General features: G+C 35.3%; 2 protein-coding genes across 3 annotated transcripts; one reads left to right on the top strand and one right to left on the bottom strand.

The window, feature by feature from the left end:
- Window positions 1–33,267: 33,267 nt before the first annotated feature.
- On the bottom strand, window positions 33,268–47,281 carry LOC145630563 (uncharacterized). The gene is made up of 9 exons (XM_081682803.1): window positions 46,829–47,281; window positions 44,910–45,050; window positions 44,616–44,711; window positions 44,390–44,516; window positions 42,984–43,093; window positions 41,627–41,707; window positions 36,650–36,732; window positions 36,216–36,492; window positions 33,268–33,675 (listed from the first exon to the last, which is right to left on the bottom strand). Exons 1-8 carry the CDS (start codon window positions 47,213–47,215, stop codon window positions 36,276–36,278), a joined length of 1,242 nt encoding a protein of 413 aa, XP_081538929.1. The 5' UTR covers window positions 47,216–47,281; the 3' UTR covers window positions 33,268–33,675; window positions 36,216–36,275.
- A 5,173-nt stretch (window positions 47,282–52,454) lies between these two features.
- Window positions 52,455–58,890, top strand: LOC145630564 (protein trichome birefringence-like 10). 2 transcript variants are annotated; one of them, XM_081682805.1, is made up of 5 exons: window positions 52,455–53,254; window positions 55,558–55,947; window positions 57,563–57,721; window positions 58,158–58,266; window positions 58,344–58,890. In XM_081682805.1, exons 1-5 carry the CDS (start codon window positions 52,776–52,778, stop codon window positions 58,455–58,457), a joined length of 1,251 nt encoding a protein of 416 aa, XP_081538931.1. In that variant the 5' UTR covers window positions 52,455–52,775; the 3' UTR covers window positions 58,458–58,890. The 2 variants fall into 2 exon arrangements, with proteins under 2 accessions (XP_081538931.1, XP_081538930.1); XM_081682804.1 differs by having other exon boundaries at window positions 52,457–53,254; window positions 58,158–58,890.
- Window positions 58,891–61,115: the final 2,225 nt, after the last annotated feature.

The following is a 61,115-nucleotide window of genomic DNA, read 5'->3' on the forward strand; positions in this document are numbered from 1 at the left end:
AATTTTAAGATGACCCTCTGGATACACAATCATTGGATGGTTATAAGTCTCAATTTCATCATTTTTTGCACAGATCATCCAACTGTCTATAGTAAATTCATAATATATCTTGATGTAGAAAGGACAAGCATTAGATTTGGTTTTTTTGTCCTTTTGTATTGCGTTCTCCAAATCTCTCGGCTTGCTCTTTCGTCCCTGATCACATTTCAAATATCAATACGACCAACCATCTGTGGTTTTGTTGTACGACAATTTAACCAAAATAAATCCCAGATTTATGGAAACAACATCCGCTCAATTAACTACATTATCAAACATTGGAAATAACGTGTCCTTGAAAAAATTCACACTATTCACACCATCACCGCCGTCTCAATCTCCAAATCCTATAAAAATAAAATAAAGGATTTTTTAGAAAATAACACCACAAATTTTCAAAAATTTTGATTATAACACCACATTATCTGAAATTTTTATTATAACACCACCAAAAAACCAAAAAAATTGATTTCACCACCAACTTACGGATTTTTGGATGGAATCCGTTAGTGGGACCCAACAAGTACACGTGGCACTCATTGATTAGTTTTAAAAAAAAAGAAAAAATATAAGCCTAAACCCTAACCCAACCAACCTTACCACCGGACCACCTTACCGCCGGCAACACAACTCCAGCCGAAAACCACCAGTACCCCACCTTGACCGGCGAAACCAAGCGACTTCCACCCCTACACCAGAGAAACCGATCGAGCGACAACCAACCTTACCTGTTCACCCCTTCCCCCTCCTCGAAAACCAGCCCAGCCAAGTCGTTCAAACCGCCGCGCAAAACCACCTTGTAAAACCACCCCCTTTCGCCCCAATCACCTTTGAAACGGCCAAATCGACCATCGAAATTGTACATTCTAGGTTTGCATGGTCGATTCCGGCCATTTTGAGGGTGAAAGGGTAAAGGAGAGGTGCGGCTTTTGGCTGCTATAACGCCGATCGTTGGGGTTTAATTGCCAATTTTCGGTGTTTCAAGGTTGGGTTAAGTGCGTTTTCCAGTGGTTGGGGTGTTTCAAAGTGGGTTTCGGTGGCTGGGGTGTTTCAAGGTGGGTTTTTGGTGGTTGGGGTGTTTCAGGGTGGGTTTTCGGTGGCTCGGAGCTTCAGGGGTTGGGTTTAGGTGACGGTGGTGGGAACCCACCGGCGGTGGTGGCTGGTTTAGAATTTTAGGATTTTTCTTTTTTTTAAAATTTTTTTAAATTTTTTTTTTTAATCCAATAGATGAGTGACGCATGTCAAAAGTGAGCCCCACTAACGGATTCCATCCAAGAATTCGTTAGTTGGTAGTGAAATCAAATTTTTTTATTTTTATGTGGTGTTATAATACAAATTTGAGAAAAGGTGGTGTTATAATCCATTTTTTTCAAAATATGTGGTGTTATTTTCAAAAAAAATCCTAAAATAAAACACACAAAATTCTCCAATATTATTTTTCTTATTATAATATTAATTACAATATTTTTAAAACAATAATAATACTATAATATCACTAATCACAAGCTAAATAATAAGATTGATCACAATATTATATTTAAAACACTAATAATAAGCAAATAATTAAAAAAAAAAACATTAACTAATATTACAACATTGATCACAACAACAATAATAAACTAATACTAATTACTCAAATCATCACAAAAAAAATAATAATCACATTAAAAATTATAATAATAATACAAAGATTATATTAATAAATTTGATTGATTGGTTTAAAAAAAAAAAAAAAACAGACATCCGCTTAAAATTTCCAGATCCACCTAGGAAGATCTGGAAATTCTGGGCGGATGTGCATATCCGCCTTAAATTTCCGGATCTACCTTGATGGATCCGGAAATTTTAAGTGGATCCGGAAATTCTGGGCGAATGTTTTTATTTCAAAAAATAAAAAAAAGTACGAGGACTTATAGAATCCTCCGACGATGCCTCCGGTGTACGATTGTTGTCGTTGTCCATCGTCCTAAACCCTTCGCTAAAGCTTAATAATGTTTTTTTTTAAAAAAAATGGATTTTTGGTTGTGGATCAATGTGGTGGGATTGGATGTCGTAGGGGCGGATGTGGTGGGCTCGGGAATTTTAATAACCACGTGATAGTGAGTGGAGGGGTCGGAATGCCCATATGGCTAATAATGGACCATTATATAGTCCAACTTACACAAAGGGCAATATCGTCCTTCCATGTCAAAAAGGGAGCGATGCCCTATAAAATGAGAGTATTGTTTAGCAGTTCACAAATTTTGTAATGCAATTTTGAAAAACGATAAATACAACTAAAACAACCAGCAAAAACAAAATTTAACTTACCCATCAGCTTTCACCCCATTGACTTAATTGTTTTTTTTTTTTTTTTTTAACAGGGCACTTAATTGTTACAGTTGATGAATTTATCCAATTTTTAAAATTAAGTTGTGGTTAAATGAGATAACATCATAAATAAATGACGTCATTTAAAGGTTTAATTTGCAAGGTTTAATTTGGATGAAAAAATTGTCTTATGTGTTAATTAACAAGTTACTCCCTCCATCCCTTATTGTTTACACCATTTGACCCAAAAAGCTGTCACAAAAGGTGGGTCTATGGTGAAAATAAAAGGGGATTAAGGGAGTAATAGTATTTTTCAGGATGTAATTTACAATCGATATATTAAATATGGTTGTAATTGGTTAAATTAATAATTTAAAAGACTGCAACTGTAGGCGTCGTTCGATGTGCGCCTACATTAAAGCATGTGTGAATATGCTTGGCACTCTTAGGAAGTGGGAATTGACGTATACGATTAGGGACAAGGAAAGTAGGGAGTCGCCAACAAGTTTTTAAGGAACTTGTAAACCGTTCACTGATCATAAAAGGTAACCACGATAAAGGGACAACGATTAACCCGTGAAGGTTACACCTCATTCATAATCCATGAGATTACTAACTCTATATGGTTCGGAACCACGAAAGGAGGATCAGGGATGATGGTACGAAGTGAGTCGTGGAGTCACATTCGCCCGTATTGGCCTCTACTCGATTCTTATAGTGAAAAGTGATTCCTGCGATCTCAAAGCCATACAAACAAAACATTCAATTTGCTCCAAATTATTATTAGGCTAAATTGGTTGAATATTAATGCAAAATATAATTCTAAAATATTTGTGATCACTTGATTAACAACAAGATTAAAAAGGAACCTAAGCCAGTTATCCAAATTATCTTATTAGGCGTGAGTTTCAATTACATATTCCCTTTAAACATGCAATATGGTGATCATAATAACAATAGAATTGAATAAACATTAATATTGGAAGCAATTTAAAAATAATATCATTAGTCAAATAAAATATAAAATAACCCTAATCATGATACTAGCAATATTAAAATAAAATAAGAGTAATTAAATTAATTAATTACTCACATTCCGCACGTTCCTTTTAATTGCTACATCATGAATAAACTGTTTGTAACTTCAATTAAAATATAAATCAAATTGAAACAATTAAATTAAATAAAAAGTAGAGTTGATTTTGTCCAAACCCTCGGTCAATTATACCTTTCACGCCTTGGTTTAAATATAGAACTTTGAGTATTATATGGACTCCTTGGAGTGCTTAAAGGAAGGAATAGTGAAAGAATGGGGAGGCTAGTGTTTAGGCTAAATAGGGAGAAGATAATTATTTGATGATCAATCTTATTGATGATGATTGAAAAGGGGGAGATATATGACCTCTATTTATAAGGAAAAAAGAGGGTCGAAGAATTAAGAAAAGATAAGAATTCGAATTGGATAAAACTGTTGCGATAGACAACAGTTTTTGCGGTTTTCATTTTTATCATATCTTTTTATCCAGAAATTGGAATAATATAAATAAGATATCTTTGAAAATCTATTGAAGTCTACTTTCTAACTCATTTAGAATCAGATTAAAATATTTTGTATAATAAAAGATATGGCTGAAATAGTGAGACGGTGTCAGTTTTGCATAGAGTTTGACATTTCATTCATATCTTTTTCGTTATAGCTCGGAATTGATATTATAATATATCATTGGAAAGATAATTTCAAGGGCTATCCAACCATATAAAATTTAGATAAAAACTATGAGGCACAAAAATAATATCTGTCTATCTTTGAACGTCTTTCAATTCGGATAGAATTAGGACTTTCAAAAAGAAAAGTTTTATTCAATTTCAAACTCTTTAATCTTATCATTTCAAAAAGGATAATTAAGATATTTTAGAAACTTATAGAAGCTTACAATTAATCCTAATTAGTTTAGGAATAGGATTAAATCATTTGGACCCTCCACATGATCATTGGGTCGTAGGTAAGGTGGGCTTAGATTCGGTTTGGGCTCAGTTTAATATTTTGGTCATAACTTATTCGTTATAACTCGGATTTGGGCTTATAATATATCGTTGAAAAGCTCTTTTAAAGCCCCATCAAAATACTCAATCATTGAACCCAGATAATGGACCAAAATAAATTGGACTACACGTTTTTATAAAAAGGACACGAAATGAATGGTTTTAATTGACACGAAATGAATTATTTTGGGTTTAAAGGCACGAAAAGAGGAAAATAAGTTATGGTTTGGGGAGATGGGATAAGCACTCCAAAGATTAAATACTTAACCCAACAAATAATGGCGGTGAAAGGGGTTTCATCATCGGTTTTGGTTTTGGGGAGACATTTTTAGGTGTCTACAGCAACTGGAAAATTTTCCTCAACCAAACGATCGCTTCCTCCCTTACTCCATATGCGTTAATTTGACTTACTTATGATAAACTCTTTTTTTTAATCAAAATCGTTTGAAAGGATTGTGTAAAAAAAAGTGGTCAAAACAATTAATATAAAAGTAAATAAGAAAAGGTGTAAAAATAAAGTAAGAGATAATTTGATAAGTTTTAAGATTTACTCTTTGTTTGGATAACAAAGAAGTAAGGAAAGGAAGGTAAGAGAAAGCACTAGGCCAGAAATATCATTTAACAACAGTTTTATTTTATAGGGGTTATTTTATCAAAGAGAGAGGGAATTTGGATCTCTCCCTCTCATTCTCCTTACTTCCCTTAATCCTTTACCTAAAGGATAGTAATTTTTCTTCATTTCTCTTCTCTTCTCTTATTCTCCTTTTAATTCCTTCTATCCAAACAAAGTAATAGAATTGTCGGGGGACATGAGTACATGACAGTTTTAAGTATGTATAACCCTAATCAAAATCACTGATTTGCAAAGTATATTATTGTATGAAAATTTTTATAACACAACGCACCTTATAATTTTAGTGTCATCATTATATCTTATATATTATAGGGGCATTTGGCATGGAGAAATCAGAAAAGGAAAAGGAAAAGGATAAATCAGGCCAACAAAGCTCTTACCGAACTTCATACAAATTGTGTACAATTCAAAGAGGTCTTTTAAGGTTGTAATGTGATTAGGTTAGATCATTATGAAAGAATAAAATGCTCAAGACCCGAAAGAAGCTCAAAGATGTGCTACAGTTTTGTATTTAAACTTAGAATTTTGCATTTCTTACTTTTATCTTTGTATTTTTTTTATTACTAATTGGTTGTTGATCTGAGTCAGTGGTGATTGGGTTTGCACTTGGTATGGAGGATCGCGTGTTTGAACTTTTGCAACAATAATTGGAATGAGACTGGAACCTAACTGTAGGAGTTTATAGGTACTATTAAGAGGAAAATCATATTCATACTAAGTACCTAATCCCAAGATCGCATGCATAACACACAAGACACATAATCATACCTTTAAAGCGTGAATTCCACGTAGCAATTTTGACAGGAAAATCAGGGAGAGAACAGATCCCCAAGCGTTGTTCCTCTACTTAGTCCACGTGCTTCAAACGAGTCGTCCACCAATACTAGATTGGTCGAGTAAAAGAGGAAAACCATGATCACCACCTTTAATGGACTAAACGACCACCACAAACCACCACCACCACGAACCATCTTAAGAGACGCCGAGGGAGGAGAGAGAGTTGTGTGTGTGTGTGTGTGTGTGTGTGTGTGTGTGAGAGAGTTTGAGGGGCTTGGTCTCGTGTTTTCTAACTCAAGTTTTTTTATCTTACTGATCAATTGAATTGCTTGTGTCATGCAAAACCTAGGCACCTAGTCTATTTAGGCATTGTATGAAGTTCGGTTAGAGCTTTGTTGTATGATAAAACGACGATCCAAATGTACGAACTTAATTATCTCCATAATTGATCTATTTATATATCTAGTAATTGCACATGACGAAGACATAAATCCTTCAATCTCCCACTTGTATGAGACAAGTGCACAATATTCAAATTCCTTAAGTTAATATGTGTCGATTTGATAATATGATTGCATCACATGTCGAGATCATATTAAACTACAAATCGTTTCTTGAAATCTGAGTTAGAATTACAAAACCAAATGATTACTGTGTAATGCATTTAAACGCGGCCACGTATTTTCTGAATTCTCCCTCTTCAAGCGGCCATGACACATTTCCTAATTTAATAGGTAGAATCAATCTAATCTTGTGACAACAAGGCTCCCACTCAACTTTTGAAATAACCAGGAAACACCCTTTATAATCTCTAGTATCGGGTAGACGTTTGAGTGTACCACAGTCATAACATCCATTGAATGAAATCAATGTTCCACTCATGTCAATGGAATCCACTAATATATCCAGAAGCTCTAAACTCGAAATTCAAAGTAGGTCAATAGTTCGATCATGCATCATTCATGCATATCCAAGTGATTGATCGACCATCACTATGCCCCTATAGCCCATGAAACTGCGTTATCCAATTAATCTTACATGCTAGTCCATTTATTGAAATTATTTATGTCCACTTTAATGATTTCGAACTAGGAACTTAAATAATATATGAATTATGTTCACTTGTGGGGTTTCATTCACCAGGTCGTCAACTTGATGAGCCCATCAATTCATAATTGTTTTGGACATTTTATTTAATTTCCAAAACCATAATTAAATAAGAGAAATAGTAATTTCTCTTTTAAACATAATTCTGCAAATATATGCATTCCTTATGTAATATGTTTTCTCAAAACATATACAACTTGAATTACATAACTTGCTTCAATCCAAGTCTTTAATATGACTCTCATATCTTAGTCTATGGAAGGGGTTTAGTGATTTCTCACTCATAATAAAACTTTGCAGATCACGACATCTCGCTTGTCATTGATCTTATAAATGATGTGATATTTCATATTGTAGGGAATATTTCAAGCATTACCCCAAACTTGAACCACACTGTGATCATACACTAAAATACGGTGGCGTCCAAAGGGAAGGAAGCTAGAGCAAAAGAGTCGCCAACAAGTTTTAGGAACTTGTAAACCGTTCACAGGGTGAAGATTACACCCCTTAACGATCCAGGAGATCGTTAACTCCAATAGGTTTGGAACCAGGACTGAAAGTTCGGGGATGAAGGTACAAATCCAACCTAAAAGAGATTGAACCTGCCCTAATAATAGGCCTCTACTTTATTCTTCTTGTATTCATGTGCGCTTTTTGACTAACATGCAATCAATAGGTTAACCCTAAACCTATTTATCTATGTTGGTTGAATATTAATGCACAAATAAAAATATTATTGGCGATCACCAGTAGTAGTAGTAGTAGTAGTAGTAGTAGTAGTAGCAGTAGTAGTAGTAGTAGCAGTAGCAGTAGCAGTAGCAGTAGCAGCAGTAGTAGCAGCAGTAGTAGTAGCAATAGCAGTAGTAGCAGTAGCAGTAGTAGTAGCAGCAGTAGCAGTAGTAGTAGCAGTAGTAGTAGCAGTAGTAGTAGTAGTAGTAGCAGTAGTATTAGTAGTAGCAGTAGTAGCAGTAGTAGCAGTAGTAGCAGTAGTAGTAGCAGTAGTAGCAGTTGTAGTAGTAGTAGTAGCAGTAGTAGCAGTAGTAGCAGTAGTAGTAGTAGCAGTAGTAGTAGTAGTAGCAGTAGTAGCAGTAGTAGCAGTAGTAGTAGTAGTAGCAGTAGTAGTAGCAATAGTAGCAGTAGTAGTAGCAGTAGCAGTAGTAGTAGTAGCAGTAGTAGTAGCAGTAGCAGTAGAGCAGCAGTAGTAGCAGTAGTAGTAGCAGTAGTATATATATATACACATAGCAAGTTTGGTAGAGTTGGTGGGGAACTCACCTTGTGACTCTGAGGTCACAAGTTCGAGCCCTACCAACTACTAAATGCTTGGGAGTGACAACATTTTTGAATTATCTTCTTAGATGGCAACATTTTTCATTTGTTGTCTTTGTTAAAGTGTTGCCTTATGTATCATTTTACCTAAGCTTTCAAAATTGTTGCCTTTGAATAAAAATGTGTTGCCTTATAAATAGACAACGGGGGCATAAATTACGCCTCATATGTGTTGTCTTAGCTACAAGGCAACACTTTTTCTATATTAGGCAATGGTTTTGCATTGTTACCTTTGCTTTATTTTGTTGTAGTGGCACAAGGTATACCAATGATTTGAGGCACCCCTTGTAACCACATCATATTGCCTTTCACCTCTCTAATTTACAATCCTTTCTTCATAAACCACTTTGAGCCTCGTCTAACGACAGACCTGTCATTTTTCAACCTATATCTACCTAACCTTGGGATGGGATGGTGTGCAACTTATGCAATTTTCAATTTCATAAAAATCTTGAGTGACTTCAAAAGATTAAAATAGCAAAAAATAAGCAAAAAAATAAATAAAAGTGTACAAAAAGGGCAAGTGTTCCAATGTCTTTGACATGAACATGTCTTTGATATGAACACGTCTCAGATTGCGTCTCTTATCGAGTGCTCGGTACCGTGCCTGAGAAACATCAATGCCAAGTGAGTGATAGACCGCATGATCGGGATTGCCCACACTTATAAAAATAAAATAAATGCTAAAGCAAAAAAAAAGAGAGAAAAAAGAGCTAAAAAAGACTAGAAAGCCTCAAGCATAAAAACATAAAGATTCAAAAGCAAGGTTGCACACCTTGGGGGCTTATCTAAGGTCTTGAGCCTTTGTCCCTTTCATCTTCAACCTTTAGCCTAACCACGTTACAACCCTTCAAAAGACCTTTTTGAGGAATACACACTTGTGCAAGGTTCGGCTAGAGCAACGTTCGGCCTGATTCCTAACGGATACATAGGCAACCTCACATCGAGGTGCGGCCGTAATAAACATGCATTCATATTCACATTCACACACCAAGATCATATCAAGGGATCTCCTATGCTCATTCCTATTTACTTAAAGCTAGACTTGGGGGTTTGATCCTTATATCATTAGCTTACCAAGCCTAAGAGTCACCATCATTTGACTCTTCTTAAAATAATATTTTCCCACACACTTAGCCCTTGCGGCCTAACTTTAGTATCACTTTCACACACCGCACAGATACATGACCAAATATACTTTCCCTTAGGAACCCTTTGTCATGAAATCTTAACATAACGTTGAAGCATGCCTTGTCATGTCACAATCGCTCATAAATCATCATTGCATCACAAAGTATGAAGTACTTAGCCTCCGTGCCTAAGTTACCCAAATACTTTCATCATTGAGTCAATAATTGAGGTAGCATAGGATGAATTAATCCTTGAACCTTGAGAGATAGTATCAAACAACATTTGACTGAGCTCATTCAACATGCACTCGAAAACTTCGATTCTTTTTTCGCGTCTTTCTTTTTCGGGAGAAAGTCGGTACCCTCCACAAAAATGACGGAAATTTTTTGCTTTTTAGCATTCTCGAGTCGCACGATAACATTACAATGCACACACGAGTCATGTACACATTGAGTCATGTCGTGTTATCACATTGAGTCAACACTACAAACATAAGAGTCACATCGAGTCGAGTCCACCTCGAGTCATTCAATCATAGTGAGTCAAGTTTATACCTTGAGTCATGTCAAGTCAATGAGTCAAGCAACACTAAGTCTTAGGTCAACCCTAAAGAAATATAAGCAAAGTCCTATAGTCAAAGATATAAATGCAGGTACATCCCAGCAAGCAAGGACATTCCCGGATCTTTTTTTTTCCGAACAAACCGCAAATATGATACAGGAGAGGAATTACATTGATCGGTAAATTGGAGATGAAGAGCTTTAACTTACAAAAGATTTGAGCGGATTTGGTTGAAAGGAAACGACCAAGTTCAAAGTTCGAAGTGAAATCAAGCACCAGCGGCAGCAAAAGCAGAATAGGGAAGACCCGACTCCAGTGCCAAACGACAAGGCTGTCAGTTCAAAAGCAAGCGCATCAGTTCAAAAGCAAGCGCATCACTGATACGACAATTTTTCCATGATTGGATTGTCATCTCCGACTGAAAATATTTCCAAAATATGGATTGTCTCGCATCTTCTTCAAACAAAAATTTTTCCAAGATTGGATTGTCATCCCTGGCAAAGTTTCCAAGCGTGGATTGTCGTGCTCCTTCTCTGTTTGGCAAGTTTTTCCAAGTTCGGATTGTCATACATTCATGGATCTTTGGCAAGTTTTCCGAGATTGGATTGACATACACCCAGTTTTGTGGGGAATAATTTCAAGCGTTAACCCCCTAGCTTGAACCCCACTGTGATAATACACTAAAGTACGGTGGCGTCCAAAAGGGAAGAAGATAGGGCAAAAGAGTCGCCAACAAGTTTTAGGAACTTGTAAACCGTTCACAGGGTGAAGGTTGCACCCCTTAACGATCCAAGAGATCGTCAACTCCATAAGGTCTTGAACCATGACTGGTAGTTCGGGGATGAAGGTACAAATCCAACCTAAAAGAGATTGAACCTGCCCTAATAATAGGCCTCTACTTTATTCTGATCGTATTCATGTGCGCTTTTTGACTAACATGCAATCAACAGGATTAATCCTAAACCTATTTAATTAATGCTGGTTGAATTTAATGCACAAATAAATCTATTATTGGCGACCACTTGAATTATAATCAAATTAACCCTAACAAGATTATTAATTATCTTATTAAGCGTGATTACAAGTACAAATTCCCTTTAAACATGCAATAAAAGGTGTGATCAAGCAATAAAAATAAATATCAAGCAACATAATAATCATAATAATAATAATAATAATAATAATAATCATAACAGACATAATTAAAAATAATCATCATAACAATTATAATTAAGAATAATCAATAATAATAATTATAACAATGATAATCATAAATCATAAAGTATAATCGTAATAATAATCATCATAATAACGATCATAATTAATAATAATAATAATAATCATGTTAAAGCATAGCAAGATCCTAGGCATGATACTAACAAGATTAATAAAAAACCCTAGCATGTCACTAAACAATAAAAATCAAATCTTTAACCCTAATATGATACTAACAATCATAAATATTAGGAAGAACATAGGAAGCATCGTAATAATCATATTTGACATTAAAATTACCCTATACATGATACTAGGAATCATAATAACAACCTAAGCATGAACTCTAAGCTACATTATAACATCAATAAAAAAAAACCATTAAAGTACTTACTTTTATGCCTCGTACCTCTTTCTAATAACAAAATACACGCGTTAGTAACTTCAAGGAAAATAATAATCAAACAATTAAACTAAATAATTGAAAGAGAGATTTGGGACCAAACCCTCAGAAATCAAACCTTTCACGTCTAGGGCAAAGGCTACTTCGAATATGGCTAGGTGTTTCTAGATCTAATGAATGTGGAATTTTGTATTCGAAAGGCTAGTTTAGAAAAAGAGAGAGAGAGTAATCAAGAGAATCTTGATGAGAGTTGGTGAATGATTATTGAAGAGAAAAGTGGTTGTAGGTGAATTATTATTGAAAACTGGTTTTTTAGATGAAATCTGGTTATCGAAAACGGAGTTTTTAATACGTCATTTATAGAGAAAATCAGCTAAAAAGATAAAATATCAAAACAGAGTCTGGCGCACAAAAAAACGAACCAGCGCCAACGTTAGCGCCAGGCGCCAATGCTGGCGCCAGGCGGCTGGTGTTTGGCGCTGATTCAGAAAATCACGCGTTTTCTTAAAATCAGATAAAAATTGCCGTTCAGGAGGATAAAATCGTATTTTCCTCAAAAATGCTCTTTGATTTTAATTAAAACTCTGAAAAGTCAACAAAAGTTAATTTATCAATGCTAATTGAATTAGGAATGAAAAGAACCTTCTAGAAAAATCTAGAAGACTAAAACCATTTCTAATTGCATTAGGAATGATAATCATATTAGACCCTCCCCTTGATCAATGGGCCGCATATAAGGCTCAAACCGGGCCCAGTTTTGTAAATTGGCCATAACTTCCTCAATATTCATCGGAATTGGGCTTATAACATATCGTTGGAAAGCTCTTGTCAATCCCCATCCAACTACACTACTATTGGACCCATATCATGGACCAACCAAACTAGATTGGCTGTTTTCTTAAAAATAAGTTTTCAAAAACAGAGAGAAGAGAAAAGAAATTAAAACTATCCGCAACACTAAACTTTCCACACTTTCGCTTCATTCGATTATGGTTCGACGCGAAAGGTACTCATCACCGGGTTTGGTTTTGGGGATACACAAATGGGTGTCTACAGAAGCCCCCACTTTGACTGAGTTTGGAGAAACGCAAGTTTCGAAAACAAAAGTCAAAGTATCAATAGGGACGGAGAATGATTCAGAACGTTCTGCGATTCTAAATCACTCTTGTAACGCCGATACCTGCAAAACTAGAATTAGTCAAACAGATAAGAGAGTTAAGAAACGCGTATCTTGCACCTTCGAGCACACATCTCTAAAAGTAACCAATTTGCTGCCGCTTTACTGTTGTTTTGATGACCTCCTGCCAAGAGAATGCCATCCCGCTTGAAAACCGCTACGCTTGTAATTGCTTCCAATATAGAAGACTGCTTCGCCTGAAACGATCCTCCTCCGCTATGATAATACTCCACGTCCAAGGGGATACTATTGAAGATAACTTCACTTGAAATCATCCCCTTCCGCTTTATGACCATCTTCCACGTCTAAGGGAACACGATCGAAGACAACTTCGCCTGAAATCACCTTCAGTTGCTTTTTGACAACTTTCCACAATCTATGGAACGCCATCTTGCTGCTTGTTTTGACGATCTTCCTCAATCTAGGGAACGCCGTCGATCAATGTTGCTACATCTCGAGCCTTTTCTTGAATCATAGTGACAACCTTTCCAATCATAGCAAAAGTCATCGAAGACCGCCTCATCATGAACCGCTCTTCTCATATCTTGGTGACAACCTCCACAATCTTAGCGAACGCCATCGAGGACCGCCCATCTCGTGCTATCTTCTCAAATCTTGGATGACAACCTCCACAATCTTAGCGAATGCCGTCGAAGACCGCCCATCTTGTGCTATCTTCTCAAATCTTTTCTCAAATCTTAGTAACAACCTCCACAATCTTAGTGAATGTTGTCGAAGACCTCCCATCTCGTGCTATCTTCTCAAATATTTGGTGACAACTTCCACAATCTTAGCGAACGCTGTCGAAGATAACTTTACTTGAAGTCATCCTCAGTTGTTGCGATAATATTCCGAAGAAAAATTTCCGAAGACCAACGCTTGTCGATCTTTAAAGCTCGCTTGAACTTTGCTTCCGCTAAAACCAGTATGTCGGTGTCTCCGTGATAAGCCAATTCTTAGGCGCTTTAAGCTAAGTGAGACGATCTTTCATCCGGTCGATCACTTATTTGCGGTTGTAATTAAATCGACTACTCAATCATGTCAAATTGCTTATAGGGGCTAATTGGCGTACCAAGGAACCCGAAATTGTTGTTCTGAGAGGCTTCAAGCTCTGTCGCTGCTGAAATATCTCCGGCGCCAGGAATTGGAGTAGGGTTTTCCCTATTCTGCTGCACCTGTATTTATTTTGACTATAGAACTTTGCCAATTTCTTTAATTATCTTAGGGTTGACCTAAGGTTTAACGTCGCTTGACTCATTGAATTGACACGACTCAAGGCATAAACTTGACTCGCTGTGACTGACTCGAGGTTGACTCGACTCAAACTGTTTGACACATGTGTTAGACTCAAATCAAGGTAATATGACACGACATGATTCAATGGTACATGACTTGTGTGTGCATCGTAATGTGATCGTGTGACTCGAAAATGCAAAAAAGCAAAAAATTTCAGTCATTTTTATGGAGGGTACCGACTTTCTCCCGAAAAAGGAAAGACGCAAAAAAAAAAAAAAAAAAAAAAAAAAAAAAAGAAGCGAAGTTTTTAAAGGTGCATGTTGAATGAGCTTAGTCAAATGTTGTTTGATGCTGTCTCTCAAGGTGCAAGGATTAATCCATCCTAGACTATCTCAATGGTTGACTCAATGATGAAAGTATTTGAGTAACTTAGGCACGGAGGCTAAGCACTTCATACTTCGTGATGCAATGATGAGTATGATTGATGAGTGATGTTGATATGACAACGCATGCTTCAGAGTTGTGTTAAGATTCCATGACAAAGGGTTCCTGAGGGAAATATATTTGGTCATGTATCTGTGCGGTGTGTGAAAGTGACACTAAAGTTAGGCCGCAAGAGCTAAGTGTGTGGAAAGATATTATTTGTTAAAAGAGTCAAATGGTGGTGACTCTTGGGCTAGGTAGGCTAATAATGTAGGGATCAAGCCCTCAAGTCTAGCTCTAAATGAAAAGGGATGAGCATAGGAAATCCCTTTATATGATCATGGTGTAAGTGTGTGATTGTGAATATGAATGCATTTTTATTACGGTCGCACCTCGATGTGATCTTGCCTACGTATCCGTTAGGAATCAGGCCGAACGTAGCTCTAGCCGAACCTCGCACAAGTGTGTGTATACCTCAAATAGGTATTTTTAAGGGTTGTAACGTGGTTAGGATAAAGGTTATAGAAGAAAAGGATAAAGACTTAAGACCCTAGATAAGCCCCCAAGGTGTGCAATCTTGCTTTTGAATTTTTATATTTTATACTTGAGGCTTTCTACTCTTTTTTAGCTCTCTCTTTTTTTTTAATTTTGCTCTCTTTTTTTTGCTTTAGCATTTATTTTATTTTTATAAGTGTGGGCAATCCCGATCATGCGGTCTATCACTCACTTGGCATTGATGTTTCTCAGGCACGGTACCGAGCACTCGATAAGAGACGGAATCTGAGACGTGTTCATATCAAAGGCATGTTCATGTCAAAGACATTGGAACACTTGCCCTTTCGTACACTTTTATTATTTTTGCTTATTTTTTGCTATTTTAATCTTTTGAAGTCACTCAAGCTTTTTATGAAATTTGCATAAGTTGCACACAATCCCATCCCAAAGTTAGGTAGATATGGGTTGAAAAAAGAAAGGTCTATCGTTAGACGAGGCTCAAAGTGGTTTATGAAGAAAGGATTGTAAATTTGAAAGGTGAAAGGAGATATGATGTGGCTACAAGGGGTGCCTCAAATCATTGGTATACCTTGCGCTTAGTTCGACATGGATTTTTTTTTTTGATGCAATATAATGCGATGATCATATGCAAGGAAATAAATGCTCGTTTTATTAAAAGGGAAAATAAATAATGATCCTACAAAATAAATCTAGGGAGAATAAAAAGGTGCCTATGCTAGACTTATTGGGGAAAGGGTAAATAAAAAAGAAATAGAGAAAAGAGGTCACGAAATCTTGTCGTTGAAGCTCGACTCTTGTCTTGTGTTGTTTCCTTCATCATCACTCGCTCTTCTTGTTAATTGGAGGCATGGGAAGCTTTTTATTATCAATCAAATGTTGGATAGCCTCCTTTACCTTCCAACAGCTCTCAGTAGCATGACCCCTACCTTGATGGTACTCGCAGTGTTCGTCTGGATTCCAACTAGGCAATCTCTTTTCAGGTGCGGGATCTTGAATAGGTCCAATGGGAGTAATGAGTCCTTTGGCATGGAGTCGATCGAAGGAAGTATCGTAGCTCATCCCAATGGGGGTGAAGTCTTTCCTTAGTTGCTTCTTAGATCCTTGGTTATCCATGGCTAAAACTTCACTGAGATCAAAGGTACTAACATTGTTACTAGAGTGGGCGTTTTCGGAAGAAGGAGGATTGCCATTCTTCTTTCCTTTCCAGCCACCGTGGTTACTATTGTTAGTAGCTTTTTGCTTTGCGAGGTCATCTTCGATTTCAATTCCGATGTCATAAACGGCCTTGAAAGTATTCAAATTGTGTTGATACTTTAGATGCTTTGAATACTTCTCTTGGAGATTCTTGATAAACATCCTCACAGATTCTTTTTCAGTGGGCACCTCAATCATCTTAGCGGAAGTTTCCCTCCATTTATTAAAGAAAGAAGTAAAGCCTTCATTCTCTTTTTGTCTTAGCATCTCATGTTGTCTATGATCGGTTTCAACTTGAATATTGCACTTGTACCTATCAACGAAAGCGTTTACTATCGATTCCCAGGTAGAGGTTTTCTCTTTGTCAAGGGAGAAGAACCATTGTTGGCAAACGGTCTCAAGAGATAGTGAGAACAGAGAGGGGAAAACCTTCTTATCGATACCCTTAATGTTCATTATAGTTTCAAAAGCTCTTAGATGGATGTAAGGGTTATCTGTTGCCTTGAATTTTGGGATGTCAGTGGCATTGAACTTATGCGGAAGAAGTTCCTTGTCCAGCGAGAACCCTTGTGAACTCATGCCCTGAAATTTATAGTCACTAGATAGCTTTCTCAAGCTTTCTTGCATAAGATTCATTTGTTGTTGCTTCACAGGGTCATCAATTTTGAGGGTTAAAGCCTTTAACACCTCAGTCACGTCATTCAATTGATTCCTAATTTCATTGACTTATTCTTGAGTTGACATTATCTTCTTAGCCTTCCTCTTTTGACGAATTGGTTTATCGAAAAGTGAGACTTGAATAAAGAGGTTGTCCTTGATTAATCGCCCTTCTCTCCTCGACCAAGTACTGTGGAAAAGGAATTTGGGGATATTTATTGTTAATCATTTGACTCAAACTTTATTCAACATGCAAGGGGTGGAAGAAGTGAAGAGAGATTGGAATAGAATGTGAAGAAAAATGATGTAAATGGAGGGATATGAAGAATTAGGAATAGGATGTATCCCCAACTTAAATGACGGAAAAAACCGACTCATGCATGAACCTAAGACATGGTCATGGTGACATATACTCAAAGTGTGTGCTAAGACTAGTGAGTGTAGGTAACATGTTAAGACTCTTGTTTAAGACCATGGGACTTAGTGCCTAAACTCGATTAATGACTCAACCAAGTATTATTGACAGCGAAAATTAACCGAATTAATTAGCAAATTGGTTAATTAGTGTAGGGAATAATTTCAAGCCTTTAAATCCCACTAGCTCGAACCCCACTGTGATCATACACTAAAGTACGGTGGCAACCAAAAGGGAAGAAGATAGAGCAAAAGAGTCGCTAACAAGTTTTTAAGGAACTTGTAAACCGTTCATAGGATGAAGGTTACACCCCTTAACGATCCAAGAGATCGTCAACTCCATAAGGTCATGAACCAAATAAGGGTTCGGGGATGAAGGTACAAATCCAACCTAAAAGAGATTGAACCTGCCCTAATAATAGGCCTCTACTTTATTCTGCTCGTATTCATGTGCGCTTTCTGACTAACATGCAATCAATAGGATTAACCCTAAACCTGTTTAATATATGTTGGTTGAATATAATGCACAAATAAACTATTATTGGCGATCACTTGAATTTATAATCACAATTAACCCTAACAAGATTATTAATTATCTTATTAAGCGTGATTACAAGTACAAATTCCCTTTAAGCATGCAATAAAGGTGATCAAGAAATAAATATCAAGCAACATAATAATAATCATGATAATAATAATAATCATCATCAAAATAATAATAATAATAATATCATCATAATCATCATAAATTATAACAATTATAATCACAATCATGTTCATGTTAATAAAAATAGCAAGATCCTAGGCATGATACTAACGAGATTAATAACAAACCCTAGCATGTCACTAAACAATAAAAATCAAATCTTTAACCCTAACATGATACTAACAATCATAAATATTAGGAAGAGAATAAAAGGCATCATAGCAATCATATTTAATATTAAAAATACCCTAGACATGATACTAGAAATATCATAATAACAATATAAACATGATGTCTACATCATAATAATTAAAACCATAAAATTACTTACTTTGATGCCTCGTACCTCTTTCTAATAACAAAATACACACGTTAGTAACTTCAAGGAAAATAATAATCAAAACAATTAAATTAAATAATTGAAAGAGATATTTGGGACCAAACCCTCATAAATTAAACCTTTCACGCCTAGGGCGAAGGCAACTTCGAATATGGCTAGGTGTTTCTAGATCTTGTGAATGCGGAATTTTGTATGAAAAACAAGAAAGAATTGAATGCTAAAGAATACTTGAGAATGTGAGAATTGGTGAATTGGTGAATTGGTGAATTGATGAATGAAAACGGAGTTTTTAATACGATATTTATAGAGAAAATCAGCCAAAAAAGATAATTTAACAAAACAGAGTCTGACGATCACAAAACAGGATTGGCGCCAACCCTGGCTAGCTGGCGCCGGGCACCAGTGGCTAGTGCCAGGCGCCAATGGCTAGCGCCTGGCGCCAAGCCTGGTTCCAGGCGCCAAGGCCTGGGGTTGGACGCCAAACTGGATTTCAACGCATTTTCGAAAATCTGATAAATTTCCCGTACTGGAAGATAAAATAATATAATTCCTTCGAAAATGCTATTTGATGTTGATTAAAACTCTGAAAAGTCAACAAAGTCAACTTATCAATGCTAATTGAATTAGGAATGAAAAGAACCTTCTAGAAGATTCTAGATGACTAAAACCATTCCTAATTGCATTAGGAATGATAAATCACATTAGGCCCTCCCCTAGATCATTGGGCGGTGCATAAAGCTCAAACCAGGCCCAGTTTAGTAAATTGGCCATAACTTCCTCAATATTCATCGGAATTGGGCTTATAATATATCGTTGGAAAGGTCTTTGCAAGCCCCATCCAACTACACCACTATTGGACCCATATCATGGACCAACCAAACTGGATTGGATGTTTTCTTAAAATAAAGTTTTCCAAAACATGGAGAAGAGAAAAGAAATTAAAACTTTCCGCAACACTAGACCTTTCCACACTTTCGTTTCATTCGATTATGATTCGACGTGAAAGGTACTCATCACCGGGTTTGGTTTTGGGGAGACACAAATGGGTGTCTACAATTAGACACTAGGTGATGACTCGACCAATAATCCGAACTGTCGGCAAAACGACAGGACTGGCGTCGCACTGTGTAGTGTAGCGCCAGACGACAGAGCTATCGCCAGGCACTACACTCCTCAAAGTGGCGCTACAGTTAAGACTTTGGCGCCAATACTGGAGCTTCAATCTAGGACTGTCTTCGGTGTTATTAATCAACAGGGGTATGCCTGAAATCGTACTAGGTCAATTCTGATTAAAATATTAGACTTTATTTACTCAAATTAATTAATTAGGCAAAGTTCTTTAAGTCATTAATTTATTTAATCTCAACACAAGTCAAACAAACGGTTAAGAAAACATATATATGCACAACAAATAATGCACGATTAGTCAAGTAGGCACAATATGATGCAATGAGTTTGCAACCTAACCATGGCTCTAGTTCTCTAAAGTTCGGGATATGGTTTAGTCAGTAGAGGGTCCATGGTAAATTGTCCGGATGCACCGCGCGGAAGCCTAACCGTGAAGGGTTGGCGCGAGTGGATGGGACACCGCGAGTTTTAGAAAAACTGGCTTCCATGGTTTGCCGAATTCAACATTCTCGGATGTACCCTTTGTTGCTCAGAGCGTTCAATCAGGTAGATGGAGCATGAATTCCCAGAGGGTTATGTCCATATGTAGAACACATATGGGTTTCAGAAAAGTGAGAAAAAATTCAATCAGGAAGTAGGATCGAGTAAACAATACGAAAAACTGGTCGAAATTAGAACGCATATTTCTGGCTCGGTATTGGAAGAATTTGGCGCCAGCAAACAGAGACTGGCGCCAGGTTTTAGCTGTAGCGCCTGGCGCCAATGCTGGCGTCTGGCGCTACAGTTAAAATTCTGGCGCCAATGCTCTGGCCCCTGGCGCTAATTCCTACATGCCTCAGCAGCTTTCTGTGCTCGATAAAATTTTCCAGTTTCGCGCAGTGTTATTTCGGTCCTAGTTGTGAAAGATATTTCTCAAATTTCCTACGTGTAAAATCCTATGTTTTTAACTCATTACGGATGGTCTTTCCAATGAGATCTTTTTTATGCATATGACAATAATGTTAATCAAAATTACGCACATGAAATACTTATAACGTTTCGAGTCTCGTCCACTCATTCTAAATCATTGCCGAAACAAATTCAGGAATAAAAATAGAAATCCTCCCCAGTGGAGTCGCCAAAAGCTGTGGGGAATAATTTCAAGCGTTAACCCCCTAGCTTGAACCCCACTGTGATAATACACTAAAGTACGGTGGCGTCCAAAAGGGAAGAAGATAGGGCAAAAGAGTCGCCAACAAGTTTTAGGAACTTGTAAACCGTTCACAGGGTGAAGGTTGCACCCCTTAACGATCCAAGAGATCGTCAACTCCATAAGGTCTTGAACCATGACTGGTAGTTCGGGGATGAAGGTACAAATCCAACCTAAAAGAGATTGATCCTGCCCTAATAATAGGCCTCTACTTTATTCTTATCGTATTCATGTGCGCTTTTTGACTAACATGCAATCAATAGGATTAATCCTAAACCTATTTAATTAATGCTGGTTGAATTTAATGCACAAATAAATCTATTATTGGCGACCACTTGAATTATAATCAAATTAACCCTAACAAGATTATTAATTATCTTATTAAGCGTGATTACAAGTACAAATTCCCTTTAAACATGCAATAAAAGGTGTGATCAAGCAATAAAAATAAATATCAAGCAACATAATAATCATAATAATAATAATAATCATAACAATCATAATTAAAAATAATAATCATAACAATTATAATTAAGAATAATCAATAATAATAATTATAACAATTATAATCATAAATCATAAAGTATAATCGTAATAATAATCATCATAATAACGATCATAATTAATAATAATAATAATAATCATGTTAAAGCATAGCAAGATCTTAGGCATGATACTAACAAGATTAATAACAAACCCTAGCATGTCACTAAACAATAAAAATCAAATCTTTAACCCTAATATGATACTAACAATCATAAATATTAGGAAGAACATAGGAAGCATCGTAATAATCATATTTGACATTAAAATTGCCCTAGACATAATACTAGGAATCATAATAACAACCTCAGCATGAACTCTACATTATAACATCCATAAAAAAAAAAACCATTAAAGTACTTACTTTGATGCCTCGTACCTCTTTCTAATAACAAAATACACGCGTTAGTAACTTCAAGGAAAATAATAATCAAACAATTAAACTAAATAATTGAAAGAGAGATTTGGGACCAAACCCTCAGAAATCAAACCTTTCACATCTAGGGCGAAGGCAACTTCGAATATGGCTAGGTGTTTCTAGATCTAATGAATGCGGAATTTTGTATTTAAAAGGCTAGTTTAGAAAAAGAGAGAGAGAGAGAGAGAGAGTAATCAAGAGAATCTTGATGAGAGTTGGTGAATGATTATTGAAGAGAAAACTGGTTGTAGGTGAATTATTATTGAAAACTGGTTTTTTAGATGAAATCTGGTTATCGAAAATGGAGTTTTTAATACGTCATTTATAGAGAAAATCAGCTAAAAAGATAAAATATCAAAACAGAGTCTGGAGCACAAAAAAACGAACCAGCGCCAACGTTAGCGCCAGGCGCCAAGCGTAGCACCAGGCGCTACAGCTAGCGTTTGGCGCTGATTCAGAAAATCACGCGTTTTCTTAAAATCAGATAAAAATTGTCGTTCAGGAGGATAAAATCGTATTTTCCTCAAAAATGCTCTTTGATTTTAATTAAAACTCTGAAAAGTCAACAAAAGTCAATTTATCAATGCTAATTGAATTAGGAATGAAAAGAACCTTCTAGAAGAATCTAGAAGACTAAAACCTTTCCTAATTGCATTAGGAAAGATAAATCATATTAGGCCCTCCCCTTGATCATTGGGCCGCATATAAGGCTCAAACCGGGCCTAGTTTAGTAAATTGGCCATAACTTCCTCAATATTCATCGGAATTGGGCTTATAATATATCGTTGGAAAGCTCTTATCAAGCCCCATCCAACTACACTACTATTGGACCCATATCATGGACCAACCAAACTGGATTGGCTGTTTTCTTAAAAATAAGTTTTCAAAAACAGAGAAAAGAAATTAAAACTATCCGCAACACTAAACTTTCCAAAATTTCGCTTCATTCGATTATGGTTCGACGCGAAAGGTACTCATCACCGGGTTTGGGTTTGGGGAGACACAAATGGGTGTCTACAAGTTCCCTATGGAAAATTTCCCAAAGGGTTGTCGTAGGTCTCTATTCATCATAAATTTAGGCAAAGGTTCCTCAAACGTGGATTGTCATTCATTTCAGTAAGTGACAAATTTTCCCGAAGTGGATTGTCGGTCGACTCTTTTTTGCAAATGTTCCAAGACGCGGATTTTATGAGTTCAAAGTTTGTTTTTCACTCAAAGTTCTACATTATCATATTTTTATGAGTGATTATTGTAAGTGTTGGAAATTATTTGATATGATTGGAGTTGTATTTTGTGAATTTTTGGTGGAGTTGAGTATGTTGGAGATTTATTGGTTATTATTTATTTTTGACCTTGGTTTTATTTATTAGAATTTGCTCCCTTTAGGCATAGCTTTTCTCTCACTTATTCCCAAATTTATCCTACCCTTTACCCTAACCTTACATTACAAGCTTTAAAGACCTTCCGACCTTGTGCATAGAAGTTGTGTAAATGTGAAAGTGTTGTTTATCAATGCAAGTTATGACTTAACATATTTCGAGTCGACTAGTAGGTTGAGCGTTCATTGTTTTTATACACACGAGAGTGTGAGTTGGGAGGGCATTGTTCACATTAAAAGGGTGGTTGGAGAGCGATCGAGTACATCTTTTACTCGCCACATAAATGAGAGTTGAGTGTGTGAGCACTAGTCTTGAATTTTATATGCTCTTGTGGTTTGCTCTATTTGACAATTGTTAGGGAAGATTAGTAGTTGGATGGATTTGATTGGTTGACTTTGATACATGTTTGTCAGATTTACCTTAAATCATATTTGTTAATTTAAATTGTTTTTGGGGTGAAGTATTGATTTATTTATTCATTGCTTTGCTTAGGGACAAGCAAAGGTTTGGCTTGGGGGAGTTTGATAAGTCTATTTTATATATATATTTATTCCCCGTCCCACGGTCATATTTGTGCTTATTTGGACTCTACGGAGCTATTTTTATTACTAATATACGTTTTCTAGTGTTTTTGTAGAGTTGGTATTATTTTGTAGGAATTTGAAGAATTATGACAATTCCCGAGCTTATTGAGCCACTATGAAAATATTAGAGATGATCGTACCTTATGACGAGTTTTTGAAGCCCAAGGTCGAGCTAATTAAATTTGGTTCGGTGATTAAGGGCTCGGTTTGTTTGGAGTATTAATTTTGTTGCAAGTCCAAGATAAATTAAGAAGAAGAAAATTTCAGCCCAAGTGAAAAAGGCCCAATTCAAAGTTGCTGCTGGGCGTGTGGATTAGCGGGCCCGATCGGGCAGCCCATGGCCCGATCGGGCGAGTGATGATTGCTACTACCTTGATTCGGTTGGGCCTTGTTGCAAAATAAGCCCAATAGCTTTGTTCTTACGAAGGGCGTGGTTTCTAGAACTTTATCTAGGACTTAGTTGTTAGTGGAGTTCTATTGTTAGTGGGATTGATGGCCCATTAGCTTTTCTTATTTAAGGAGTAGTAGTTTTAGTTTTACGGAAGTTTTTTTTTCATTAGTTAGTTTTAGTTTTTAGTTTTTAGTTTTCTTTTTTTAGTTTAGTTTTTCTTCTCTCTTTATCTCTCTAACTTTTCTCTCTCTCCCTTAATTAAACTCTTAGTATTATTTTCTCTCTTGTTTCTCTCTCTACAGCTCTTTGTTTAATCTCAGTTATTTATTTTATTTCTTCTATCATGTCTTGTTTAATTGCTTTGATTAGTTTAGTTTTTATTATGTGTGAGTAGTTTAATTTCTAGGTTTTATGGGGATCTAATAAATAATATGAAGGGGTAAATTATTGTTGTTGATTATCAATGCTAGATTAATTTCCTACTGATTGATTAAATGCTCTGTGACTAGATTAGGCCTATCTTTTATGCATGAATTTGACAATATTGATTCAAGAATCGAGAGATGAGAATTAATGTTTAGGTCTAGTTTCAATAGGCAGGTTAATTTATAAATGGTTAAGTCAAGATTCGAGAGATGAGATTTAATACCGATAAATTAATTGTGTGATTGTAATAAGTAGCGAGAGCCCTTTACAATCTGGTTAATTGATGCATTAATGATTGACTATTATTGATTGTTGGTATTGCATGATAATTTCTTATTTGATTGTTTTAATGTTTTACAATTGCGGCTTGAAAAGTATAGCAATATTAAATTGATGAATCGAGCAGATGTTAATTTGATATTAAAGGCTATTTTCAATAAGAGCTTAGATCTAGTAAATTGCGAGAGCCTGTTAGATCTATGTTGATTAATAAATTGCGAGAGCCTGTTAATGATGTTACTTATGCAATGTCAATGATTGATTACTATGTTTTACCCTGGAGTATTGTTTATTGGTGAACCTATGCCCTAGATCCCTTTATATATCGTTTTCTCCCTACTCTTATTCTTTGTAGTTTAGTTTCATACTTAATTATAAATATTGGTTACTCAAATAATTTAGATTATAATAATTAATTAGGAGTAAAAAGACTTGTTTCCCTGTGGAGATCGACCCTACTTCCCTATCTACCTTAGCTAGTGATTTAGGTAATTATTTTTGATTAGGGGATACGACTTTACCCTGTCAGTTTTCGAAACTCGCATTTCTCCAAACTCAGTCAAAGTGGGGGCTTCTGTAGACACCCAAATATGTCTCCCCAAAACCAAACCCAGTGATAAATACCTTTCATGTCATTTGATTATCGAATAAAGCAAAAGTGTGAAAAGTCTAGTGATGAGGATGTTTTTATTAAAATATCTTTTCTTTCTATTTTTGAAAATATTTCTTTTCTTACCCTATTTTTGAAAAATGTGTATTCCAATTTAGTTTGGTCCCTGATATGGGTCCAATAATGGTGTATTTGGATGGGGCTTGAAAAGACCTTTCCAACGATATATTATAAGCCCAATTCCGATGAATAATGAGGAAGTTATGGCCAAAATACTAACCTGGGCTCGAACCAGATCTTACCTACGGCCCAATGATCATGTGGAGGGTCCAAAGATTTAATCCTATTCCTAAACTAATTAGGATTAATTATAAGCTTCTATAAGTTTCTAAAATATCTTAATTATCCTTTTGAAAAGTTAAGATTAAAGAATTTGAGTTAAATAAAAACTTTCCTTTTATAAAAACTTTCCTTTTTTTAATCCTAATTCTATTTGAATTTAAAGATGTTCAAAGACAGTCAGATATTATTTTTGTGTCTCATAATCTTTATCCAAATTTTGTATGGTTGGATAGATCTTGAAATTATCTTTCCAATGATATATTATAATATTAAATCCGAGCTATAATGAAAAAGATATGAATGAGATATAAAACTCTATCCAAAACTGACATCATTCCACTATTTCGACCATATCTTTTTATCTACAAAATATTTTAATCTGATTCCAATTTTATTGGAAACTAGACTTCAACATCTTTCTAACGAAATATCATATGCCTTATTTGGACTTCTGGATCAAACGATATGATAAAAATAAAATCCGCAAAAACTGTTGTCCATCGAGTTTTATTTCGATTCGAATTCGGATTCTTTTCTTATTCTTCGACCCTCTTTTTTCTCTATAAATAGAGGTCATATCTCCCCTTTTTGAATCATCAACAACTATCAATAATCATAAACTCTCTAGTTTTCTAATTCTCTCTCATTAACTCTCATCAAGAATTTCTTGATTCTCTCTCTCTTTCTAAACCAACCCTTTTACAAACACAATTCCCCATACATTAGCACTAGACACACCTAGCCAAGTTCGAAGTTGCCTTCGCCCTAGACGTGAAAGGTTTGATATTTCTGAGGGTTTGGTCCCAAATCTCTATTTCAATTATTTAATTTAATTCTTTGATTTTATATTTTCCTTGAAGTTACTAACGTGTGTATTTTGTTATTAGAAAGAGATACGAGGCATCCAAGTAAATTCTTTAATTGATTTATTGATATTTTGATATAGAAATCATTTTTAGGTTGTTATTTTGATTCCTAATATCATGTTAGGATGTTTTATTGATTCCTGGTATCATGTTTAGGGTAATAACTATGATTTCTATTATCAAATATGACGATTGCGTTTCATGCGATGTTTCCTATTTTCTTCCTAATATTCATGTTAGTATCATGTTAGGGCTATATATTTATTCTTTATTGTTTAGTGACATGCTAGAGTTTGTTATTAATCTTGTTAGTATCATGCATAGGATCTTGCTATTATTATGCTTTAACATGATTATTTTAATTATCATTATTATCATTATTATGATTATAATTGTTTTAATTATGATTATTATTATTATGTTGCTTGATGTTATTTATTGTTATTGCTTGATCACATCTTTTATGCATGTTTAAAGGGAAATTTGTACTTGTAATCATGCTTAATAAGATAATTAATAATCTTGTTTAGGGTTAATTTGATTATAATTTAATTCAAGTGATCGCCAATAATAGATTTATTTGTGCATTAATGTTCAACCAATATAGATAAACAGGTTTAGGGTAAACCTATTGATTGCATGTTTGTCAGAAAGCGCACATGAATACGACCAGAATAAAGTAGAGGTCATTATTAGGGCAGGTTCAATCTCTTTTAGGTTGGATTTGTACCTTCATCCCCGAACTACCAATCATGGTTCCAGACTTATTGGAGTTGACTATCTCTTGGATCGTTAAGGGGTGTAACCTTCACTTCGTGAACGGTTTACAAGTTCCTAAAACTTGTTGGCGACTCTTTTGCTCTATCTTCTTTCCCTTTGGACGCCACCGTACTTTAGTGTATGATCACGGTGGGGTTCAAGTTAGGGGTAATGCTTGAAATATTCCCTACAGATATGTTCACGTGTCTCTGAACAAAGAGCTTCTGAATGATATGCCCACGCGTCTCTGAGCAAAAGAGCTTTTTTTCTTGAATCACAATGACAACCTTCCCAATCATAGCAAAAGTCGTCGAAGACCGCCTCATCACGAACCGCTCTTCTCAAATCTCAGTGACAACCTCCACAATCTTAGCGAATGCCGTCGAAGACTTCCCATCTCGTGCTATCTTCTCAAATTTTGGTGACAACCTCCACAATCTTAGCAAATGCTGTCGAAGACCGCCCATCTCGTGCTATCTTCTCAAATCTAAATGACAACTTCCGCAATCTTAGTGAAAGCTAACAAAGACCGCTTCATCTTGAATCGTTCTTTTCTCAAATCAAATAATAACCTCCTCAATCATAGTGAAAGCTATCGAAGGTCGCTTCATCTCAAACCGTCCTTCTCAAATCCAAGAGAGAGACTTTTTTTTAATCTTAAAGCCCCCTTATTGAAATCTTCGTCATCTTAAATCTTCAAATCAACCCTTCCATTTTGGAAAATCTTTTTCAAGAACCATATATGTGATTCTTAAAGGCTTCAAATTGATTTGTGAAAATCTTCCATCCTGGGAATTCTTTGTGAACCATTATGTCGGTGTTTTTATAGTTTGTGAACCATTATGTCGGTGCCTTTGCTATGAGCCAATGTTTAGGCGCTTTAAGCTAAGTGAGACGACCTTTTATTAGGTCGATCACTTTATGTGATTGTAATCGAGCTAATTACTTAATCATGTCGAATTGCTTATAGGGGCTAATTGGCGTACCAAGGAACCCAAAATTACTGTATGAGGTCCGCATGATCTAATATGGGGGCCACCCATTGTGTCGCCGTACCAGCGCTCGCTGGCGCCGCGCTTTTCTTCTGTCGCCAGGCGGCAGCCTTGTCAACTGGCGCTGGAGTCGGGTCTTCCCTATTTTGCTCTTGCTGCTGCTGTTGCTCGGTTTCGCTCCGAACTTTGAACTTGGTTGTTTCCTTTCAGCCAAATCTGCTTGAATCTTTTGTAAATTAAAGCTTTTCATCTCTAATTTACTAATATATGTAATGTTGCTCAAACTCCTTTCATCTTGGAAGAGTCTCATGCGGCATATTCGCGGTTTTTCAAAAAAATCCGGGAATGTTCTTGCTTGCTGGGATGCACCTGCATTCATATCTTTGACTATAGGACTTTGCTCATCTCTTTAATTATCTTAGGGTTAACCTAAGGCTTAGTGTTGCTTGACTCATTGACTTGACATGACTTTAGGTATAAACTTGACTTAATGATGACTCACTTCGTGTGACTCGTGTGTGCATAGTGTTGACTCAATGTGATAACACGACATGACTCAATGTTTACATGACTTGTGTGTGCATTGTAACGTGATCGCGCGACTCGAAAATGCAAAAAAGAAAAAAAATCGTCATTTTTGTGGAGGGTACCGACTTTCTCCCGAAAAAGAAAGATGTGAAAAAAGAAGAAGTTTTTGAAGGTTCATGTTAAATGAGCTTAATCTATTAATGTTGTCTCTCACAGTATAAGGATTGTAACATCTTAAACTATCCTAGTTTACTTGATAATGAAAGTATTTAGGTGACTTAGGCGCGGAGGCTAAGTATTTCATACTTTGTGATGCAATGATGATTGATGTTGAGTAATAAGGAATACTTCAGCGTTGTGTTAAGATTTCATGACAAAGGGTTCCTAAGGGAAGTATATTTGGTATGTATCTGTGCAGTGTGTGAAAGTGACACTAAGGTTAGGCCGCAAGGGCTAAGTGTGTAGAAAGATATTATTGAAAAGAGTCAAATGATAGTGACTCTTAGGCTAGGTAAGCTAATGATGTAGGGATCAAGCCCCCAAGTCTATCTCTAAGTAGATAGGGATGAGCATAGGAGATCCTTCGGTATGATCATGATGTGTGAATGTGAATGTGAATGTGAATGCATTTTAAATCGCCCGCACCTCGATGTGAGGTTGCCTACGTATCCGTTAGGAATCAGGTCGAACGTAGCTCTAGCCGAACCTTGCACAAGTGTGTGTATACCTCAAAGAGGTCTTTTAAGGGTTGTTAGGCCTGATAAGGGTTGTTAGGCCTGGTTAGGCTAAAGGTTAAAGAAGAAAGGGATAAAATCTCAAGACCCTATATAAGCCTCCAAGGCGTGCAACCTTGCTTTTGAATCTTTATTTTTTTATGCTTGAGGATTCTCACTTTTGAGCTCTTTGTTTTTTTATTTTTGCTCTCTTTTTTTTTTTTTTTTTTTTTTTTGCTTTTTCATTTTTTTATTTTTATAAGTGTGGGCAATCCCGATCATGCGGTCTATCACTCACTCGGCATTCATGTTTCTCAGGCACGGTACCGAGCACTCGACAAGAGACGCAATCTAAGACGTGTTCATATCGAAGACATTTTCATATCAAAGACATTGGAACACTTGCCCTTTTGTACACTTTTATTTATCTTTATTTTTTTTGCTTATTTTTTTGCTATTTTAATCTTTTGAAGTCACTTAAGCCTTTTATAAAATTGAAAATTACATAAGTTGCACATCATCCCATCCCAAGGTTAGGTAGATATGGGTTGAAAAAGAAAGGTCTATCGTTAGACAAGGCTCAAAGTGGTTTATCAAGAAAAGATTGTATATTTGAAGGGTGAAAGGTGATATGATGTGTCTACAAGAGGTGCCTCAAATCATTGGTATACCTTGTGCTTAATTCGACATGGATTTTTTTTTTTTTAATGCAATGTAATGAAATGATCATATGCAAGAAAATAAACGCATTTTTAATTAAAGGAGAAGAAATAATGATCCTACAAAATAAATCTAAGGAGAATAAAAAGGTGCATATGCTAGACTTATTGAGGAAAGGGTAAATAAAAGAAATAGAAAAGAGGAGGTCACGAAATCTCGTCGTTGAAGCTCGCCTCTGTCTTGTGTTGTTTGCTTAATCATTACTCGCTCTTCTTGTTAGCTGGAGGCATGGGGAGCTGGTTATTATCGATCAAATGTTGGATAGCCTCCTTTAGCTTCCAATAGCTCTCAGTAGTATGACCCCTACCTTAATGATATTTGCAATGTGCATCTGGATTCCAACTAGGCAATCTCTTTTCAGGTGCGGGATCTTGAATGGGTCCAATGGGAGTAATGAGTCCCTTAGCATGGAGTCGATCGAAGGCAGTATCGTAGCTCATCCCAATGGGGGTGAAGTCTTTCCTTAGTTGCTTCTTAGATCCTTGGAAGAAGGAGGATTGTCGTTCTTCTTTCCTTTCCAGCCACCGTGGTTACTATTGTTAGTAGCTTTTTGCTTTGCGAGGTCATCTTCGATTTCAATTCCGATGTCATAAACGGCCTTGAAAGTATTCAAATTGTGTTGATACTTTAGATGCTTTGAATACTTCTCTTGGAGATTCTTGATAAACATCCTCACAGATTATTTTTCAGTGGGCACCTCAATCATCTTAGCTGAAGTTTCCCTCCATTTATTAAAGAAAGAAGTAAAGCCTTCATTCTCTTTTTGTCTTAGCATCTCAAGTTGTCTATGATCGGTTTCAACTTGAATATTGCACTTGTACCTATCAACGAAAGCGTTTACTATCGATTCCCAGGTAGAGGTTTTCTCTTTGTCAAGGGAGAAGAACCATTGTTGGCAAACGGTCTCAAGAGATAGTGAGAACAGAGAGGGGAAAACCTTCTTATCGATACCCTTAATGTTCATTATAGTTTTAAAAGCTCTTAGATGGATGTAAGGGTTATCTGTTGCCTTGAATTTTGGGATGTCAGTGGCATTGAACTTATGCGGAAGAAGTTCCTTGTCCAGCGAGAACCCTTGTGAACTCATGCCCTGAAATTTATAGTCATTGGATATCTTGCTCAAGCTCTCTTGCATGAGCTCCATTTGTTGTTGCTTCACAGGGTCATTGATTTGAAGGGTTAAAGCCTTCAACACCTCAGTCACGTCAGCCATTTGCTTTTTAAGTTCATTGACTTCTTCTTGACTTGCCATTATCTTATTAGCTTTCCGTTTCCGACTCACTGGTTTATCAAAAAGTTGAACTTGAATGAAGGTGTTATCCTTGATTAATCGCCCTTCTCTCCTTGACCAAGTACTGTGGAAAGGGAAATTAGGGATATTCACTGTTAATTATTTGACTCAAACTCTATTCAACATGCAAGGATGGAAGAAGGTTGTGATATGGAGGAATCATGAAGATGGAGAGATATGAAAAAAAAAATTAGAAATAGAATGTACCCCCAACTCAAATGACGGAAAAACCGACTCATGCATGAACCTAAGACATGTTTGTGGTGACATATATAAAGTGTGTGCTAATACTAGTGAGTGTAGTGAGTGTAGGTGACATGTTAAGACTCTTGTGTGAGACCATGTGGCTAGACTATGTGACTAGACTCAATTAAGGGCTTAACAAAGGTACTGTTATTAACAAAATAATCGAATTGATTAGCAAACTGTTTAATTAGACTCACATAGTGATGACTCGAGCAAAATTCTGAACTGTCGCCGCACTTTGCAGTGCAGCGCCAGACGACAGAGTTTTCGCCAGGCGTTGCACAGCATAGTGTGGCGCTGCAGCCCAAATCGTGGCGCCATTACTAGAGCGTTAATCTGGGACTGCTTTCAGTATTTTAACTCTACGGGACATGCCTAAAGTCGTACTAAGTCAATTCCGATTAAATTATTAGACTTTAATAACCCAAATTAATTAATTAATTAATTAGGCAAAGTCCTTTTAGTCATTAATTAATTTATTTAGACTTAAACACAAGTCAAACAAACGGTTAGGAAAAACACATAGAGTATGCACAACAAATAATGCACAATTAGTCAAGTAGGCACAATATGATGCAATGAGTTTGCAACCTAACCATGGCTCTAGTTCTCTAAAGTTCAGGATGTGGGTTAGTCAAAGAGGGTCCATGGTTAATTGTCCGTATGCACCGCGCGAAAGCCTTACCTTTTGAAGGGTTAGCGCGAATGGATGGGACACCGCGAATTAAAAAAACTCGCTTCCATGGTTTGGTGAATTCAACATTCTCGGATGTACCCTTTGTTGCACAGAGCGTTCAATCAGGTAGATGGAGCATGAATTCCCAGAGGGTTATGTCCATATGTAGAACACATATGGGTTTCAGAAAAGTGAGAAAAACTCAATCAGGAAGTAGGATCGAGCAAACAGTGCTAAAAACTGGTCAAAATTAGAACGCATATTTCTGACTCGGTATTGGAAGAACTTGGCGCCAACGAACAGATTGGTAGAAAAAAGCTTATATGTAACGGATAAGAAGGGGCTATTTGTAACGAGCACGAACAATCATTGTCCGTTACATGGGTTTATTTATTTATTTGTGACGGGTGATTGCCCATTATAGATAACATGTAATTCGTAATTGGCTTATGGGCACATGCTATGCAATTAGAATATGAAAGTTACATAATTCGAAACTCAAACCTAGCCATGGTGATTTAAATAATGAAATCTCATCGGAAAATAATCACACCATTGTCTTAACCATCTTTTATTCAACAACGACGTTATTTTTAGCTTCACTACTTCATTGTAAAAACTCCATTAACAAAGCTTCAAATCAAAGGTTGAAGAAAACAAAATTTGAATTTAATCTATTGTAATGAAGGAATTCACTCTATGGTGATCAACAATATGAAGGAATTTAATTAAAAGAATGATAAACGAATTCAAGAGAAAGAAAAATAAAATAGAGAGAAAAATAGAGGAGAGAGAAAATAAAAGAGAGAAAAACCAGAAATTAGGAAAGTAAAGGAGGAAAGAGAAGAGAGTATATTTTAATGGATGGTTCACATAAAACTATATGCACCATGGTGCATCCTTTAATTTGCCCATGCTAGCCCGTTACAAATTGTAACTATCATGACATTTGGCTCTTACACATCGTGGTTGGCCCAATTAAAATAAAAATCCAGCATATGCTGCTAGTTAGCGCAATCATTTTATCAATTAATGAGTGTAAATTATATTTTATACCAGTATAGTATATACTTCATATACAATCAGTAAAAGCTTGCATTCATTAATCCATTATTACAAAAACACTAAAACTAAAAAAAAATGAGCAAAAGCAAATCTCAAATGTAATAAATCAAGTTGACTTTAAGACTAAGATTAGATTTAAATGATTTTCCGCAAAATCAGTGCTGATTGATTTACATCTTCCACCATTTTTCCGAGTTTCTGCAATCTCAATTCCGAGGATCAATTCCAAGGATGAGGATGCCTTAAGAACCTGCAACACCCACCTCACACCTTTGCACATAGGACCACTCAATTAAATTCTTTGTTCATGGCTTTCTGAACCTGCAAAGTGCAAACAAACAGGGCTTAACAGTTAACAATCTTTTAACTTCGAATAGATAGATAGTTAATGAACATTTAACTTAGAATTAGCCAATATACCTAACCAAAATAGCCCAAACAATTTCGTATCTAGTTATTGCATGCACATCCGATGCTAAAATTGAATTAATTAGAAATTGACATAGGTTCAGATAGTTTTCAGTCCATAGTAGAAAAGCCCAACCTCATATCATTTGTAAAACCAAGAATCCAACCATTATGAATACCTACCAAGAGCTTAAGAGATAACTATGTATGCATGGTACTTCAAGCATAATTATCACTTTGATTTCAACATCATTGGCAAGAACGGCAACCCATGCATTACCATTATGTCAAGGTCTACATCAAGGGCGAATCAGCCACACATCAATCATTCAACCATGCCACCAAAGTAACAATTCCAAATTACCCCGGAAAAACCTTAAATATGTCAATAATAATGGTCATGATATAATGCTTAACCATATTGTTTAGGCTTCGGAACATGAACTTACCTAAGCAATCAAAAAGAGGAATTATCCAATAGCATATGTATCAACAAACTAATTATAAATGATGTGCAGGCTGCTTTAAAAATAAATAGGGAAATTCTACATCATATCCCTAAGGTATTGATTATTCCACGTTGTACCCCTCCTTTTGAAAAGTTTCACTCTGTAACCTCAAGGTCTCAAAAGTGATCAAGTTGTACCCCTGTCGTTATCCCTCCATTACATGTTGCCGTTAGTGGGGCCCACTTTACACCTATTTATTTTTTTTCTCGATTTTTGTGCTAAAAAATGTCCCATTAAAGGTTTTAGGGGTCATTTTAGCCCTAAAGAACTCAAATTGAGCTCGGATTTTGCAAAAAAGTAATGTAAAAGCCCCGTTTTATGAATTCTAAATTTAACTATGAGAAATCATATTCATAAACGAGGCTTTTACGTTTTTTTTTTTTTGCTAAATCCAAGCTCAATTTGGGCCCTTTATGACCCCTAAAACCTTTAATGGGACATTTTTTATCACGAAATTGAGAAAAAAATCACATAGGTGTAAAGTGAGCCCCACTAACGGCAACATGTAACGGAAGGATAACGGCAGGGGTACAGCTTAATCACTTTTGGAACCTTGAGGTTTTACAGAGTGGAACTTTTCAAAAAGAGGGGCACAACGTGAAATAGTCAATACATCAGGGTTATTATGTAGAATTTCCCAAATAAATAATTAAGGAAGACAACGCATTGACAACAGACGAAAATACGGCAAAAACCACTATATTGCTGAACATTTATCAAGAATTAACTCGAAGAACAAAGACAACAGCCCCAGCAATTCTGGATCCAGTTGTCCAGTTGATACATGCACATCCATTGATACATACTCCGCTTTAATAGACATAATCGTCAAGAGAGAGAAAAGAGGGGTTCTCATGGAGGTGTAGCACAAACATCAATGACCAAAAAACTCTCTATCCCAGGCACTAAATACATCCCCGGATCACTAGATCATGAAGTGTTATTGTCAAATAGCTAAAATATCATGCAAGAAAATTACCAAAACACAACAATGAACATCAAGCTAGCTATACTGTTTAAGCAGACTCGGAATTAATGACAGGATACAGAGTTAAAAGACACTAATTGGGTTTTGGTAATAGGCAAACTCAGAAATAGGCAGAGCAATAGAGTTTAACTATCCAAGAAAATGCAACTATTGAGCCTTTTTGGACGGCACAGACTATTCTGGGATATACAATGGGTGTTTACACTTAATTACACAATGCCCACTAAGTGCTTGTATAAAACCTATATGAGAAAAGGAAGCAAATTTAGAGCCAGGCACTGATTAACCCTAAGAGAGGAAAAAAAAAAGACGAATAATAAGAGCGTGTCACATAAAACGATAAGACTGTCCAAACTAAACATATTGGACTGCTGCAAGACTTGTTTCAAATTTATTTGACTCATTATTCTCCCTAATCTATCCAAATTAGTTAACAATAGTGCATTTGTTGGCTCCATGAACTGTTACTGATATGTTAATTAGATATTTAATTTATCATGTTAGTTATTTATTGTATGGATAACAAAGGATCAAAGTCATCTCACCTATGCAGCTCCTCTAAAGCACAAGAAATTACTAAATCCTAGTTGTACACTTTGTTAATTGTAAACATGGATTAGATATTTAGATATTAATAATTCTGCAATTAAAAGGCTTTTCACATGCGCAGCATGGTGGCCTCCCATGAGGGCGTAATGGCGTATTCATAAGGACGGCTTTGTGAGTTCGTGATGAAATCGAACACGACTCCAAGGTTTGGTGGACTTAAAATCTTAGACATGGCATTTGGGTAGGTAAAGCATAAATCCCCATACAATGCACTATGAGAGTGTTATTCAGAAAAAAATAGTAATTAAACTGTCTAGATCCAAATTATTGGCCTTCAATACTAAAGTATGTAGTAGCAATATATTCACCTATTCAGGCAAGTTACAAGTATACAAGTTTGAGAATACCTTGACTAATGATGATTCCTGCAACATTCTGGGAAATAGCTGTCAATAGCATAGTCAATTTTAACAGACATAGCCACTCCTCATTTTACGCGTAATGGACCTGCCCATACGAAGACGCCGAGTAGTAAGAGCCTCTAGCAAAACATCCAAAGTATCCTCTATAGCTTCACCCTGTTTATCAAGACAATATGAACTGAATTGAGGAAGAAGCTGCAATTCAGAAAGAAGGCCAGCAGCTGCCGCTGCTGTGCAAGTGCGATCCCATGATGGTTGGGGCCTGCACTCAGAACAAAAGGACCAGTCAGTAAAAGAAACAAGATACCCTAAAAGGTAGTTACAAGTACATACAAAGAGTTTTCTTTAAAAAAATTAAGGAAAGAATCAGAAGGCAATAATGTGGTTGTAAAAGCATAATTCAAAAGTTTACAACTTGCCTAAGTCTGTGCATTGCTGAAGCACCTGTTGCAACCGATATGCAAGTTATGTCATCCTCTCCCCACTCAAGTTTTGCTCGATCCTGGATGATTACATAGTTATTACTTCTTACATACACTTTTAAAATTAATGAAAAGATTCATAAATCATAAGCATACAAAACTCAAGGAATCTGTACAACGAAAGAGAAAACAGATTCATCAAAATTCAAGTGTTTTTAGGATATGAACTGTTTACAACTTCAATCAATCAAAGCCTTAATCCCATAAGTGGGGTCGGCTACATGAACCAAATTTGATTATTCCGTGTAGTCATCAACAAAGATCCTCCTCCTCCATCCCTTACGATCCAACGCCTCATCCTCATGCACATCCATATACTTCGTATTCTTCTTAACTCCTTCCAACCAAGTCATTTTCGGTCTCCCTCTCCCTCGTTAAACCCATCCACGATTAAATTTAAGCTAGATCATAAATACATACGTAGTATATTAATGCTCAAGGGCTTGGAGTTTTGATAGTGTAGCCACCTAATAATATTGCAGTCATGGTGTTGGTAACAAAATGCTGATCATTAAAGTTGTATTTCCCAAGTGATTACAACCATTTCAATTTACAACAGAGGATATTTAAATTTTGATTTATCTGAGAGAAATCGAGAATCCAAATCTAAATTTATTTTCAAAAGCTGCACTACATATGGACCTCTGAAACCTCCCTAATTAGGTGACAACATAAGGTCTAAATTTAATGAAGCTGATAGAATCACATTTTTATAGCTTTGAATTATGATAAACTACCTTTATGATGAATCATACTCACTCTGTTCGATAAAGATGTTATACTCTGCATTTTACACAGTCTCAAATGCATACTTTTGACCTTTAATATCTATCTATTTATTTAATTAGTAATAATCATGTAAAATGTACATCACAAAAGTACACATTACAACAAATTTATCAAGATCTCACATAATAATATTTGAACTTGTGAATTACAAATTTCGGACAAAGTTTTATAAGCTTGACCACATGAATAATGTTGTAGCTTCTTTATGCAACAAAGGTATACTTCCTCTATTTCTTAATACTTGCAACACTTCCTTAAAATGAAAATGTCACAATATTTGCAACACACTATAATTAGAAGGATGTTTTAGAAAATAACACCATAAAAGACACAAAATTTTGATTATAACACCACAAAATTTCAAACTTTAACTATAACACCACAAAAAAAATCTATAAATTGGATTTCACCACCATTTAACGGTTCCTTGGATGGAATTCGTTAGGGGAGTCCACAAAAGACACGTGTCATTAGCCTATTGGTAAAAAATATATATATACTACCTCCGTTTCTTATTATGTGCAACGAAGGGGCATTATTTGTGAGACATAAAATATTCCTTTGTTGCACATAATAAGAAACAGAGGTAGTATATATATATATATATATATATATATATATATATATATATATATATATATATATATATATATATATATATATATATATATATATATAATAAAAAAAATAATAAAAAAACTTAAACCCTAACCAACCAGCTCCACCACCGACACCACTGAAGCCGTCGACTACCTTACCCCTGACACCCCTTGCCCCCACTTATACCAGCGAAATCAGCCTTTACTCCCTTCCCTTTCCCCAAAAACATTCCCCAGTTCCGCCTAGAGGCCTCACAGCTCCAACAAAACCAACCACGAATTCTCACCGTCACCGAGCAACCTGATTTTCCCCCCTTCGAACCATCGCAAAAACCGATTATGTTCACCTCCACCATGAAATCGATAGATCTTGGGCTTCAAAGGTCGCATTCGGCCGGTTTGAAGTTGAGGGGTAATTCCAAGGGTGGTTTTCGAGGAGGGAGAGAAAGGGCTAGGTGGTTTTCGTGGGGGTGTTGCGGTGGGTGGGAGTGACTTTTCGGGGAGAGGGAAGGTGGAAGGGGACTTGCCGGGCGACTAATGTCGATGGGGGTGATGGCGGGTGATTGCGTCGGTGAAGGGAGGATCTCTGGTCATGGAGTCACGACCGCTGTGGTGGGGCTATTGGCTGGGTTAGGGTTTAGGGGTTTTTTTTTTAAAACCAATGTCGTATTAACACTTTTCCATCGTAGGTCCCTTTAACGGACTTCATCCAAAAATCCGTCGGATGGTGGTAAAATCCAATTTTTTGGATTTTTTGTGGTGTAAAATTTGAAATTTTGTGGTGTTATAATCAAAATTTTGTGTTTTTTTTTGGTGTTATTTTCTAAAAAAAATCCTAATTAGAAAGTTATTTTGGCAAAAAGTTGTACTATTTCCCTTATTTAACGCACATGGCCCACTAAACTATACTCCAAACAACCCCTCATCCCATTTTAAAGTGTATTAAATCATAAGAACTCTACTTTTCTAAAATACCTTGAAAAAGTGTGTGTTGCAACTATACGGAGGAGGTATTAAAGTCATAAACACAGAAAATGCTTAGGATCTTGGATTATAGTTTTCTTTCCCACAATTATGGCGTTAGGGTGTCAAATACCTAATGAAAACAACTTCTTTCACATTTGCAGTTGTAAAGCTATTTAGGTGGTTAGGTGTCTACTTGTCATTGCTAGGTCAAGGTTAAAAATATTCCTTTAATGAAACTGAAGCCAAGCAAAGATGCATACAAGAGACCTTTCAAGACCCTTAAAGCCAAGTAAAGCCGCATACAAGAGACTTTTCAAGACCCCGCTAGGACCCTAGTATGAACAAACTTTTTTACCTTGTTCCTTTTTTTTTTTTAAGGTTGTGTATGTCTAACAACACCCTTAGGTATTGAAGTCTCATCAAAGGCATCCTGGTGATAACTTTAATATTGATAAACTAGGTATTTAGGCTACAATTTAGTACAGGAATAATTGACAATAACAATCCCACGTTTCCTCTATCTTCTCTAAACATTCCCATCTTTTGATTGATTAAAAATAATCCAATATAAAGTATGGTCCACATACAAAGCCCAAGATGGTTCCTTAACAAATACAATGGGTATGGATGGAGTAACTCCTATGCTTATAGTGGTTCATCATCTCCTCTTTCTCCAATGTGAGACAACTCAAAATTACATACATATGGGTTCCACACTCATCTCACTTGTGAGTGTCCTTTAAATCCAGAGCTAAGTGGGAAGGTAATCACAAACATTTCTCTTAGGAGCTAGATATCCCGTGAAGTGTATCCTTAATTCCTTATCTAGTTGCATCAAAAACCCAGTTTCGAAGAGTCCCATCTTTTGCTTTTGCCTTGTTAAATCTACCACTTCCCCTTTTATTACCAGGGGAATGAACTCCAATCGTCTAATTGAACTTAAAGATAAAGAATTTAGAAATATTGTTGGTATAATAACTCCATGATTGTTGGCTGCTAAAATCAATAAAAACCGTCAGTCTTCTCATTAAAAATGGAATAATATTATGTCTGGGTTGCCATGGCCATGTATATTGGGTGGCTACTGCTCTCGGTGTTCTTATTATCTCCTTTTTTGTTATTCACATCCATTTCAAACTTAGGCAATATGACTTGCATGTAAGAAAAAATGCATTGATGAGTATTCACTTATCACACTTACACCTTCTTTTATGACTTGCACATAAGAAAATGTAGCCATGTGGGATCTTATTTGATTTGTTTCAATACATAGACTGTAGATCATAAATACCTAATTCTTATTATTTAAAAAAATGCATAACTACGAGGTCGTTTGGTTCGCGCAGGGTAATCGGAATGGAATGAACAAAGGGAAAGCATGTGAATGGAATGAAAATCCCCCAATTTTGGGGGTGTTGTTTGTTTTGAATAACAAAGGAAACACAGCCACCAATCCAACCACCACATTGCTTCACTTCCCACAATTTCCAGCCACCACCCAGCCACTCCACCACTCGCCGACCACTGCCGCCCCTCCCCCGACCCTCGCCGCCCCTCCCCTGATCTTCGCTGCCCTCCCCTCCCCCGCAAAAACATCCCACGACCCCCGTAAAACCTAAAATCAACTTCCTATCCCCGTAAAACCGCCGGCAAGCCCTCCCTCCACCCTTGAAACCCTAGCCGCTAGGGAGAGAACTTGATTGGTTCGCCGGAAATGAAGAGACGTTTGAGACCTTGCTCAGCTTTAAAGGTTTCAAAGTGAGCGATTCGCTTAGGGATGACTTCTGCGAGGTAAGGGTTGTCTCGAGGGTGAGATGCAGCGGTTTCGAGGGTGGAGGGAGGGTTGGCCGGCGGTTTTACGGGGAGACAGAGTTGATTTTAGGGTTTCACGGGGGTTGTAGGATGTTTTTGCGGGGGAGGGGAGAGCAGGAAGGTCGGGGGAGGGGCGGCGGTGGTCTAGTATGAAGGTGGGCTGGTTCCCGATGGTGTTGGTAAGTAGGAAGGTGGTGATGTGGTGGTGAGAAGGTGGCTAAGGATTGGGAATCGAAATACCTAGGGGGGTGAGGAATGAACTTAGAGGGATTTGGGGGAATGAAGAGGGTAAAGGGAATGGGAAAAATGGTCTAATAAACAACAACAAAAGGAATGAGGGCAGTTGATTCCCATTCCCTTTTATGATTAACCCCATCCAAACGGCCCCTAAAGTTATAAATAGCTAAACACATGTCTCAGCAAGTGTGAAAAGTAAAAATTCCAACTAAAACAATGGAGGAAATATTTTTAATTTGGTCTTGGAAACCAACAGCAATATACCCAACATTCATCCAATCACAAAACTTTCAGCACATTTAGAGACAAGATAGACCATTTTGAACACAACAGTATGTTTTACATCTTGTAAAGGGGAAAGATGAAGCTCATAGGTAAAGGAGAAACTTCCTCATATCAAAACAACCAACGTTACAATAGTTGGTTTGTCTCCTTGAATTAAAGGACATTCAACAATGAATAATTTATTCCCTTAATGAATGATGATGATGAGTAACAAAGACGGGGCTACCTTTAAACGCTTGAACATTGCCGTAGAATTGCTCCATGTTCCATCTATAAGAATGAAATTCAAGATATTATCTCCACTTGTCTGTGGAGCAGCAAAAATATGGACATAAAATTAGCGTGGCGGATTCAAACGAATAAGAGATATCCACAAAATATATATACTTCCTCTGTCTAAATTAGATGATACAGTTTGTATTTGTGCACTATTCACAGTATATATGAAATTAAAAAAAATTGAAATACTAAGAATGATCATTTTGTTGTGATTTAAGAACCTTATACTGAAGAATATAATGTTAAAATTTAGGAATATGTGTTCCTACCCATCTAATGTTTCCCACTTTTATCAACTTACCACCTTATGAAATTTATTATTTATTTTACCACCTTTTATATGCATAAAACCCATATATTACCACCTTGTAATGATTTTTAGGACCCCAGTTATGGTCTTATAACTTCTTTATTCCCTCTTCCTTTATAAAATTCAACTTACAAAAAATAAATAAATAAACATAAACAAAAATGATATTTTCTTATTTAGGTTAGATGGATAAAGGGTTGGGATAACAAGGATCTGCGGAGAGGATGGGGGAGACCAAAGATGACTTGGATGGAAGCATTTCAAAAGGACATTGCGAGGATGGGTATACAATCTTATATGGCTTTAGATGGGAATAAATGGAGAAGAAGGATAACTGTGGAAGACTATACGGGATGAGTATTAGTTCATGTTGTTAACTCCATCTTTTTGGGATTAAGCCTTTGATTATGATGATGATGATGACAAATGATATTTTCATAACAAAGTCAATTACAAGGTGGTGTTTGTTAGGTCTATACATTCATAAGGTGGTAAAATAATTAAAAGTTTTCATAAGGTGGTAAGTTGAAAAGGTGGAAACATTAGTTGTTTAAGCTTTAACGACAGACTTTCCTAAAAAAGAAAAAAAATACTCCTCTTGTTATTTACACACTATTTACAGTGAAATGGAGAAACCTTGACAATATATTCTCATAGATATAAAAGAAATAACAAATAGGTTTGAGAACATTATTTAATTATTTTTGGGGTAAAAAACTATTATTGAGTGGATGGTAATAGGTCGGATTGGAATAGATTATGCACCATAATCTAACACCGACTTTGACTTGCAGTTGATGTTCAATTTTGTATGAATCCAACATTAGACTCCCCTCACCAAGGTATGATTCTACCCCCCTTAATTCAAACAACAGTCCTCCCCTCCCTATGAAGATCTATAATGTGTACCAAATAACAATCCATCATTTGCCACCATTTACAATAGATGTTTAGTAATACATGAAGATATTAAAGCATAAATATGCATAAGTACCTTGTCCAAATTGCTATCCTCGATACTTGGTGTATCACATAAGAAGTAATCCTTTACGGACTTGGGAATTCCAGGCTTACTAGGATACAGGCACCACACCATGTTTTTTCCTGAATATTTAAATGTAGATCGTCAAGAGTGAGCGCTCAGAGTGATCTCATGACAAGAAAAACACATGAAATGAAATCCACTGAATACCACCATATCAAAAACAAAAAGGGCAACAAAGAAGCATTAACAGAACTGAGGTCAAGTACTGGAGAACTAGATTCCAGAAACGTAACTTACGCCAAATTGTTAAAGGGAATTGTGTCCCTTGGGTCACCAACACTAAGGCTATCTCTACCCTGATTTCACCATCACGTTGCCAATTCAAAATACATTGCCATGGTCCTAACTAAAGTCCACCAATTTTCAAAGGGGTAATAAACTAGCAATCTAGCAGATAGCAAATCACGCAACCAAAATTTAAACACTCATTTATAGTTGCATGGATGAAATATGATGCATATACAAAGATAACATAGCACAAAAGTTACAAAATGAGAGAATGCAGTTGCAATATTGATAGTAGCTTTAAAATTTGAGCTCCAATACAATGATTTATCATTTTATTGTTATCAGCTCAGCTGCTCAATAACTTGACTAAAACAAAACCTAATAGGCTAGAACAATTTCCACAAACCAAACTTTAACAAAACAGGCAACAGTCAACAGTCAAGCTTCCTTTTCGAATATTACAGCCAATTTAGATTATTAATAGCTAGTTATTTTGCATTATCACCAAAAGATTACAAAGCGAGTTCCGATATCAATATAACAATTAACCAAGCTACTGCATAAACGTAACAGCACATTATAAACAAACAAAGAAAGTAGGTCAAAGGTCATTATAGTACAGCAAGCCTAATCCAAATCATAATAAATGGGACTATGGAAGCCATTTGCTACTAGTTGAGTTCCTAGCAACCACTTGGAGGTTGAAGCTAAACTGCAGGGTGGAGAGAACAGAAATATATTACTTCTTAATTCAGTCCCATTACCCATGACAAGGATCAGCTGGAAGATATGTGAAGATTTAAGCAGCAAAAAAGCAAAACATACAAGTAAAATAAATGATATGGAATTGGCTATTCTAAACATGGCACGTTGGCAGTGAACAAGCTATATGAGAAGCATGAAGTTGGTTCCACGTAATTTATAAATTCGTTTGCAGCAAGTGCAATTGGAAACACAGGAGGCATAAGCAACATAGGAACAATTTTACAGAGTTACAGACACAATAAATATGAGACAATATATCTGAGTTGGGCACCAAAATAATACAACTCTAGAAAATTCAAAAACCAATCATTATGTTACAAAAGATGAACAAATTACCCTAGAAGACTCCATTAATAACAAACCTGCTTTCTTAAATTCATTCCACATTATGTCTTCATGTTCAGCAATACCATAGAGGCATAATGTTGCTGCCTGCACACCAAACACTTGCCATAACACCTTTCCTGTGTTGTTTTGCCGCAAAAAATCCTAGAAAAATAAGACAAAAGGCAACTAATCATAGATATATGCCATCTGCTATTGCACAGTTACTGAAGCATGTTCATAAAATGTAACAGAAACACAAACCTTAGGATGCATGTACAACCAAAATCGTATCCCGTGCCAAAGTGGGCTAGGATTGACTTTCAAGCACATGCAATCTTCTTCATATGGAAGCCAACACTGGAAGCAGGGTAGACATGAAATGATTTGATAATACCAAAACGGAATACCTAAAATTACTTATACCAGAAAAAAAAAAAAAAAAAAAAAAAAAAAAAAAAAAACACACACAGAGGCAGACCCAAAGAAAGTATCTAATAAGTACAAACAGCATTCAAAAATTACAATAACTGCTAATAAGTTACAGAAATCAAGTACCTTCTGACAAAGGTATCCTCGACTACCAAGTAAACGACAAGCTATCTGTCTTGCGGAGAAAAACTGAAGCTTCATTTCTGAATCACTCAATGCCTTATAGGCTGCTCTATGCTTCTTATCCTCTTTGATTTTGAATTCACCCTGAAACATACATGAATGATCAACTCCATAAACCCAAAAATCAAACATAACACAACCCTCCTTTTTGTCTCTATCATGATTAGTGCAAAAAAGGTAGGAAAGGTCAACAATCTATTTTTCACATCAATGATTTATGTAACAATTACTTTATTGACGTAATTGCAATGTATTTAATGTGTTGCCTTGTTAAGGTCAAACCAAAACATTTATTATTTGTAATTTTCTTATACAATGCTGAAGCAAATTTTGAGAGCAATAAACTGATGGCGAGAAAAGTAGTGTTGTAAAAAATAAATAACTGAATACCAAAGTAATTAAGCTCTGAATAGTAAGGGAAGGAGTCAAGAATGTTTACAACATTAGGAAAGGGGTACTTGTGACATAATGTCATTGGTATAGCAATGCTCCTTTTGATGTAGTTCCTCTAAAAACTATCTTAATGATTCAAATTTCAAAGTTTCAAACAAAACCACAATGTAGAACAAATCCTAGATGTGACTCAAAAACAAAGCTAAAGACCTCTTCTTTGGATTAGAATCAAATTTATTTAACTGAAATGCCATCCACATAGGATCAAAAGCACCTTAATAGAAATCACTACTTAAAGGAAGAAAACAAACCCACAATTAGTGATATAAAATGAAAAAATTGTATGCCTTAGATGGTGAAGAGAAATTAGGATTTATGTAGCACTTTGAAATTAAGGATTGAATCACTGTAAGAGCAATCGAAGTCTTCGAACTTTCTACATTTTTCAATAAGATAAAATCTAAACAAGAAAAAAATTAAGACAGCTACATAAAGTAGCTATTCTGGTCACACTAGTTGATCAATTGACTTTGTGATAAACCAAATTATCAAATCTAAAATATCTACAAGCCACTTTGGGCTAGCGTGAACCATATATCTAGGAATGGCAATGAGTTGGACTTGGGTTAGATTCAACAAATTACATATCATAATCGGAACTTCACATATCAAGATCAGGCTCCAGTTAGATGTGCCAAATAAAATTTTACAGGGCAAACAGAAGCATCATACTGTTTGTAATTTAATTCAATTTGTTGATGACTTTATAGTAGTAATTGGATTCAAATAGGGTCATTCAAAGGATTCAATTCAGACTTCACATTTTCAGCTTCTAGGAAAAATCATTCAACATAACATAAAAAATATTTTAGAATGAACCATACAATAGCCAAGCATAAACCTAGTTAAATTACACAAAGCGCCCTAGAAGATGAAACAAATACTCCCTAGTAGAAAATACTACAACAGTACAAAACCTCAAGTTCACCAAATTTATGTCACAACCTCAATTTCTATTTTCAATTGACTTCACAATCATAACTCTCGACTCTTATCAAGTTATCGTATGCAAGGACGATTTAGGCTTTATCCTAGTTTCTTTCATAATCAACAAAATTGTCACTACCCCAAACTCCAAATTAGTCAATCAGGCTCACCCAACACACCCCACCCCTTTTCTCCCACACCCATGTCCATTATTCTACCCCCACCAAAAAATAAAATAGGGATTTTTCCCCCACCATTCAAATTGACCAAACAAGTACAAAACAAATTGAAAATCCAATTACAGAACAAATTGAAAACCCAACTACAGAACAAATTGAGCAAACAATTACATAAAAAGACATTAAATTTCATAATCCTCACCCAATTAAATACATAATTACCACAACATATAATAATGAAATAGGAATCTGAAAATTTCAGAAAAAACACAAGAAATGAGAAAGAATGAAAGAATAACGTACAGTGAGTCTACCACCATTGCCACCAAAATTCATCTGAACATCAGTCTCTGTTTCCAAAGCCTTCAAGTAATGAATGGCATCAATGACAGAAGCAGGAACAGGGGAATTAGTGCCCCAATTCTGCCACTCTTGCAATGTGAGGATCCCGTCAATGGGGTCTCTTGTTGAAGGTGGAAGAGAGAGTGACCTTGTAGTTGATGACCTTGAGAAGGAAGAGATAATGGAGGTTTGGCTTTTGGTTCTACTAAGAGTTCTACTAGTGATTCTGTGAGAAGGGTTCATTGGAATCATAATCAGGGTTTTGAAGGTGGAAAAAGCAGAGGAGAATGAGAAGGAGAAGAAGGGAAGACTGCATTTTTGTGACAAGGGTCTGGTTTGTGACCACATTGGCTAGGCTAGGGTTTGGCTTGTGTTTTGTTTTCTCACTAGGGACGTACTCTCTTCGAATCCTAAAGGTAAAAATAAGGGTCGACGTGGTGGCGTGGGTGACGCCCATGCTGTGATTGGTAATAGTTCACTTGGTTGTTTTAGAAGTGGTGGATAGACTAAAGTTAATGGGAAAATTTTAAGTAATAGCAAGGATGTTTCTTTGATTGAAAAGATGGTTTGATAATTTTTTATGGCGATATTTATCATTCCACAAAAATAAATCGAATCGCATGTAAGACGTTTTGATATCAGCTAGCTGGTAAAATTGGTCTGATAAAACTTTACTTGCAAGTTACAATACTGGGGTGAAAAATACTAAAACTCCCCTCAATGTACATACGATTTTAGGGGGCGTAGGTTTAGATGGGGTAAAAGGAATGAAATCAAGAGAGGGAAAGGATGAGAAAGGAAAGTGATGCCCTTTGATATATTTTGTGATTTATGTCGTTGAGTGGTACGTAGCATCCATTTAATGAATCGCTAAATCCCGCCTACGTTATTTATCAAACAGCCAACATTTCATGTAAACGAACATCAATATGCTTACTAAACCACACTTAGCGTTCTCTCTCCTAAGACATCAAACCACCACCATAGCAACAATTAACCACCACTAGTTACGCCACTATAGTGATCACCACCGCCACATTCACCACCACCGTGATTGGATTGTCGGTAGCTGACTAGAAGGAAAATGTATGTGACGAAGCTAGATCATCAGAGGATCACCACCAACCCTGCCATTGGCACCTTAAGAGGTACGGGCTATACGCTATAGGTTTTTTTTTGTTGCTGGAAGCACCCACCAATCCACCATAGTGAACCGGCGACCTAAACTACTAGTCAACTGTGGTGAACCAGGGGTGGAGTAGGTTGTCCACGGTCAAAATTGGATGAATGTGGCTACCGGCCAGTTTCCACCACCGGTTGACCGACAATTTAGGGCACTGACAATAATAATAAGATCCAATAAGGCCAAATAAGTTCCAATAAGGTCTAATAAGTCAAATCATTTTTTATAAGTTCAATAAGGTCTTAATAAGTTTAATAAAGTCAAATCTATACTTATATACTAAAGTAATCCCCGTAGTTATCCTCTAAATACACATGTCATCACCTCATAACAGATTTTCCCACCAAAAAAATTTGTTACTTTTTTTTTTCTTTTTTTTTTTTTGGTGTGTTATTGAAAAAAGTTTGTTACTAAATCTTAGGGAGAAGTTTTGGCCTTATATTTAGGGAATAATACCCAACAATAATAATTTAAATAAAATTAAAAATATAGTGGTAAAAAATAAGAAATGTTAGGTAATATCATAAGATACTACTTAGGATTTTATATAAAAGTATTATACTTTTTTTTTTTTTTATCAATAAGAATATCATGAATAGTGAGTACTTTTTAATTAAGAACAAGAGTATGCTTTCATATCTATATCTATTATTATTAAAACTCATAGGAACAACCTGCTAATGCCATGTGTCACCCTTAATTATTATTTAGTGTCACATGTGCGCCATGTATCATCATATGTGTATCATTTTTTTTTTCTCACCGCATTGAATTATGTAGTAATGTGTAGTTAATTTAAATTACTCTATAACTTTAATTCTCTATAATAATATTTAATTTTCCTGAAAAACTCTTCATATGTATAACCTCTACATTTAAATTTGACATGCATATTCCAAATATATTTTTTTTTTGAAAGGAGCATATTCCAAATATATATTAATAAAAGATAATATAGATTATTATATATATTTATCACTCACTTTATTATTATAATCTGTATTGTCTAACATTAACCATTTTTATTAATTTTGATCAAACAATTATAAAATACGATGTACTGGGGCATCGCCCAAGCCAATAACTAGTCACGAATACTAAAATATTGTTACTCTTTCCATCTCACATTAAATGTACTATAAATCTAGACACTGAGATTTATCTTATGGTATATCACAATGTTTATTGTACTATTTTTATGGTTTTTTTTTTATTTCTAATAATTTCATTTTGTACAGTTTCTAATAAACGAATAATGAAATATTATATTATTGTCGTGCATAGCACAGGTTTTGAACTAGTAAATTCAGCAAGTCTAATAAGTTCAATTAAGTTTAGTTCAGATAAGTGCATGTCCTATTTTGTAAAGAGAACACACCCTAAGTCAAATAAAAAGAACAAATAAGATTATGGGCCTGTTCATATTTACTGAACTGAGCTCAACTGAATTGAACTGAACTTAACTAAACTGAGCGGAACTGAGCTGAACCGAACTGAGCTGAACTGAATTAACCTGAAAGGCCTATTCTGATTAATTGAACTGAACTTATTGGAACTGAATTGAAATGAACTGAAATGAATATTTTATGAGAGAATGAAATCTAATATATATATAAGGGGGAGTTTTTTTCCCGAGTTCTTAAAGAGCCATGTAGGATTTAATTTTCTTAACGCGCCACGTAGGATTATAAATTTCAATTGTAGCCAATAAAATAAGAGATTAATAATTGCTTTTAAAATAAAATAATTCAAATGCCATGTAAGCAAATTTGTCAAATGAGATTTTTAGGTTTAAATTAATTAAATATAAAATATTATCTTTTGATATTATGAATTTTATCTAAATATATAACAAATTTTAGCACATAAATAAAAAATATATATATTTTTAAAAATTCAAACAAACAGTGCATCACACGGGCTTCATCTAGTATAACTAATATATAAAGCTAAGCTTTTAGCCAGACCATGACAAAACAACACTTGGCATTCAAACTTTTCGCCAAGTGTCACGCCACATTGGATATTTTTAGATAGACTTTATAGGATAAAAAATTTAGTTTAAAATTCTATTTTCAATCAAATTTGGATAGAATTTTAGGATAAAATTGTTAACTAAAATTTTTATTTTCAATAAAATACCACTACTGTATAAATTGAATTATAATTTTATTTTAAAAAATATTAGATTATAACTCAAAAAATACTAATATTCTTTTTATCAATATTATTATCTATACTCTATACTTTAATATTTAAAAACACAAACCATAATTTTTCATATGACACATGTCATCACAAGTCACTTACTACCACATATGACACATGTCACCCCTTTTAATCTTTTTGTTTAAGTCTTTATACATTCTATAACTTGCAAATTAAATTCAATTAAGAAAATGAAGTGTTTTATTTCCATCATAATAAAATAAAGTTGAACCAATTAATATACATCACATAAACATATGAATTGAATTATATAAAAATTGTCTTTTCAACTTATAGACTTAAAATATAGCTTAAACAAATATGTCATTTCATATCCTACAATCTTCATATGTATATACTAGGACAGCCAGCGCGCGCGTTGCGTGCGGAATGGCTAGCCTTTGCAACTTAATTTTACTTGTCTTGTGTTTGCACTTCACATGGAGGAATAAAAGACCGGCAAAGGAATATACTACCTCTGGTTCAATTTACTCGCAACAAAGAAATATTTTATGTCTCACAAATAATACCCCTTTTGTTGCGAGTACATTGAACCGGAAGTAGTATTTCTATTGCTTATGCATTGTTTGTTTGTAGTCGTGCTAAGTTGAATGTTATGTGTGAAATATCTCGTATATTGAAAAAATCTTTATTTTACTATTTGTATATGGTGATTCTTTAATTGAAATACTATGTAGAGTCACTGTAGAATATAATTCTTAGGTTTTTCAATGATAATAAAGAAAAGGATCAAATGTCAGAATTGTTGTTTGTTTATTTTTGCAGTGTTGATATTAGCATTACTTAATGTGGTGGTACAATACGAAATAGAGAAAGAATCATCAATGATGAAACTGAAACGACCAATTCCTAATCCACCACAGAGGCTAACAATATTAAACAACCGCTATATATTGGTATTGTCATTTTTTTTTTGCCACAATTTGATTTGGGAATTTTGGGAAGGTGGTGAACAAAGATGTGGAATTTAGTACCTAGAAATGGCAATGATAGTGTGGAGAGAGAAAGTTAAAAGCTTTCAAGAGATGGAGCCATGGAGAGGAGGAGAGAAAGCTCAAATGTGTAAGGAAATCTAGACGAGTAAGAGCAATTTAAAGTTGGACCATTGGAGTACAAAATTACAAATAAGAGTACAAAGGTAATCATTTTGAAGGGTAAATAGGGGTACAAAGGTAAAATAACATTTTGAAGGTATAAAAGTCCGTGCACTATTCCTAAGAACAACTTTCTACTTTTTTATAAGGTAGGGATACGTAACAAAATTCCTTTATCGTTTTCCACAGTTCTACCCTCATTCTTTTTTCCCTTTTAAGTTTTAGCAATGAAACAATTACTTCGTATTTCATATCAAAAGTTTCAACTATTGAAAAACATACCTACATATGAAATAACCTAGATAAGAACCCGTGCATCGAACGGGCCAAAAGGCTAGTTAGTTATTTACATGCCTACTACATAGTTAAATCGTTACAAAAATACATTAATTTCTAACTAATTTTGTATTAGAGATATATTTTGAAATTTGACATATAGATTAAAAATTTAACTCAAAATTTAATAAACAACCCGGGCATCGCACGGGGCACAAAATTAGAACTGAACTGAACTTATTGGAGCTGAACTGAACTAAACTGAAAATAAGCGGAAGAGAACAGGGCCGAAATGAATATTTTATGAGAGAAGGATCGGAAATTATGAGCTAAACTGAACTAGACTGAAAAGTTGAAGTGAATAAGCCCTACATTAAATGTAAACAATTAAATTTTTGGTATAAGATTAATGACTTATTAAAAGCTATTAAATCTTATTTAATTTATTGGAACTTATTAGATCTGATTAAACTTATTATAACTTATATAACCTTATTACTAGACCTGAAACTTATACTAGTATTTTTTTTTAAGGTGAAAAGAACACACTATTAACCAAAAAAAAAACTCCCCAAATCATATAAAAAGAGCAAATGAGATCATAAAATAAGATCATGGGGAGAATTAGGGCCTATTAAAAAAAGTCACATAGATCATTTTTTTTGAGGGAAGTCACATAGATCATCTTAAAATAATTAAGAAAATTTTTCCAAAAAAAAAAAATAATTAAGAATTTTTTTTAAAATAACGACCGACGAAGTCCCTTTGTTGAAAGTTGAAACAAAAACTCAAACAATCACACAATTTCCATTCATTCCACTCACAAACCCCAAAACTAATCATTTCGTAACCAAACACTCATCTCCCTCCCACTCCTTTTAAAAAACCCCAAAAACAGCAAGTTCAGTAACCGCCATGAATACTACTTTGCTTTGCTAATACCCATGTCTCTTTATTTTCTCTTTCTTAACTCCCATACTAATACTCTATTCTACCTTCCTTCTTAATCCTTCTCCACTACTTTTATTTCCCCATTTTTTCTTATTTTCCTTCATTTAAACTCCATTAATGCAGCTTTCTTCCAATAACCCACATTCCAAAATCACCTTATTTCACCCTTTTAAGAATGTCCAATATTCAATCTCAAGAACAAATTAACACCCACCAAATTAATCACCCAAATTACATGGACAATTTATCAAAAAAGTTGAAACGTTTCGGATTCTTTGAGCCTTCATTAAGCATTACTGGGTTCTTATTTGTAACAGTGGGTGTTATTATATGTTGTTACTATTACTTAGATTACAGAGTTTTTGGAAGAGGGTTGAATTTTCCATTTAAATCACAGAGGTTTCAATGGCTACAATATGATGAATTTGCTGGTGTTTCTGCTTCGAATATTAAGAAAAGGGTTGAGTTTTTAAGTGAAAAGGGTGATGAATGTGACGTGTTTGATGGTGATTGGGTGTGGGATGAAAGTTATCCATTGTATGAATCAAAAAATTGTGAGTTTATGGATTTTGGGTTTAGGTGTTCTGAGAGTGGTCGACCTGATAATTTTTATACCAAGTGGCGATGGCAGCCTAAACTTTGCAATTTACCAAGGTATATCTTTTTGTTCCTGTTTTTTTTGGGTTGTGTTTAACTTTATGTTTGCTGCTTTTTAATGGTTGGTTTCGAAATGTGTTGCGTGCTTATCATTTGTATAATATCTCGTGTCATCGTGTGCAACGGGTGTATTGTATATTACTGTATAAGTTTAGTCCTTATACTAGTAAATTTGCAAGGAAAAAATGGGGAGAGTTTATGTGACTTAAGGGTGATTATATGTATCAATGTGTGTTGTGTGCAATATACTCGTATGCACATTTTTGTTCCTGTTTTTTTGGGTTGTGTTTTAACTGTATATTTGCTGCTTTTTAATGGTTGGTTTCGAAATGTGTTGCGTGATTATCATTTTTATGATATCTCGTGTGCAATGGGTGTATTGTATGTTGTTGTATAAGTTTAGTCCCTATAAATTTAGGGGAAAAAAACGGGGAGAGTGGATGTGAGTATGTGACTTAGAGGTGACTGTGTGTGTTGTGTACAATGTACTCATTGTATACACATTTTTTTTTTCATTTCTGTATTTCGAGACATTTGGTATAAAATGTTGCACTTTAACAATGGTGACTTTTAAGTAATTTGAGGTGACCAAGCATAATACACTCATTACTCACATACAACTTTTTATGTTGTTTTTTTGTCGATTAAATGAAAATGTTGTGTTTGATTTAAGATTAATTTGAGTTTTAAAGTTGAGAACCATGAGGGAAAACGATGAACTACGAAATTCAATTCTGTTTTAGTTGGATTAACTTTCCTTTAGTTTTGTTATTATCTTTAAGTTGGTCCATAAACAACCACCAATAATATAGGAAATGCTTAAATTGCCTAATGTGGGTCAGTTGGTGTATTTTGCTGGGATCAAAAAATGTGTACTCTCTTCTTTTTATGTGTTTTTTTACTAATACGATTTGATCTCGCCAACTACCATAATGGCTCCTTATTAATGTCTTTGTTTCTTATTGTGTTGCTTTGTTGTTTGTAGGATATATACTTCTATTTATATGGCAAGTTTATAGTGATTGATTTTTGATTTTTTGCTAGTAGTTTCCTTGTAGTTGGATTTACTTGAATTAGAAGTGTATGCAATAAAGAGTTTTGTTTTTTTTACCATAGATGGCACATAGGCCTTGGTCTTGACCGTTAGGCTAAGACATTGTTGGTTAAAAGTTGGTAAAATGTCAAGTAATTATAAAGCTGTACATTGAAATGGATTATGGATTAAATTTAACATTGTCAATAATTTTCATCACTTAATTTGAAGAGCATTTTGGTTTTTGGTTGTTATTGAATTTTATTTGTATTTTTTAGGTCTTAGCATCTCATTGTTATTCCTTTTGTTCGAAAATAATTCTTCCGTACTTTTGGTATGCCCCTAAATGATCTCTCAATATAAAAAAAAGGCGTCATCCTCCCTAGTGCACTTAGGCTACTTAACTTTCATCCCTCACAGTTTTGACACTTGCTCTAACTTTTTTTTTCGTTCATGAGCCACATTTATTTTTCTTTTTAAACTACATAATGCCCTTGCTATTTTCCTTTAAATTCATGTTAAAGCGTAGCAAGAATATGAATTGAGGAAGTAAGATGTACTATTAATGTGAGGGGTTATTTTTCTGTATGTAATTTGATTATTAGACATTTAGATGGTGTTTATTACTAAATTAAGTAGTGTTCACTATACTTGAATTTCACTCTTCTTTTATGAATCTATTAGCTCAAACCTTTAGTCTGTTATCTAAACTTATTTGAATATACTACCTCCGTTAATAGTTATCTGCAACTTTGGAATATTTTATATCTCACAAATAATACCCCAAAGTTGCAGATAACCATTAACGGAGGTAGTACTAATCCTGAACTTATAGCATATGAACATTTTAGAATTTAGACTTGAAGTTGACGTATTTAACATGTTAATCTTGAACTTATTCTATCATAAACTTATTAAACCCAAAATAAATGAAAATAAAGTTGTGGGGTGGGGGTGGCGGGGGAAATAGTTGACCTTATGTACATTCTTTAGTCCATTAGATCATTTGAACTTATTAGTGCTGAATAAATTTTATCAAATTTATTAATCCTTAACTCATATTATTTGAACTAATTAGAGCTAAAATAAGTGAAAATAAGATGAGTAGACCAAAGCCTCAATTATCTTATTCTGCATTGAACTGAACTTTATCAGTGGTGATTAATTTTCAGATTTCTAGTGCTTTCATATTTCTAATATCCTTTTGGTTGTTGTATACGGAATTGAATTCTGATCAATGACTTTTTTGGCTTATCACCATTATCAGATTTGATGCAATATTGATGTTGGAAAAACTAAGGAACAAACGCGTTGTATTTGTGGGAGACTCAATTGGAAGGAACCAATGGGAATCGCTTCTTTGTATGCTTGCTTCTGCAGTTTCTGATCAGAAATCAATATATGAAGTGAATGGAAATCCTATAACAAAGCACAAAGGCTTTTTGATTTTCAAGCTTGAAGACTATAATTGCACAGTTGAGTATTATCGGTCTCCATTTCTCGTATTGCAGGGACGCCCCCCTACAGGAGCGCCAGAAAAGGTCAGGTCCACTTTAAAATTAGATCAAATGGACTGGAATGCTGGGAGGTGGAAGGGTGCTGATGTTCTTGTCTTCAATACAGGACATTGGTGGAACTATGAGAAGACTATTAGAGGGTAATTTTACAACTCATGATTACTATTAGATATCTTACCTTGCGTTTGAGTTTTGCTTTGCTAGTCTTATGTCTGGTCTGCCTGTCTAGCTTCGCAATTGCCCATTTTCGTTTCTTTTCCTTTCTTTACATTTGGCAACTATATTTATGTTACTGAATTCTAGTTTACACTTCTCCTGCATCACATGGCCTTAAAATGCATCAACTGGAATAGGTAAAGTAATATTTCAGCACCAAAAATCCAAAAGCTAGAACAAGTACTCCTATTTCTGGAACTGAATGTCTCATTGTCTTATATCCTCATATTCTTTTTAATAATAGTAGTGTCCTAATTATTTCATTTTGAAATAGGAATTTTCAAATTATCAAATCAAAATCGATGTGACTATTAAATTTGAACTGATAATAGTATGTCAAGATGATTTCATAAAGATTTCAGCTGTTCTAATCCATCCTCTAACTTATATTTTGTCTGCTGCTACCCTGCACCGTCTCATGACGTCTTTTGTATCTTCCCCCTGATACCCCCCCTCCCTACCCCTTCCCAATTTATACTTTATAATCACCTTTCTTTCACATTTGATTTTTTTAATTTTTTATATTTATTTTTATTTTTATTATTATTACTTATGAAAATCAAGCAGTTCGATGAGCCTGCTTAAAATTCTTTGTTTATCTTAAAGTTTTATAGGAATAAAATGTCAGTGAATCTTTCTGAATTGCTAGTATAGTTTAGTAATCTCTGTATTCCAGAACCACTGTTTGCCATAAGTATCGCTTTAATTTCTATTCATTTCCTCAGTCCTTAGTTCCTTACCTTAATTTTATTTTTCCTCCCTATACTCTTTATTACTTTTCCTTTGACACTGTTAACCAAACTCAAACCAGTAAATTAGTATTTGACATCGGCTTCATGCAAACAGCCGAAAACAATGTATCTTGTTTTCTTCGGTAAAATTGTTTATTATTCAAAAGGATTTCTGGGGAGCCACCTCTATATATGGGCATGATAATCCAATAAAAAATTTTGTCAAAGAATGAACAGAATCTATATCTGATTTATAATATTAACGATTTAATGTGTTGTTCAGACCACATGCATTGCTTTTTTGGAATATTTGGCGCCACGTTGTGTTTGTGCCTCTGCTAGTCATAGACTGATGGCATTGAGCTGCTTTCTAACGGCATTGTAATTCCTAGTACTATGGTCGGCAAGGGGTTTGTCGGTTTCACAAATTGGACGCTTGCTTAATTAGGATGAACTAGTGAGTTCATGTATATATCTTGGTCCAATTTTGTTATATAGCTCAATCAGAATATTTAGGAAGATGTGAATAGCTACTTAATTATTAGTGTATCTGAATAAGTTGCTTCACCCTATGTAGCAATTTTGAAAGTTTTGAACTATGTGAAAATGGAATCATTTATTTCCGTGCAGCAAGCTGAAGGAAAGCAATTAATTTATTGTATTATGGGATATATTTTTTCATTTTTAACCTTTTTTTTTTTATTTTCCTGCTATACTTGTGAAGCTCTCAAGATTAGTAGATTACATATTTTCTGTAATTCCTTATTATGCAAGAGCTGACCGTAGGAAATGTATTTTTGTCGGGCAGGGGTTGCTACTTCCAAATTGGGGTAGAGGTAAATATGAATATTACAGAAGATGACGCATACCGCAGATCTTTGGAGACTGTTCTTGACTGGATAGAGAGAGAGGTAGATACAAGTAAGACACAGGTCTTCTTTCGCACCTATGCTCCTGTACATTTCAGGTTTGTTATTTTCTGTTCGATCTTCTTCGGCCATTATATTATTATGCCACTTAAACTGTAGCTAAACAAGCTCTAACTTTGGGGATATAAGTTCTTTCACAAAAAGATTTATGTGTGATCCACTCCTTCCATTGTATCCTCTACCTCTTGAGTACCTTTAGATGAACATGTAAAGCTTAAAGTTGATTCTTATAATTGAAGCATTATTATTGGTTCAATTAACTCAGTATCTTCATGTTAAAGAAAGGCATTTTATCTTTTTGTGATCTTTTTGCTTAGGATATGGACCATATGGTGTATCCTTTACTCCCAAATACTTCACAAAATCATAAGTACTCGTGTCATTATAATAATACCCTGACCTTGCCCATGTTACCTTAATACTGCACAAGTCAATCACTATACTTATGATGTTGATGACATTTGTGGCTGGCAGAGGTGGTGATTGGAGAAGTGGCGGAAGCTGTCACATGGAAAACCTCCCAGAGCTCGGGGAGTCTTTGGTCTCATCTCAAACATGGTCAAAACTCAACATAGCTGCAGAAGTATTGACTTCTCACAGTAACAATCCGAAACTTGGGGACATAAGCATGTTGAACATTACAGCTATGTCTTCTAGAAGAAAGGATGGTCACTTGTCGTTGTACTACCTGGGTCCTGGTGCTGGTCCAGCATCAATCCATCGGCAGGATTGCAGTCATTGGTGCCTGCCTGGGGTTCCCGACTCTTGGAATGAACTACTTTTTGCTTTGCTAATTAGACGTAGTGTCTCTAAGACATCAAATTCGACTTCTCAAACACAGGCCGTTTGAAATGTGATTGGTTTGTGCAGAATTTGATAGTAAAAATTACAGCTAACATAATGCATATTGTGTTGGAGGTTCTTTGCAGGAAATTACAATCAGTGAGTGGTAGATGCAAAGAAGACTTGTCATTTTAAAGGGTAATCTGATTTGTGAATATATGGTTAATTATACAGAACGAAGGAAACAACTCATCTTCTATTTCTTTTTTTTTTTGGATTTGGAGGAGAGCAAAAGGTGCTTCCATTTGCAAATGCAATTTATATATAGCATAATTTTATGTAATATTTATAGGAATTTCCTCCCAATTCCAAAGTTCCAAGTCTAAATAAATATTTTTTGTTAGTCTTTGTTATTTTTATATTATTTTTTAAAGGGTTTGTTTGGCCAAGCTTATATAAAACAAATGGTATTCATAAATGTGATTAATTTTATTTTTTTTTTGAAAGAAATAAATGTGATTATTCTAGAAATTGTTTCTAGTGGGAAAATTTTGAATTTTAACACCACTAAAAAACACAAAATGGTTTTTAACACTACCAAAAAGAAAAACCTTTTATTTTAACACCACCAAAAAGGTCAAAATTTTGCTTTTACCACCACTTGACAAACTTTAGGATGAAATTCGTTAAGTGGGGCTACAATGCCACATGCCTTCATATAGTTGGCTAAAAAAATAAAAGAAAACTAAAAAAACAGAAAAAAAAAATTAAAACCCCAGCCACCCAACCACCACCATAGCCCACAGGAACTCTTTCCCCTACCTGACCAACGCAGCCCAAACCCCTGGTCCCACCTTCGGCGAAACCCCTCCCTAGACCGACACTGAAAACCTCCCCTCGACCCTATTCCACAACCCTAGGTTGATCGACACACTTACAACCCAACCAAAACGATCGGCTTCTCCCTAAAAGCGATCGCGGAGTTGGCCATGGCCACTATCGGCCGACTCCATGGCCGCTTTTAGGGTCAAAATCGACCACTTAGCCCCAAAACCGGTCGTTTTCGACCGTTGGTGGCCGATTTCAGAACCTTTTTGGGGTAAGACGACCATTTTGGGATTACATTGGGTGTCGGTCTGGCTGTGAGAGGTGGTTCCCAGTGCACGTAGGTAATAAGGTTGGGGTGGGGGCAGCGCAAGTAGCGTGGGAAGAGATTTTTGGTGGTAGTGGGTCGGTGGTGGTCAGGTGTTGGTGGTGGTGGTTGGGTGGCTGTATTAGTTTTAGGAGTTTTTTCTAAAAAAAAATTCTCTTTTTCAACCAATAAAGTTGTGACACGTATACTTTATGGGGCCCACTTAACGGATTTCATCCAAAGATCTGTTAAGTGGTGGTAATATCCAATTTTGTGATTTTTTGTGGTGTTATTTTTTTTTTATTATTATTATTTTTTTTTGTAGTGTTAAAAACCATTTTTGTGTTTTTTTTTGTGGTGTTAAAATTCAAAATTTTCATCATTTATTAAAAAAAGAAATATATTAAACAAATTGTGTTCATAAATGCGATTTTCTAGAAACTATTTCTAGTGAATCATTAATTGAAAAACAAATTGTGATAAATTTTTAAGATATGGAATGGGCTTAGGTAACCCGAATTAGGAGGAGGAGAGTTTAATTCACAATTAAATGACTAAATAACGCTTAGGAGATTTCATATTAAAACCAATTGGTAGTAGAAGGAGTAACTCTTCTACCTTATGAAATGGAACAATCTCTCTTATTTCTGATAGTGAAGGATAGCTCGAGTGGTTAGAGTTATCCTCCCAATTCTAGGAGATCTTAAGATTGATTTTCATTACCCACTCTTGTGGCTCTCTAAGCAAAAAAAAAAAAAAAAAAAAAAAAAAAAAAACCAATCTTTCTCCAATATAGGACACTCACAAGTGAAATACAATGGATTTTAACACTCCCCTTCACTTGTGAGTGTCCTTAGAATTAGAGCACACTAGAAGAGTAGAAGATACAATGTAATCCTCATTGGGGATGAACATTTCATGGAGGCCCCTTAACCAGTGGTACAGAGCACACCAAATGGCTCATTGTTTATTGATCAAGGTTTTTAGATAATTAGAATCAAAAGTTAGCCTCTCTCCTCCTTTCTCTTTCCAAAACCCTAGCCTCCATTGTTGAATTTTGAAGGGAATTCCATTGATTTTAATCGGTGGAAAGCCCCAATCCTTGTTTCTTTATTGTTTTTTTAGGTTTATAATAATGCTTTCTCCTTTAGGGAGGAACTTTTCTCCCTCGAAAGAAAGGGTTTTCGATCTCCTTTAAAAAACAAGCTAAGGGTTTTTCGACCTCCTTCGAAAGACAAGGTTTATCTCCTCTTTTTGAGGGAGAAATTTCTTAGTTTTGAATCCATGGTAGCAGATCTAATGGATTGTCGTGAAATTATTTCGTTGGTGAAAAAGTTATCAAGTTTTCGAATATGAACAGATGAATCAGAAGGAAAACATCCTCACGGCTACAAAGGATCGTTAGATTGTTTCTCCAACAAGGCTGTAATTTTCAGCGATATAAGCGGGAGATGATCCGCAGTGCAAAATCTACTCGACGATCGTAGTTTTTATGAAGGAAAATTCTATTTGATTCA

The sequence above is a fragment of the Chenopodium album genome, chromosome 5 (assembly GCF_948465745.1).
Source record: "Chenopodium album chromosome 5, dcCheAlbu1.1, whole genome shotgun sequence".
NCBI lineage: Eukaryota > Viridiplantae > Streptophyta > Magnoliopsida > Caryophyllales > Amaranthaceae > Chenopodium > Chenopodium album.

Coding starts and splice junctions, on each gene's coding strand:
- LOC145630563 (XM_081682803.1), bottom strand. CDS start 47,215: ATGTGGTCACAAACCAGACCCTTGTCACAAAAATGCAGTCTTCCCTTC. Junction 44,712..44,909: donor GAGGATACCTTTGTCAGAAG/GTACTTGATTTC, acceptor CCCTGCTTCCAG/TGTTGGCTTCCATATGAAGA. Junction 43,094..44,389: donor GAATGAATTTAAGAAAGCAG/GTTTGTTATTAA, acceptor TTAAATATTCAG/GAAAAAACATGGTGTGGTGC.
- LOC145630564 (XM_081682804.1), top strand. CDS start 52,776: ATGTCCAATATTCAATCTCAAGAACAAATTAACACCCACCAAATTAAT. Junction 55,948..57,562: donor TATGAGAAGACTATTAGAGG/GTAATTTTACAA, acceptor TTTGTCGGGCAG/GGGTTGCTACTTCCAAATTG. Junction 57,722..58,157: donor TATGCTCCTGTACATTTCAG/GTTTGTTATTTT, acceptor TGTGGCTGGCAG/AGGTGGTGATTGGAGAAGTG.